The sequence below is a fragment of the Oncorhynchus mykiss genome, chromosome 12, assembly GCF_057628025.1.
Source record: "Oncorhynchus mykiss isolate SJ-2025 chromosome 12, ASM5762802v1, whole genome shotgun sequence".
NCBI classification, from domain to species: domain Eukaryota; kingdom Metazoa; phylum Chordata; class Actinopteri; order Salmoniformes; family Salmonidae; genus Oncorhynchus; species Oncorhynchus mykiss.
The window spans coordinates 77,790,828-77,853,628 of record NC_143033.1 but is presented as its reverse complement, the minus strand read 5'-3'; the positions used below and the strand labels follow the sequence as shown (position 1 = coordinate 77,853,628).

The 62,801-nt window shown below is 43.9% G+C and overlaps 3 protein-coding genes across 5 annotated transcripts in view; 1 reads left to right on the top strand and 2 right to left on the bottom strand.

Moving 5' to 3' along the window:
- Positions 1 to 16,404: 16,404 nt before the first annotated feature.
- LOC149979381 (uncharacterized) lies at positions 16,405 to 19,758 on the bottom strand. Its single transcript, XM_090193453.1, has one exon. The coding sequence runs from the start codon at positions 19,101 to 19,103 to the stop codon at positions 17,460 to 17,462; it is 1,644 nt and encodes a 547-aa protein (XP_090049579.1). The 5' UTR covers positions 19,104 to 19,758; the 3' UTR covers positions 16,405 to 17,459.
- A 2,000-nt stretch (positions 19,759 to 21,758) lies between these two features.
- Positions 21,759 to 31,898, bottom strand: LOC110538414 (retinol dehydrogenase 8). Its single transcript, XM_036938400.2, has 6 exons — positions 31,396 to 31,898; positions 27,589 to 27,750; positions 24,342 to 24,521; positions 24,107 to 24,200; positions 23,737 to 23,920; positions 21,759 to 23,496 (listed from the first exon to the last, which is right to left on the bottom strand). Exons 1-6 carry the CDS (start codon positions 31,499 to 31,501, stop codon positions 23,269 to 23,271), a joined length of 954 nt encoding a protein of 317 aa, XP_036794295.1. The 5' UTR covers positions 31,502 to 31,898; the 3' UTR covers positions 21,759 to 23,268.
- Positions 31,899 to 49,508: 17,610 nt separating this feature from the next.
- The window catches only part of LOC110538970 (collagen, type V, alpha 3a), a 79,811-nt gene continuing 66,518 nt past the window's right edge, over positions 49,509 to 62,801 (top strand). For 2 of the 3 annotated variants that reach the window (XM_036938396.2, XM_036938397.2), the window contains exon 1: positions 49,509 to 49,938. In XM_036938396.2, coding sequence (XP_036794291.2) covers positions 49,854 to 49,938 — 85 coding nt within the window. In that variant the 5' untranslated portion in view covers positions 49,509 to 49,853. The remainder of the gene's footprint in view (positions 49,939 to 62,801) is intronic. The other variant, XM_036938398.2, reaches the window with a different exon arrangement.

Below are 62,801 nucleotides of genomic sequence, written 5' to 3'. Positions count from 1 at the left end.
TGCAGGCAGCCACATGATTCACTGTTCAAATGTAACCTTCCTTGATAGGCTTAAATCAGGTCTGTAGAGCTGATTGCATGACCTATGTCATTGTGTGGGATAATGTCAGGTTCCACCATGCTCAAATGGTGCAAGCATAGTTTCAGGCCCATCCACAATTTACCACCCTGTACTTACCCCCATACTCTCCTTTCCTAAAAACCCGATTGAGGAAGTTTTCTCCACATGGAGGTGGAAGGTACAGTATATGATGGGCGCCCTCACGAACAAGCCGCCCTTCTCCAGGCCATGGTTGACGCATGCAATGACATCACGGCAGATCAGTGTCAGGCCTGGATTCGCCATGCCCGAAGATTCTCCCAAGATGTTTGGCTAACGAAAACATTCATTGCGATGTGGATGAGAACCTATGGCCAAATCCACAAGACAGGGTTGAGGGATATATAGAAGTACAGTAATCAATCCTTTGTTTTGCTTTTTACAGTAAGCCAGGTGAGGAACACTGCAATGATGTTTTACAGTAAGCCAGGTGAGGAACACTGCAATGATGTTTTACAGTAAGCCAGGTGAGGAACACTGCAATGATGTTTTACAGTAAGCCAGGTGAGGAACACTGCAGTGATGTTTTACAGTAAGCCAGGTGAGGAACACTGCAATGATGTTTTACAGTAAGCCAGGTGAGGAACACTGCAGTGATGTTTTACAGTAAGCCAGGTGAGGAACACTGCAGTGATGTTTTACAGTAAGCCAGGTGAGGAACACTGCAGTGATGTTTTACAGTAAGCCAGGTGAGGAACACTGCAGTGATGTTTTACAGTAAGCCAGGTGAGGAACACTGCAGTGATGTTTTACAGTAAGCCAGGTGAGGAACACTGCAGTGATGTTTTACAGTAAGCCAGGTGAGGAACACTGCAGTGATGTTTTACAGTAAGCCAGGTGAGGAACACTGCAGTTGAGGTTGCTGTAGTTTTTTTCTTTTTTTGTAGCTAATTATTTTTGCTTTTGATTCAAAGAAACCTATGAGTGATTTTATTGTATTTCATCAATACATTTCAGATTTTCTTCAATGATTCCACTGTCTGTAGTATTCTCTTTACTAGTCCTTTTACAGTGATGTTGTCACGCCCTGACCTTAGAGAGCTTTTTATGTCTCTATTTTGGTTTGGTCAGGGTGTGATTTGGGTGGGCATTCTATGTTCTTTTTTCTATGTGTTGTATTTCTTTGTTTTGGCCGGGTATGGTTCTCAATCAGGGACAGCTGTCTATCGTTGTCTCTGATTGGGAACCATACTTAGGTAACTTTTTCCCACCGGTGTTTTGTGGGTAGTTGTTTTCTGTTTGGTGTTCTGCACCTGACAGGACTGTTTCGGTTTCATTTCTCACTTTGTTATTTTGTTCTAGTGTTCAGTTTGAAATAAAATCATGAACACTTACCACGCTGCGCTTTGGTCTGATCCTTCATGCAACGATGACCGTTACAGATGTATTTACGTGTAGTACCATAATCAAACATGTATCACATATTCTGTACTACAATATTTAATGATTGTACAAACAACTACACAGTGAAACTATCGCTATCTTGTGTGTGGGTGATCTAAATGAATGTTCCTATGGTATTTCATGATAAATTAGTTATTTGAACCAATGATTCTGCAAGTGCAAGGTTTCTTTAACGATATGAATGCACAATGCAATGTTTTGAACATTGGACAGCTTGTGTTACAAGTGATGACCGTTTTGAGTTTTGTGTCTAGAGTTTTCAAAAATGACCACAAGGTTCTGAAATTAGTGCCAAACGAATTGTAAAAAACTGTACAAATACAAAACAGAAAAACCTTATTTATGTTATCATTCAGGCCCTTTGCTATGAGACTCAAAAATGAGCTCAGGTGTATCCTGTTTCAATTTATCATACTTGAGATGTTTCCACAACTTGATTGGAGTCCATCTGTGGTCAAACTGAGCAATCAGGGGAGAAGGGCCTTAGTCAGGGAGGTAACCAAGAACCCGATGGTCACGCTGATAGAGCTCCAGAGTTCCTCTGAGATGGGAGAACCTTCCAGAAGGACAATCATCTCTGCAGCACTCTACCAATCAGGCTTTTTTGGAGTGGCCAGACAGAAGCCACTCCTCACTAAAAGGCACATGACAGCCCGCTTGGAGTTTGCCAAAAGGCACCTAAAGGACTCAGACCATGAGAAACAAGATTCTCTGGTCTGATAAAACCAAGACTGAACCTTTTGGCCTGAATGTCAAGCATCACGTCTGGAGGAAACCTGGCACCATCTCTGCGGTGTAGCATGGTGGTGCAGCATCATCCTTGAGTGGTCCAGCCAGAGCCTGGATTTGAACCCGATCGAACATCTCTGGAGAGACCTGAAAATAGCTGTGCAGCGACGCTCCCCATCCAACTTGACAGAGCTTGAGAGGATCTGCAGAGAAGAATGGGAGAAACTTCCCAAATACAGGTGTGCCAAGCCTGTAGCGTCATACCCAAGAAGACTCAAGGCTATAATCGCTGCCAATCAACAAAGTACTGAGTAAAGGGTCTGAATACTTATGTAAATGCAATATTTCCGTTTTTTTTTTTTTTACATTTTGCAAAAGGTTATAGCCGGTTTTTGCTTTGTCATTATAGGGTACTGTGTGTAGATTGATGAGATCATTATTTTTTATTTAATACATTTAATTTTTTTTATTTAATTTTTGGAATAAGATTGTAACGTAACAAAATGTGTAAACAGTCAAGGGGTCTGAATACTTTCCGAATGCACGTTTGGATGTGCGCTGTGTGCGTCAGTGTTCGTGCATGTGAATGTGTGTGTGTGTGTGTGTGTGTGTGTGTGTGTGTGTACGTGAGAGAGAGAGCGCATATACACTGAGTATACAAAACATTAAGAACACCTGCTCTTTCTATGGTTTAGACTGACCAGGTGAATCCAGGTGAAAGCTATGATCCCTTATTGATGTCACATATTAAATCCACTCCAATCAGTGTATGTGAAGGGGAGGAGACAGGTGTCACAGATCCCTCTGGAACTTTCCTTGCGCACACCTGGCCCCTATTCCCCCTGATTGTAGTTGTATATATGTGCCCTTTGTTCACCATGGTGCTGTTGATTATTGTGTGCAGATGATTACGGGTCTCGTCCCGTGTGTTAATCATTGAGCGCTAGTGTTATTTATTCGAGGTACTCCTTGCTCTTTTGTTTTGGGTTTCTATCCTGTGTTTTACGTGTTTGTTTGATCTTCATCCCTGTGCCTTTACACTGCACGCTGTAATTTGGGCTTAACTAGGCAAGTCAGTTAAGAACAAATTCTTATTTACAATGGCGGCCTACACCGGCCAAACCCGGATGACGCTGGGCCAATTGTGCGCTGCCCTACGGGACTCCCAATCATGGCCAGTTGTGATACAGCCTGGAATAGAACCAGGATGTCTGTAGTGATGCCTTGAGCACTGAGATGCAGTGCCTTAGACCACTGTGCCACTCAGGAGCCCTAGTAGGTGGTGCCAGGCAAATTCTGGTTTGAGTTTGTCAAGAACTTCAATGCTGCTGGGTTTTTCACGCTTAACAGTTTATTGTGTGTATCAAGAATGGTTCACCACCCAAAGGACATCCAGCCAACTTGACACAACTGTGGGAAGCATTGGCGTCAACATGGGCCAGCATACCTTGTTGACTTTCAACACCTTGTAGAGTCCATGCCCCGACGAATTCAGGCTGTTCTGAGGGAAAATATATATATATTGGGAAGGTGTTCCTAACGTTTGGTATAGAGGGACATTGAACGGGGGATACCTAGTCAGTTGTACAACTGAATGCATTCACCTGAAATGCGTTTTCTGCATTTAGCCCAACCCCTCTGAATCAGAGAGGTGCGGAGGGCTGCCTTACACACATACACTGAGAAGTGGATGTCGATTATGTGTACATGTATGTGGGTGTAAAAGTGTGGTTAATTGTCTGTGTTCACCTACAGATTATTCTGGCCCAGGTCTGAGCCCACAAGCCTGGGAGAATCCAGCACTTTCCAAGTTGGGTAACTGTGCCAGAGTGCATCCAAGCACAAACAGCTATAGTACTGACCCACAAAAGGGCGTGTTGCACAAGAAAACATAGCTACATTACACAAGGCAGCAATACGACTACCTTATTAAAACTGAATGAAAGCTGTGTGTACAAATATATGACCTTATATCTATTTGCATTTACAGCATACTGTAAACTGTACATCATAACGGGACAGCGGAGTATGTGTGGGCTTGTCTTGCGTATAGGGTGTGTGTTTGTATGTGTGCATGAATGACAGGTAACGAACGGTGTGTGCCGGCAGGTTTTTCTGGTTCTGCTGTTGTGGGATTGAATGAGTGTGTGTAGTCAGGCTAGGGCTTGCCCTCTCTCCCTGCTCATCCCGTTCCAGAGAGAGAGCCTGGGAACCGGAACAGGGATGGGTCTTTCTCTCTCTACCTTGCTGCTGCTGCCTGACACTGGGGCTTGGAGCCTTTCCCATACCGTCCAACCTTATCGGTTTATTATTTTCCTGTGTGGGCTTGTGTTGCATGGGGAGAGGGAGGGAGGGGAGTGTGGAGGTCAAGATAGATGGTTTCATAAACAATACCTTGAGAGACTCAAGGTATTGTGGAGGACTGGATTGCTGTACATACAGTGTTTAGTCTTTGATTCCAACAGTCATGCTGTAGGTTCTCATAAAAGGAAAGTACTCTTGTCCATGTTGATTTTGAAATGGAATAAAGGCAAAAATGAGTTGTTTGATCTGCCCTGGCTGGTTCAGTGGGTTTTTGGCTTCATGCGAGGTACAAAACGCTGGACTAACAGATACTAACCTCAGGAAACAAGAGACAGAACTGTAAGACAAAAGAAAAGGACATAAAAGAGAACATACGTAACAGGAGAAGACACATGATAGCTGCTTACATCACATCCTGTGGCCATACATTATCACACTATAGGCAGCGTTGTTTTGTTTACATGTTCCTACAAATAGTTTCAGGTGACAGGAATTTGCCATTAGTCGTCAGGTGTCACACTTCCAGGCAAGATGAATGTAAACATGTCTGAACAATAAAAGTGTGATGACAGATGTCACATGGCCAGATGGACAGACAGAGGCGAGTCCTTGTCACAGCTCAGGATGGAATGCATAGGAACAGTGTTTTGGTGGGGAAGGGGCCGTGAGAGGCTTGTTTAGTAGCAGCCTGCCATGTGTAGCTTCTGTGTCCAGTAGTGGCCTGAGGCCTCTCTTTCTGCTTCCATCAGCTGTGGGTTTTGTTAGACGCGGAGAGAAATAGAGAGTGGGCACTGTTGCAGCTCTGACCCTTGACCTTTGGCAGTCTCAAGAGGAGAGCATTTCTGTTGAGAAAACCGAGGACCCCGTACACCCATCCCTCTCAAAGTCACATTCCGAGGGATGCTTTTCCCACCGTAGCTAAACTCCAAATACAACTCGATCTATTCTCTCCCTGACGGATGTCAAGGGACGTGGGCTGGTCACATGAGTGGTGGGGTCCTGCCCGGTGCTCAGGGCACTGCTGACTGCTGACCTCCCTCTCAGGGCACAGCCCAGTCTTTCTACTGCAGCCCAGGGAACAGACCTGGCACAGGGGGAAAGGTCTAGGCTCTCTCATAATACAGCACACACAGCAACAAGTGACTCTGGCTCGCAGATTCCTCAGCACACATACAGTAGGGCTATTCTCACGGCTATCCAACACAATCTGAGTCTCTTGTACGTTTTTGTCTTTCTCTGCCATCCTCTCTCTCTCTCTCTCTCTCTCTTTCTCTCTCACACACACACTCACTCACCCTGTCCACAACACACACCCTTCCACCAAAGTCCATACATGTTCCCTGGGTATTGTGCATCTGTTGTCAGAAGTGAGGGGATTGATGAGCAGGATGTGAGCACCTCTTATTCAGAGAGAAACTCTGGTCCCACAGGGATTGGCTTTGCTTATTCCCAGCTATAGCTATTCTCTCCAGCAACTGAAATCAGCCTGCTGCCTGCCGGCCCTGTGTGCACTACAGAGAGAGAGAAGCACAGCTAATGTATACCAGCCCTTATGTTGCTGCCCTGGGGAAAGACAGAGGCATTCTAAGACTAGATGAGATAGAGAAGGACAGAGGGAAGAAAAGGAAACAGAAGGAGAAATGTGGAAAAGAGAAGAGGATAGGAAAGATTACCAACCGAATGTTTTGACATAATAGAGATGAATGGAGGACTAGGAATGCTGAGGCCGACAGAGAAGAGAAGAAAGTGATAGAAGAGAGAATAAACGAGAGGAGAGGGGGAAAGGAAAATGTGGTGACGAGAGGAGAGAAAGCTGTTCCCGTTATGTTTCACTGTGTGAGTGTGTGTGTGTGTCAGAGAGGGTGAGGGCTGAGAGCCAGATGACAGAGGCGTGTTTGTGTTCTGATTAGGCTGAGCCAAACGGAGGCGTTTCTCCAATGGAGATAACCAACAAAGACATCTCTCTCTCTCTTCACTGGGGACCAAATCTGCGTGCATCTTTTCATGGTCAATAGACGTAGGCATTCTTTTTGTTTTGTGGAAAATGTCTGGGTGAATACATGAATACTACGTGTTATCTGGGGGTGGAGGGTTGCACGTTGCGATGTATGTGTGTTTGTCTTTGCAAGTGTCTGTGTGCTTCTATTTATGTCAATGTCATGATTATATATTTATGAAATAACACTGTGAATAGTATTCCTCTTCATCCGGACGCCAAAACGTGATTGTGCCCAAGCTGAATAAACAGCTTGAGAGTGGCTCTGAGAGTGGCTCTGCTGGCATCACCCCCACCCCCACCCTCTCCATGGGGATAGGATCAGATGCATTGCAGCACTGAGAGACAGGAAGCCGTGTGTGTGTCCCGTCCAGAGACTTATGGCAGATCCAGTGTATTGGAGGAGCTGGGACATGGCCAGCGTTGCCAGGCAATGACGGAGCTCAATGTTCGTACTGATATACAGACTTAGCCATGAGGTCTCTTTCTCTTACACAAGTCCATTCTCTCTCTTTGTCTCTGTATCTGTCTGTCTATCTTTCTCTTTCCCCCCTCCTTCCCTCTCCACTCCCTCTATCACCTCCCTCACCCCTCCTGCCTCTCCTTCGCTCTCCCTCTCTTCTCCCCCCCCCCCCCTCTCTCCAACATACTTGAGTCATCCTGCCTGTGTCTGTGAGTGATGACATCATTGCGACTGGCTCATGCTGAGGTGGTGGTAAAATCTTCTTTAACGATGGCCTCGGACAGACAACAGACGCACCACACACTGGCAGGGGATTCACAATCTGCTAACTCAATTAAAGACAAACACTGAGTAATCCTGGGAAATTAGCAAAGAGGATAATCATCACTGGGGGGGATCGTTTTGACTAAAATCAAACAAAAAACCAAAGCATCCCATCTAATCTGTATATTAGAAATATAATCTGTAAATTAGAAATATAATCTATAAAATAGAAATATAAACACTTCCTATCTTGGAATTCTAGAAATGTAATTAAAGCATAGACAGAAAAAACTGTATTCAGGACATCCAGGAAGGATGGAGGAAGCCTGTAGATATCATAGATTTTTAGGGCAGCAGGCAGCTTAGTGTTTATAGTGTTGGACTAGTAACTGAAAGGTTGCAAGTTCAAATCCCCCAGTTGACAAGGTAAAAATCTGTGATTCTGCCCCTGAACAAGGCAGTTAACCCACTGTTCCTAGGCTGTCATTGAAAATAAGAATTTGTTCTTATCTGACTTGCCTAGTTAGATAAAGATAAATAAAATAAATCAGTGAAAACCGAGTGAGGAGATGGAGAGTATGATGCTGTGTGGATTACTGTTAGACAGGGATAGGGTGGGTGTTAGGGTTGAATATTTTCAGTTATTTTACAAATGTTCCATCCCGAGAATAAATCACTTTTCTCCCGTGTAACCCGGTATTTCCCGACAAAACCGGAAGTGTAATTCAAAAGCATTATAAAGCATATCAATAGGCCTGTGTCTGGATTTGATTAGAGCTTTGATCGAAAATTCAAGCCTGATGCTACCTGAGCCTGATGAGCCAGACATTAAATACATTTAATGAGCGCTACATGAACAACATTTAATGAGCCCAAGCACCACAAAAAACCAAATGATTGTGTCATTATCCAATAACCTATATGATATAGGCTACTGCACATTACGCACAACAGCAAATAATAAAAGCCCATATGTTCTCTTTGGTAAATACATTAAACTAACTCCAGTAGCTAATCTTTTTAAGTGTGAACTGTATTACGGTATTGTATTATACTGTATTATATGGATTGGAATTGCGCACATCATTCAAACCATGATAAAGCAGGGAGAGAACATGCAATTCTGGTGCAGCACATCTGGCCTACAAAGTTACAAGTATAGGCTAGCAAATTTGAATAGGACTAGAATTTAATTAATCAAATCTATGTTTATTAGTCACATGCTAGACTAACAGCCTAGCTAGACTAACAGTGAAACGTTTACTTACAGGCCCTTCCTGACAATGCAGAGAGAAAAAAAGATAAATAATACAAAAATTATAACATCCATCTGTGAATGTTAACCTGCTGAAAGGTCTTATTCACATCGTCTACGGAGAGCAAGATCACTCAGTCGTCCAGAACAGCAGGTGCTCTCATACATTGTACAGTGTTGCTTGCCTCGAGCATAAAAGGAATTTAGTTCAGAAGGAATTTAGCTCAACTGGTAGGCTCGCGTCACTCGCAGCTCACGGCTGGGAATCCCTTTGTAATCTGTGATAGTTTGCAAATCCTGCCACATCCGACCCACATCAGAGCTGACGTAGTAAGATTCAATCTTAGTCCTGTATTGAAGTTTTGACTGATGGTTAGTTGGAGGTCATAGCAGGATTTCTTATAAGCATCCGGATTAGTGTCCTGCTCCTTGAAAGCGGTAGCTCTAGCCTTTAGCTCAGTGCAGATGTTGCCTGTAATCCCTGGCTTCTGGTTGGGATCTGTACGTACGGTCACTGTGGGGACGACATCGTCTATTCACTTATTAATGAAGCCGATGACTGATGTGGTGTACTCCTCAATGTTTTCGGATGAATGCCGGAGCATATTCCAGTCTGTGCTAGTGAAACAGTCCTGTGTCCTACCATCCGCTTCATCGAACCACTTCCGTATTGAGCTCACTGGTACTTCCTGTTTGAGTTATTGCTTGTAAGCAGGAATCAGGAGGATAGAGTTATGGTCAGATTTGCCAAATGGAGGGAGAGTTTTGAATGCATCTCTGTGTGTGGAGTAAAGGTGGTCTAGACTTTTTTTTGCCTGTAGTTGCACAGGTGAAATGCTGGTAAAATTGAGGTAAGGTGGATTTCAGTTTCCCTGCATTAAAATCACTGGCCACTAGGAGAGACATCTTTGGATGTGCATTTTCTTGTTTGCTTATGGCCCTATACAGCTCGCTGAGTGAGGTAAATAGTATGGTCTGCAGTCTATCATGAAGTATTCTACCTCAGGCGAGCAAAACCTTGAGACTTCCTTAAAATTAAAGATTGCACACCAGCTAACATAGAGACACACACCTTCCCCCTTAACCTTACCCGAAGCTGAAGGGGTGGGAGTTAGGGAGTGGAGAACTTCTAAAGAACTCTAGGAAATGATTAAGGAGAAGGGTGAAACTTGGCAGGTGAAATGGGTGTGTTTTTGGAGAGTAAGGCAGGTAGTATGCGTGTGTGTGTACCTGTTTGATTATCTACACCTGCCTCCGCTTGTTGGCGCTCTGCTTTTCACAGATATCTGAGTTTCGGTGTCTAGCAGCAAAAACCAAAAGCATTGGGGAATGCTTCAGTTCAGGGTAGGGGGAGGATGCAATTTAGCCCCAGTGTGTCCTTAAGAAAAACAAGTGGATCATGTGTTACCAGTAGGGCGGCGCCAACAGGTCGGGTTACCCCCTTCCAGTCTGGTACAATAAGAAATCTGCCTCTATCTCTATGAGCAGAGTGATAATTGTAGAACAGAGACTGGGCCCTCTAATCACAATCACACATTTCACAGTGACTGGTAGTGGACATGGGGTTTTGGAGAAAGGGAAGAAGTGGAAAAGAGCGATATGGTGGTTGGCTCAGTTTGTCCTCCGTCTGGAAATTCCTACTAAATTGTTTATGTTCCTCGTGAGGTTAGAGAGGGGCAGAGCGGACAACAACAACAACCATGTTGTCATAATGACAATACCTTTTCTGTCTCTGTTAAACAACTGTTGTTTGTCGTCACATGTTGAACAGGCTGACCAGAATGAGCCAGAATTCCTTTTGTGTTTCCTGGACCCGAATAATTTGATGATTCTGTCTCTGAACAGACCTCCTGCTCAACGGTTTAGGGAATGAGGGATAACCTATTCGCCATGTCTCATTGAATGGGTGACCCTCAAGAGTTTGTATGAGATTAGAGCACAGTGGAGTGGTATAGATGAACAGAACTGCATGTACGTGCATGTGTGTGTTTGCACATCTTGCATTACTCATCTCATATGTATTATCTCTTATTATCTTCTTCTTCTTCTTATTATTATTATCGCCTTATCTCTGCTCGCTGGTCACAATAGCTGCACCCACCCGTAGCACGCAATCCAGCAGGTATATCTCACTTGTCACCCCCAAAGCCAATTCCTCCTTTGGCCGCCTCTCCTTCCAGTTCTCTGCTGCCAATGACTGGAACGAACTACAAAAATCTCTGAAACTGGAAAAACCTTATCTCCCACATTAGCTTTAAGCACCAGCTGTCAGAGCAGCTCACAGATCACTGCACCTGTACATAGCCCATCTATAAATAGCCCAAACAACTACATCTTCCCCATACTGTATTTATTTATTTTGCTCCTTTGCACGCCAGTATTTCTACTTTGCACACTCGTCTACTGTCAAATCTACCATACCAGTGTTTTAATTGCTATATTGTATCTACAATATAGGCCACCATGGCCTATTTATTGCCTTTACCTCCCTTATCTCACCTTACTTGCTCACATTGTTTATAGACTTATTTTTCTACTGTATTATTGACTGTATGTTTGTTTCACTCCATGTGTGACTCTGTGTTGTTTGTGTCGAACTGCTTTGCTTTATCTTGGCCAGGTCGCGGTTGTAAATGAAAACTTCTCAAAACTTTCTCAACTTGCCTACCTGGTTAAATAATGGTGAAAAAATAAATAAAAAATAAATGTATATACTGTTTTCTATACTATTCTACTGTATCTTAGTCTGTTCCGCTCTGACATCGCTCGTCCATATGTACATAGTCTTAAGTCATTCCTACTTAGATTTGTGTGTAGTGGGTATATGTTGTGTAATTTGTTAGACATTACTGCACTGTCGGAGCTAGAAGCACCCGCAATGACATCTGCTAATCACGTGTATGTGACAAATAACATTGGATTTGATTTGACGTGTGTGTGTGTGTGTGTGTGTGTGTTTGTGTGTGATAGACAATGGACCTCAGAGTGACTCTTTGTGTTTGTCCTCATGGCCCAGTGGCCTCTCCTGCCCTACCATGACCAGAGGCAGCCGGGGAGAACTACAGGCCTCTCCTGCCCTACCATGGCCAGAGGCAGCCGGGGAGAACTACAGGCCTCTCCTGCCCTACCATGGCCAGAGGCAACCAGGGAGAACTACAGGCCTCTCCTGCCCTACCATGGCCAGAGGCAGCCGGGGAGAACTACAGGCCTCTCCTGCCCTACCATGGCCAGAGGCAGCCGGGGAGAACTACAGGCCTCTCCTGCCCTACCATGGCCAGAGGCAGCCGGGGAGAACTACAGGCCTCTCCTGCCCTACCATGGCCAGAGGCAGCCGGGGAGAACTACAGGCCTCTCCTGCCCTACCATGGCCAGAGGCAACCAGGGAGAACTACAGGCCTCTCCTGCCCTACCATGGCCAGAGGCAGCCGGGGAGAACTACAGGCCTCTCCTGCCCTACCATGGCCAGAGGCAGCCGGGGAGAACTACAGGCCTCTCCTGCCCTACCATGGCCAGAGGCAGCCGGGAAGAACTACAGGGCTCTCCTGCCCTACCATGGCCAGAGGCAGCCGGGGAGAACTACAGGCCTCTCCTGCCCTACCATGGCCAGAGGCAGCCGGGGAGAACTACAGGCCTCTCCTGCCCTACCATGGCCAGAGGCAGCCGGGGAGAACTACAGGCCTCTCCTGCCCTACCATGGCCAGAGGCAGCCGGGGAGAACTACAGGCCTCTCCTGCCCTACCATGGCCAGAGGCAGCCGGGAAGAACTACAGGGCTCTCCAGGGCTTTATGTTGACTGTTAGGATTCCTAGTTCCCATCTGTGCCAAGAATGGATTTTTTCCACATGTGTAATATCTTTACTGTTACAATTTTATAACATATCATGCTTGAGCTGAACTTGTGAGATGGTACTTGTGAAGGGAGAAAACTTGATCCCGTATCTATCAACCTGTTTTAATCATGGTAAATCCATGATGTCATAAAGGAGAGGTGATCATAGCATCAGAACTGATTGATTCTAATTCTATGGAATATAACTTGTTTGCAGTCCTCTGTGACTATCATGACAACTTGTGCAAAAAATCTATACAGTTACATATCGGGATATAATATTTTAGCATATACGGTATCGTATCATTTTGAAGTATCGCAATGTTATTTTTGCGCTAGTTGGCTGTACCAGCAACAAAACTCAATTTTTCCTTCATAGGTATTTCTCCATCTTCTTTTCAAATAGGGAGCCACTTTGTTTTCAGCCCTTTTAATTCCATGACTGATCAAAACTTATTTTCTCATGACTCTGGCTGGATGTCCTTTGGGTGGTGGACCATTCTCAATACACACGGGAAACTGTTGAGCATGAAAAACCCAGCAGCGTTGCAGTTCTTGACACAAACCGGTGCCTGGCACCTACTACCATACTCTGTTCAAAGGGACTTAAATCTTTTGTCTTTCCCATTCACCCTCTGAATGGCACACATACACAATCCATGTCTCAATTGTCTCAAGGCTTTAAAATGATTCTTTAACCTGTCTCCTCCCCTTCATCTACACTGATTGAAGTGGATTTAACAAGTGACATCAATAAGGGATCATAGCTTTCTGGTCAGTCTATGTGTTACGCGGAGTGGAACAAGGGAACGCAAGAGCAGACTTAGACGAGGAGAAGTAACCAATAAGTAACCAAGGTATTTATTGAAACACAGGGGGAGATGGAGTGCAGGTCAGGGGAAGCTCGGGTGGGTTTCTGGAAACCAGGTGCCGAGACTGAGGCTGCAGCAAGAGGGGTTGAGACAGGGTAAGCAGGTCTGGAGGGGAATCCAAGGGAGTAGTAGTGTGGGAATCCAGGACAGAGTAGCAGCATGACGAGACGTGGGACTGGAGACAGGGACCATAGTCAGAGCGGGCAGAATGAGCAGAGAATACAATCTGGCAGCGTGGAAGTGGCAGGGCTGAGTATATGTAGAGGTCTTGATTATGGAACAGGTTGCAGCTGGTGGGGATCTGCTCTGACTCCAGCACACCTGTCTCCGCCCACACAATCACACACACACAGAGAGAGAGAGGGAGATGGATAGAGTACTGGGGGATTGGCGGCAGGTCAAGGAAACACAGGATGAGCAGTAGAGGGCGTTGCAGGAGCAGATGTGACACTATGTCATGGTAAGAGTAGCTGTTCATAATGTTTTGTACACTCAGTGTATGGTGAGCAATATGATAGGAATATCGAATCGCAATATATATAGAATCGGCACCTAAGTGTCGTGATAATATCGTATCGTGATAATATCGTGAGGTCCCTGGCAATTCCCAGCTCTAATGACAACCTAATTCCAACAATCACATCAAACATTCTGAACTTAATAACTCATCTTTCTTACTAGAGAGTGGCTGATTTTGACATTTTCTCAGAGTTTACTATGTGTATTTGCGATGGCTTTGAAGTGTAGTACTGCAGGTGATCTTGTCTGAAGGAGGCTGGTTCGATGAGACTGAAGACAAAAAGCTGGAGACAGCAGGTTCTGTGATGTTGGGTCTCTTACAAACATGATAATAATAGGCCTGCATTACGATAGGCAGTTAATTGTTAAATTACACTTACACTCCTTGCATCTTTCTTTTCCCCAATGCAGTTAAGCCAAAACCTTTCCATCCTTAACGCTACCTTGGAAGGTCACTGTCTCTGCGCTGATCGCCTGTGAGTGAGACGACACTAGCTAGCCAATGGGAGCGTAGTAGAACAACCCTCTGAATAATGGAGCGTGGTTTTGGCTTAACTGCGTTGGAAAAAAGAAAGACGCTTCCTTACCACCCAACTAAATTTGTCACTACTGAAAACATGGTGAAAAAGTAGCACTGTTTTAAAATAAACAAAACAAATAATTTGATCAGTATCTTTCAACGTGATAATAGAACAACTCAATATGCTCTATTGAAATAATAGTGTTAAAAAAATTACAAAAATCATCCATTGCCTTATTTTCAAACATGAAGTTTAGGAGTCAGGGTTTGGGACAGCCACCTCACAATAGAAATAGGTGTATAAACAATGACTTTGTACTACACAGAACAAAAATATAAACACAACATGTAAAGTGTTGGTCCCATGTTTCATTAGCTGAAATAAAAGATCGCAGAAATGTTCCATATGCATAAAAATCATATTTCTCTCAAATTTTGTGCACAAATTTGTTTACATCCCTGCTAGTAAGCATTTGCTGGGGACAATAAAAGGCCACTCTAAAATGTTCAGTTTTGTCACACAACACAATGCGACAGATGTCTCAAGTTTTGAGGGAGTGTGAAATTGGCATACTGACTGCAGGAATGTCCATCAGACCTGTTGCCAGAGAATTTACTGTTAATTTCTCTACCATAAGCCGCCTCCAACATAATTTTAGAGAACTTGGCAGTACGTCCAACCAGCCTCACAACAACAGACCACGTGTATGGTGTAGTGTGGGCGAGTGGTTTGCTGATGTCTACGTTGTGAACAGAGTGCCCTTTGGTGGCGGTGGGGTTATGGTATGGGCAGGCATATGGACAATGTACTCAATTACATTTTATCAACGGCAATTTGAACCCACAAAAATACCATGATGAGATCCTGAGGCCCAATGTAAGGCACTTTTTTAAAAGGTATCTGTGACAAACAGATGCATATTGTAAGGGATGTCCTCCTCTTCTTCCAAAGAGGAGAGGCGAGAAGGATCAGAGGACCAATATGCGGCGTGGTAAGTGTCCATGGTTCTTTTAATAAGAAATACTTAACATGAACACAACTGAATACAAAAACAATAAACGTGGAACGAACGAAACCCAAAACAGTACCGTGTGGTGAAAAACACAGACACGGAAACAAACACCCACAAACAAACAGTGAAACCCAGGCTACCTAAGTATGATTCTCAATCAGAGACAACTAATGACACCTGCCTCTGATTGAGAACCATACTAGGCCAAAACATAGAAATCCCCAAATCATAGAAAACCAAACATAGACTGCCCGCCCTGACCATACTAAATAATGACAAAACAAAGGAAATAAAGGTCAGAATGTGACACATATCTGTATTTCCAGTCATGTGAAATCCATAGACCAGGGCCTAATGAATTTATTTAAATTGACTGATTTCCTTATATGAACTGTAACTCAGTGAAATCAATGAAATTGTTGCATGTTGCGTTTAGATTTTTGTTCAGTATATATTAATTTAACAATATGTTTGCTATTGCATTGGATTGAATTAGAACATATCATGATGTCAATGAATGTCCTAAGTTTGGAGACAACTGTTTTTTAAATAGTTTTTTTGGGGGTGGGACAGAATTTACACCACTTCTGTAGAATCACCCAGGTAACAAAAGATCTTTAAACAATTCACAAGTAATAACATATCACAGATGTGTAGTTGAATCAAACATGGAAGTAGAAAGGTTGAAAGGAGTCCTGCATCTCTCTCTTTAGCCAGACAGACTAGTCAATTTTAGTCATGACTTTATCTGTTTTACATTGATGACCTCAACCTCTGTGCCAAAAATAGATATTTTCCACCTTTCTAATATCTTTGTTGTTAAGTTTAAATTATATAAAAATCTTTGCACATCAGTTGGCAGCTAATGGATATGTCCTGTCATGCTTTCAGCTGAACTCACTATATTGATGATACTTGTGTACTGTGAATGGAGAAATTATCCCACATAGACATCTAAACCAATCATCAACTTCACCATATTAGTAGTGATGTCATAAAGGAGGGTTGTATATAATTTAAATAAATTATATTCTATTGATTCTATGGGGCAGAACTTGTTGGCAGTCTTCTGTGACATCATAATCCACTGTATGGCACTACCATGACAACGTAATTCAAATTCTGAACCTCATAACTCATCTTTCCTTCTAGAGAGTGGTTGATTTTTAAATTTTTGCTGAGTTTACTCCTTGCACTTGTGATGGCTTTGAAGTGTAGTACTGTTGTTTTGTTGGTGACTCTTTACATGGTGGCGTTACACGCTGGACTCCCTGACAGACTCCCAGAAGGCGAGGTGCTTCAAGACACCCTGTTACCCCCCATGATCCCTAAGGAGTGGGCCGCCACCCCTCAACTCCAGACCGACACTTACACCATTCTAAATATCCTGTACAAACGACACTTGACAACTGAAGAAAACACGACCACCACCAAGACCGGACAGACCTTGACTCAGACAACCCAAAATGATGCTGTGCCTAGCTTTGAATTCCTGCGGACCTGTGTGGCTGACCTCCAGACTTTGGAGAATGCTGGGGAGTGAGTGAGATTGTATGGAGGAGGCCGGTTCGATTGATTAATGAGACTGAAGACCAACATTTGGAGACAGCAGGTTCTGTGATGTTGGGTCTCTCCTGTGTGTTGGGAGGACTGGGCCTGCTACTGACGATCAGTTTGAAAGTTCTTATACAGGTAAAGTGATGTGAAGGGACACTGGGGCTAGGAGGGGGTCTGAGAAAGGCTTTGGGAAAACACCACAATGTTATACTTGTATTTTACCTGAAATATGATTCTGTTGTCCTACAGAGACTAATGACCTAAACTCATCAAAGGTGAGTGTGCGAGGCGTGTGTGATTTATTTTAGAATGCATTGTTTAGAATTATATTGACCCAACTGAAGCAGGCCGGGTGGGTGGGTTGTCCGCTTTGATGCCTCGCTTAACGAGAACTTGTCTCTATTTTTGTATCGCTGGCGCTGTAGTCACACAAAACCATACTTAAAAAATGTTCAAACTAATTTGAATTGGAAGAGGTAGCTAAGGGTTGAGGCTTTACAATACTAAATTAAACCAATTCATCCATTATCAACAAAGATGATTGGAGATATGGACTATCCTGCTAGCATTCAGTCACTGCTCTGCCTGTCCTTTCCACCTGCCTTGCTCTGCCTGTCCTTTCCACCCGCCTTGCTCTACCTGTCCTTTCCACCCGCCTTGCTCTGCCTGTCCTTTCCACCCGCCTGGCTCTGCCTGTCCTTTCCACCTGCCTTGCTCTGCCTGTCCTTTCCACCTGCCTTGCTCTGCCTGTCCTTTCCACCCGCCTTGCTCTGCCTGTCCTTTCCACCCGCCTTGCTCTGCCTTTCCTTTCCACCCGCCTTGCTCTGCCTGTCCTTTCCACCCGCCTTGCTCTGCCTGTCCTTTCCACCCGCCTTGCTCTGCCTGTCCTTTCCACCCGCCTTGCTCTGCCTGTCCTTTCCACCCGCCTTGCTCTGCCTTTCCTTTCCACCCGCCTTGCTCTGCCTGTCCTTTCCACCCGCCTTGCTCTGCTTGTCCTTTCCACCCGCCTTGCTCTGCCTGTCCTTTCCACCAGCCTTGCTCTGCCTGTCCTTTCCACCCGCCTTGCTCTGCCTTTCCTTTCCACCCGCCTTGCTCTGCTTGTCCTTTCCACCCGCCTTGCTCTGCCTGTCCTTTCCACCCGCCTTGCTCTGCCTGTCCTTTCCACCCGCCTTGCTCTGCCTTTCCTTTCCACCCGCCTTGCTCTGCTTGTCCTTTCCACCCGCCTTGCTCTGCTTGTCCTTTCCACCCGCCTTGCTCTGCCTTTCCTTTCCACCCGCCTTGCTCTGCCTGTCCTTTCCACCCGCCTTGCTCTGCCTGTCCTTTCCACCCGCCTTGCTCTGCCTGTCCTTTCCACCCGCCTTGCTCTGCCTGTCCTTTCCACCCGCCTTGCTCTGCCTGTCCTTTCCACCCGCCATGCTCTGCCTGTCCTTTCCACCCGCCTTGCTCTGCCTGTCCTTTCCACCCGCCTTGCTCTGCTTGTCCTTTCCACCCGCCTTGCTCTGCTTGTCCTTTCCACCCGCCTTGCTCTGCTTGTCCTTTCCACCCGCCTTGCTCTGCTTGTCCTTTCCACCCGCCTTGCTCTGCTTGTCCTTTCCACCCGCCTTGCTCTGCCTGTCCTTCCCACCCGCCTTGCTCTGCCTGTCCTTTCCACCCGCCTTGCTCTGCCTGTCCTTTCCACCCGCCTTGCTCTGCCTGTCCTTTCCACCCGCCTTGCTCTGCCTGTCCTTTCCACCCGCCTTGCTCTGCCTTTCCTTTCCACCCGCCTTGCTCTGCTTGTCCTTTCCACCCGCCTTGCTCTGCTTGTCCTTTCCACCCGCCTTGCTCTGCTTGTCCTTTCCACCCGCCTTGCTCTGCCTGTCCTTTCCACCCGCCTTGCTCTGCCTTTCCTTTCCACCCGCCTTGCTCTGCCTGTCCTTTCCACCCGCCTTGCTCTGCCTTTCCTTTCCACCCGCCATGCTCTGCCTGTCCTTTCCACCCGCCTTGCTCTGCTTGTCCTTTCCACCCGCCTTGCTCTGCTTGTCCTTTCCACCCGCCTTGCTCTGCTTGTCCTTTCCACCTGCCTTGCTCTGCTTGTCCTTTCCACCCGCCTTGCTCTGCTTGTCCTTTCCACCCGCCTTGCTCTGCCTTTCCTTTCCACCCGCCTTGCTCTGCCTGTCCTTTCCACCCGCCTTGCTCTGCCTGTCCTTTCCACCCGCCTTGCTCTGCCTGTCCTTTCCACCCGCCTTGCTCTGCCTGTCCTTTCCACCCGCCTTGCTCTGCCTGTCCTTTCCACCCGCCATGCTCTGCCTGTCCTTTCCACCCGCCTTGCTCTGCCTGTCCTTTCCACCCGCCTTGCTCTGCTTGTCCTTTCCACCCGCCTTGCTCTGCTTGTCCTTTCCACCCGCCTTGCTCTGCTTGTCCTTTCCACCCGCCTTGCTCTGCTTGTCCTTTCCACCCGCCTTGCTCTGCTTGTCCTTTCCACCCGCCTTGCTCTGCCTTTCCTTTCCACCCGCCTTGCTCTGCCTGTCCTTCCCACCCGCCTTGCTCTGCCTGTCCTTTCCACCCGCCTTGCTCTGCCTGTCCTTTCCACCCGCCTTGCTCTGCCTGTCCTTTCCACCCGCCTTGCTCTGCCTGTCCTTTCCACCCGCCTTGCTCTGCTTGCTCCGCCGCCTGCTTCTGGTGAGTTTTTCACTTAAGAGCCATGTTTCTTTTTTTCCCTCAGGCCATGGTTGCTTTGGAGCTTGATGTTGACCAGGACAAGATGAAGGGAGCTGGTCAGACAGACTCCTGTATTGATGCTGCAACTATTCCAGTGTTGACCTCCAAGAATAGTGGCTCTAACAAGAAGAGAGGCCGACTCTCCAAGAGGGGACACCACTGAACACCCTGCTGCAAACATGGGCCATTATTTTTTTGGCACTTGAAAGATTTTGATAAAGATTTTGCTTATTACTATACTTACTGTTTCCGTTTCATAATTTTGCTCAATTTATATTTTTTGTAGAAGTTTCAATAGTTTTCAAAATTATCTCATTCAGCTGGGCACAAAAACTAGACAAGAGGTTGCTTTACAGTGGAGCATTAAGGAGAGTGGACCCACATATTAAAGACAGTTGGTAGGCAACAAAAACTGACACTGTGTATCTGCCCAAAAGGACATTTACTTTTATAGTGCACATTTTCAAACACATAGACCTTGGTCAGGCATCATCTAAGTGATATTGAGAATGAGGATGCAGAGGAGGTAGCCAACACAGCAGCCTGGCTTTGTGGTTATCTGTCATCATGCCCTGAGTTCATAGTGAAGCACTCGACTAGACCTCAACTCCACTCACCCTCTCTCTCCCTCTTCCTTTTGTCTCGCTCACCTCTTTCTCGTCTCCTTCTCTTTCGCTCCTTCTCTCTGAGGACATAGGGACGAGCATGACGTATTGGTCCTGATGGAACAGAGAAGGGGCCTGAACTGAACCAGAATTGACCTGGCGACAACCAAGACTAAACACTTCAGGAATGTGTCTGACGATGAGAATGCCAAAGAAAATGTTTTAGCTACTCCCTGTGTGTGTGTGTTTTTGTATGCGTGTGTGCATGTGTGTGCGTGTGCATGCGGGCTTGAGTGTTCTTTCATAAGTGAAGGTCATATAAGTCTACATATTTGGAGTGTGCATGTGGAGGCTGTGTGTTTGTGCATCAGTGTGAGTTGTGTGTATTTAGTGGCTTAGTAATTGCGACAGGGTCAAGACCAAGCCACATCAAGTTGCCCCTGACTATATCACAATTATGTTCTTGATTCTGAAACAAAAGTGCCCAACAATGGTTTGATAAGAATAATACCTTTTGTTTAATGAGACTTGCTGTAACTCCTGTGTTCATTCAATTAGTAAACAGGTCTTCTATTCAGCCTGGGGCACCCCATCCCTAATTTTCCTAAATCAGACACACCCCCGCCCCTCACTGCCCCCACCCCTACCCTTCAGCGTCCCACATCGGGGCCTCGGCAACATTCAGAACACAGGCTCCACCCCCCTCCCCCCCCGGACTGACCCCCCACCCATTTGATTGTGATTGACAGAGTCTTTGTTCCATTGTGCGTAGCTGTCGCCTCTGATGAAGACACACACACACACACACACACACACACACACACATACACACAAACCTATGTAGCTCCCCTCACTGCACAGTGCACAGAAAGACCTGGCTGCTACCTCTGTTGCAATACGTAGCTCTACACAGCCAGGATCCTCTGGGTACCAGCTCTACAGAGAGGGACTCTACAGACAGGGACTCTACAGACAGACCTGGGCTCCCTCTCTGTAGGTTTCTCTGTCTCTCTCTCTTTCCCTTTCTCTCACTCTTTCTCCCTCTCTTGGTTTCTGTGTGTGTCTCTCTCTCTCTCTCTCTCTCTCTCTCTCTCTCTCTCAGTGGACTGGGGGTCCAGGGCTGAGGGTCCGAGGCTGAGGGTGTGAGGGAGGCAGCTGGTGAGGGAGGCTCTGGCGTGCAGTGGGGCCGTTTCTGAGGAGGAGGCCGTCATTAACAGGGATGGGAACCAGGTCATATTCTCTCACATGGCACAAAGCAGGGTGTGTGTGCGAGGGGGGGGGGGGGGGGGTGAGAGGGCTGGATGGGGAGCAGGCCATGACCTCTTTATATCCATCAATAGATCACCGGCTTGGTCCACACACACACTGCACACAAGCAGATGCAAAAGAACGCAGGCGCACACACACACACACGGATACTTAACAGCAGGACTAGACCTATTGGCTATGAGTGTAAGGAGACAGATCTCAGATTAGTTTACATTTCCATGGTCATTTGCAAACCAACTTTCTCTCACACACTATCATTCACTGGTTCTCCAGCTGAACCACACACAGAACAACTTTCAACACCAGTGGTTGGAAACAACCACTCAGACCCTAGAAAAACATTATCCAGTCCCGACCCACAGAGACAGTAACTTCAAAAACTTTAATCAAGACTTACAACCCCCCCCCCCCCCCCCCCGAAAACAAACCAATATCATATGGCTACAATGATCTCCATCCCTAGACAACAGTACAATACTCTCAACAGGTCTCCTGCTCATTTAGCTGTGTGTGCTGTCGCGTCTGCAGTGGAATCTCACCCAAGCTGATGGTACAGCTAGAGAGAACACACAGTGATCTAGTGCCCCCAACTGGTTCACATAGAGTCCTGCAGGCACAATGGAAACCAGGCTCTCTGGAAACACCACCAAAGACATTGAGCTAAATGCCTCATCATTACAGCGTCATTAAGAAAAAGGCTGTCTCTTTCAGAGTAAACCAAGAAGTCTATTTCTAAATCAATTAATTACTTTCAAAAATAAGATATTAACAATCTATCAATTCATACACTTTTAAAAACCACACATTCAGCTTATAAAAATATGCAGAAATAATATGATTAAACAGCTAAACAACAATACTACTATAAAGACATACATCAAATCAAATGTACAATGAAGGAATCTAGTAGATTCTTCGTAACTCAGAGCTAAACACTGCATTGTACTAAGAGTTTAGCAAGGCCTGAGTCTTAAGTTCATTGGGTGCTACGTTACGCTTTCACTGTGATTGCAATGCTGTTGTTCTTTTGTTATTCTTTGTAACTGGTTATGTGTGCTTTGTTTTTCAGTCCACAGACAGACAGAGACGGACGGACGGACAGACAGACATACAGACGGACGGACGGACAGAGACAGAGACGGACAGACGGACGGACAGACAGAGACGGACAGACAGAGACGGACGGACAGACAGACATACAGACGGACGGACGGACAGACAGAGACGAACAGACGGACGGACAGACAGAGACGGACAGACGGACGGACAGACAGACGGACGGACAGACATACAGACGGACGGACAGACAGACGGGCAGGCAGAATGACGGACAGACGGACGGACGGACAGACATACAGACGGACGGACAGACAGACGGACGGACAGACGGACAGACAGACGGGCAGATGGACAGACAGATGGACAGATGGACAGACAGTGTCATTGCCCCAACAGTACCTCAAAAGACCAGGACGGAGGAGATGCCTGGCTGTGTTTGTGGGTAAGTTGTTTGTGTGTAATCATGTGTATGTATGAGGAGGGCCAGGAGTTTTTCCCGATCACATGATCTGACCAGAAAAAACTTCTAGCCCCATGCATGAGGTCACACTGTACTGTCTGTGTTTGTGCAATTGTGCGTGTTGCCTGGCCAAAGCTTTTCCTGGTTCTCTCACGGCCTCTCTCGCCGAGAACTACGTGCCCCCTCCTTCCCCCAGGTGGTCCAGGTTTGGGTGTCAATGAGCTACACCACTGTATATTTCTCACAGGGTATGTCCAAAATGGCACCCTATCCCTATATAATGCACTACTTTTCACCCTGGTAATGCATAATATAGGGAATAGGGTTACATTTCATACCAATTCCCGGTCTCTCTCAGTTCGGTGAAATGGTGCGTCGGCGCAGGCAGCTGCAGGTCAGGCACTTAAGGATGCTCATGGTGATGTGCATGAGGGGGCCGAAGTTGAACAGCAGGTTGTAGAAGGTGTTGACCGACAGGCCGCCTGTCTCGTCGGCATACTTCATGGCCACGATGGGAGTGTACAGGCTGTTAGTCAGGTTCCTGAAGCGAGGGTTCCTTGACTCGATCACCTTCTTAGTACACTACATGGGAGAGAGAGAGAGAGAGAGAGAGAGAGAGAGAGAGAGAGAGAGAGAGAGAGAACATCTGAGTGTTTATAGCACACCTGAGTTTCTTTCAAATACTTTGTGTTTGTTGGTCTGGAGTCCCAGATTGGATTGGATTTGTACTTTTGGGACTATTCCATTGGTTCCATTACACTAGGCAAACTCAAAATCCCATGAACCAAGGGGTGACACAGGGAGCGGAGCGTGTTCACTAACCTTGGCGATGTCCTCTGGGGTCTGGCCCATGGCCTCAAAGATATCCTTGGAGGAGGGCAGGTAAACATCTTTAAAGTAGCGCACTGTGTCTGCATCAGCTCCTGGGTACTCCATCTTGGCCACGTCCTCCATCATCTTCGTCTCAAACTCAGTGTGCACCGGCCCTGGCTCAATCATAGACAAACTGAACGGAGAGAACAGAATAGATCTTTATTCATCTATTACACAGTAACGGCAATTCTTTATTTTTGCTGACACAGTAACCAGGTATTGAGTCACTGGCTGTAACTGAATGCCCACTGGGAAAGATACCAAGAGATGTAATGACAGAAACCCAATAGGAGTACAAGACCGACTGAGAGGAACTCACTGGACGTTAAACTTGAGCAGTTGGACAGCCATACTCTCACAGAAGCCCTCCATGGCGAACTTGGAGGCAGTGTAGACATCGTTGAACACTACACCTACAGGCAGAGCAGACTCAGGGTCAGGAGGAATGGTAGTCAGAGAGGAGGACCGGAATCTACAGCTTTTACAGTTAGCCTGCTAGTCCAGATCTGTAAGTGCGCTAGACAACCCCTCAATCATTGTCATGCCAGTCTTACCCTGTAGACCCATAACACTGCTCATGACCACGATGTGTCCCGCCCGCCTCTTCTTCATGTCAGGCATGACCTCTTTAATCATCCTCACCACGCCAAAGAAGTTGGTCTCAAACACCCTCTTCATGTCCTCGATACTGATGCTTTCCACGGGTCCCAACAAGCCCACACCTGCATTGTTGACTGAGGGGAGACTCAGAGATAGAGACAAGGGTTACAGACCTGTAGTTTCACTACCGATGCTATACAGATACTACACTGTAGCCTTCTGTACAGACAACTATCTTTAAGGTTTAGAGCTGAGGCTCTAAAGCTTTAGTCACAACTGATGTTTTGTAGGCCGTCATTGTTTTATTTAACCGTTATTTAACTAGGCAAGTCAGTTAAGAACAAATTCTTATTTACAATGACGGCCAACCAGAAGGCTAAAAGCCTCCTGCGGGGACGGGGGCTGGGATTAAAAATACAAAATAAATTAAATACAAATATAGGACAAAACACACATCACGACAAGAGAGAAAACACAACACTACGTAAAGAGAGACCTAAGACAACAACATAGCAAGGCAGCAACATATGACAACACAGCATGGTACGAACACAACATGACAACAACATGGTAGCAACACATCATGGCAGCAGCACAACATGGTAGCAGGACAAAACAGGGTACAAACATCGGGCACAGAAAACAGCACAAAGGGCAAGAGACAACAATACATAATTGAAAGCAGCCACAACTGTCAGTAAGAGTGTCCATGATTGAGTCTTTGAATGAAGAGATTGAGATAAAAATGTCCAGTTTGAGTGTTTGTTGCAGCTCGTTCCAGTCGCTAGCTGCAGCGAACTGAAAAGACGAGCCAGGGATGTGTGTGCTTTGGGGACCTTTAACAGAATGTGACTGGCAGAACGGGTGTTGTATGTGGAGGATGAGGGCTGCAGTAGATATCTCAGATAGGGGGAGTGTGGCTTAAGAGGGTTTTTATAAATAAGCATCAACCAGTGGGTCTTGCGACGGGTATACAGAGATGACCAGTTTACAGGGGAGTATAGAGTGCAGTGATGTGTCCTATAAGGAGCATTGGTGGCAAATCTGATGGCCGAATGGTAAAGGACTTCTAGCCGCTCGAGAGCGCCCTTACCTGCTGATCTATAAATTATGTCTCCGCTCTGAATCAGGGTTGGTTTGGCAGCTGGGCTGAAGGAGATTACGATAGAGGAAACCAAGTCTAGATTTAACTTTAGCCTGCAGCTTTTTAATTAAAAAAAAAAAAAAAAAAAGTTGAATTTTACCCCCTTTTTTCTCTCCAATTTCGTGGTTTTTGTAGCTACTATCTTGTCTCATCGCTACAACTCCCGTACGGGCTCGGGAGAGACAAAGGTTGAAAGTCATGCGTCCTCCGATACACAACCCAACCATTCTTAACACAGCGCGCATCCAACCCGGAAGCCAGCCGCACCAATGTGTCGGAGGAAACACAGTGCACCTGGCAACCTTGGTTAGCGTGCACTGCGCCCGGCCCGCCACAGGAGTCGCTGGTGCGCGATGAGACAAGGACATCCCTACCGGCCAACCCCTCCCTAACCCGGACGACGTAGCCTGCAGCTTTGATATGTGCTGAGAGAAGGACAGTGTATCGTCTAGCCGTACTCCCAAGTACTTGTATGAGGTGACAACCTCAAGCTCTAAACCCTCAGAGGTAGTAATCACACCTGTGGGGAGAGGGGCATTCTTCTTATCAAACCACATGACCTTTGTTTTGGAGGTGTTCAGAACAAGGTTAAGGGTAGAGAAAGCTTGTTGGACACTAAGAAAGCTTTGTTGTAGAGCATTTAACACAAAATCAGGTGAGGGGCCAGCTTAGTATGAGACTGTATCATCTGCATATAAATGAATGAGAGAGCTTCCTACTGCCTGAGCTATGTTGTTGATGTAAATTGAGAAGAGCGTGGGGCCTAGGATTGAGCCTTAGAGTACTCCCTTGGTGACAGGCAGTGGCTGAGAGAGCAGATGTTCTGACTTTATACACTGCACTCTTTGTGAGAGGTAGTTAGAAAACCAGGCCAAAGACCCCTCAGAGACACCAATACTCCTGAGCCGGCCCACAAGAATGGAATGGTCTACCTTATCAAAATTAAATAAATAAAGGTTACATTTTAAAATTTAAAAAAAGCTTTGGCCAAGTCAATAAAAATAGCAGCACAGCATTGCTTAGAATCAAGGGCAATGGTGACATCATTGAGGACCTTTAAGGTTGCAGTGACACATCCATAACCTGAGTGGAAACCAGATTTCATACCAGAGAGAATACTATAGACATCAAGAAAGCCCGAATTTGTTCTTAATTGACTTGCCTAGTTATATAAAGGTTTGAATTGTATGAACACCAGTTTTGTGTCTTGAAATACTTTTGGGAAGAATGTATGATTTTTTTCTCTGTGGGCTCCCGAGTGGCACAGCGGTCTAAGGCACTGCATCTCAGTGCAAGAGGTGTCACTATAGTCCCTGATTTGAATCCATGCTGTATCCCATCCGGCTGTGATTAGAGGTCCCATAGGGCGGTGCACAATTGGCCCAGCATCGTCCGGGTTTGGCCGGGGTAGGCCGTCATTGTAAATAAGAATTTGTTCTTAACTGACTTGCCTAGTTAAATTAAAAAACTAAAAAACATGAACTCCATTGATCAGACAGTTGCACCATTCACTGTCACCACTAGGTGTCAGCACATGAATGAAATAAATAGAGAGGTGTGATGTAACAGTCTGCTGGGCTGTTTTTGTTGTATTAAGGGTAGAGGGGGTAGTGTCAGGGAGTGGAGGGTCAGGAGTGAACCTATGAATAGAAACAGTTTTCCTGGAAAATCAGAGTCCACCAGTTGAAACAGAGGTTAGAGTTTTAAGGCGTACATATACACATAGGCCTAGACCCTTCAAATTGAACTCTGGACCTCGAAGCCAATTCCACTGCATTTTTTCATTGTTCCTCCAGGGACTGATTTAGACCTGGGACACCAATTATTAAACAAGTAGAAAATAAAACCAACAGGCTTTGAACCTCGTAGGGTAAGAGTTGAATACCCCTGGCCTAGACGAATGCAGGATGAACGCATGCCCTGGAACACACACATTCACAAACACACACACACGAAAAAGGCGAGGCTATTTGTCCCAGGGCTAGAGATCAGGTCATTGCCACACAAAAGGCCAGGGCAGGAGGTTTAGCTCGTTAGTTCCAGCCCTGTTAACTCACTGAGGATATCAATATGGCGGTCCTTGACACTGTTGATGCACTGCTTGACTGACTCATCACTGCACACGTCCAGAGGCAGCAGCATGAGGGTCTTCCCATACGCATCACCTGCTGTCTCCACCAGCTTATCCTTCTTCTTCAGGTCACGCATGGTGGCAATGACTGGGAGAGAGAGAGAGAGAGAGAGAGAGAGAGAGAGAGAGAGAGAGAGAGAGAGAGAGAGAGAGAGAGAGAGAGAGAGAGAGAGAGAGGGGACGGAGAGAGAGAGAGGCAGAGAGAGAGGGGGGTGAGAGAGAGGCAGAGAGAGAGAGACACTGTTGATGCACTGCTTGACTGACTCATCGCTGCACACATCCAGAGGAAGCAGCATGAGGGTCATTCCCATACGTGTGACCTGTTGCCACAAGAAAAGGGCAACCACTGAAGAACAAACACCATTGTAAATAAAACCCATATTACTTTAACTATTTGTACATCCTTACAACACTGTACATAGCCATAGTCTCTAATGCTTTAAAACTTGTGATTGTAATGTTTACTGTTAATTTTTGATAGTTTATTTCACTTTTGTTTATTGTCTATTTCACTTGCTTTGGCAATGTAAACATACACTACATGGCCAAAAGTGTGTGGATTCGGCTATTTCAGCCACACCCGTTGATGACAGGTGTTTAAAATCAAGCACGCCGCCATGCAATCTCCATAGACAAACATTGGCAGCAGAATGGCCTTACTGAAGAGCTCAGTGAATTTCAAAGTGATACCGTCATAGGATGCCACCTTTCCAACAAATCAGTTCGTCAAATTTCTGCCATGCTAGAGCTGCCCCAGTCAACTGTAAGAGCTGTTATTGTGAAGTGGAAACGTCTAGGAGCAAAAAAGTCTCAGCCACAAAATAATAGACCAAACAAGCTTGCAGAACAGGACAGACGAGTGCTGAAGCGCATAGCGAGTAAAAATTGACTGTCCTCAGTTGCAACACTCACTGCCGAGTTCCAAACTGACTCCGGAAGCAATGTCAGCACAATAATTGTTCATGGGGAGCTTCATGAAATGGGTTTCCATGACCAAGCAGCCGCAGACAAGCCTAAGGTCACCATGTACAATGCCAAGCGTCAGCTGGAGAGGTGTAAAGCTCGCCGCCATTCGACTCTGGAAATGCGTTCTCTGGAGTGATGAATGACTCTGCACCATCTGGCAGTCCAACGGACGAATCTGGGTTTGGCAAATGCTAAAAGAACGCTCCCTGCCCGAATGCATAGTGCCAACTGGAAAGTTTGGTGGAGGAGGAATAATGGTCTGGGCTGTTTTCCACGGTTCAGGCCCCTTAGTTCCAGTGAAGGGAAATCTTAACGCTACACCATACAATGATATTCTAGATGATTCTGTGCTTCCAACTTTGTGGCAACAGTTTGGAGAAGGCCCTTTCCTGCACAAAGCACAAAGCGAGGACCATACAGACTGTGAGCCAGGCCTAATCACCCAACATCAGTGCCCGACCTCACTAATGCTCTTGTGGCTGAATGGAAGCAAGTCCCCGCAGCAATGTTCCAACATCTAGTGGAAAACCTTCCCAGAAGAGCGGAGGATGTTATAGCAGGGACCAACTCCATATTAATGCCCATGATGTTGGAATGAGATGTTTAACGAGCAGGTGTCCACATACTTTTAGCCATGCAGTGTATGTTTCCCATGCCAATAAAGCCCTTTGAATTTAATTGAATTGATAGAGGCAGAGAGAGAGAGAGAGACAGAGAGACAAGAGAGCGAGAGGCAGGAAAAAGAGAGGCAGAGAGTGAGGCAGAGAGAGGTTCAGAGAGAGAGAGACATTTAGAGAGACAGAGAGAGAGAGAGAGAGAGAGAGAGAGAGTAATATATCTGAGATATATGAGACTACATGGAACAGACTGATGACTGACCCACTGACACATAGATAAGCATATATAGTAGACTTGCACACAGGTTTATATGTAGACAGACAGACAGACAGACAGACAGACAGACAGACAGACAGACAGACAGACAGACAGACAGACAGACAGACAGACAGACAGACAGACAGACAGACAGACAGACAGACAGACAGACAGACAGACAGACAGACAGACAGACAGACGACAGCCATGCAGGTCAGTGGGTCTATTCCACGTCCATCCGCTTATGTAACACACTATTGATTCCCTTTGAACTCTGGACCTGGGAGACATGAACCTACATAGAGTAGCAAACAGTATCTACCATCTACAGTATGTACAGAAAGGTTTTCCACATGTTTGCATCTTGCGACTTGACATTGTCCATTCCAAGTTTACAGTGAGGTCAACCACGTCTGTGTTTATTGATGAGCTCTAACACGGAAATAGAGAGACAACAGTATTACACAATAGAGATCAATGGTGGAAATCAACAGCTCGAATCAGGCACTGATCTGAAGACCTGCTGTCCTTGACGAATGAAGTCATCCTCTTATCTCATCTGGTTCTGTAACCTCTGACCCAAAACCCCCAATGACAATCCAGTATCTATGGAGTGAGTGGAAGAGCATGGGATAATGGTGTGTGACTAGAATAAGCACTGCTCATATCTGCTTTACTAGTGAGGGTGTGGAAGTGCTAGTGGAGAACTATGACAGACAGTGCCAGCTTCGACTGTATACCTATGAGTAAGATCTTCATGATGAGAGAGTTGGGTGTCTGTCAAGCAACAGAGAGATGTATGAGTTTCAACAGAACAACAGTTGCATTGTTCTTTCAGTTGTTGTTGGAATTATTCTTGGGCAACAGCTTAGTAAACATTCTTGAATGGAACCACACTGCCCTGAACTGGGATTGTTGAGGTTTCTCTGTAGTTGGCAAATGTCACTGCTACCAATTAATACTCAGAATAACAGCGCAATATTTAATCTGGATTTTCATGATCCTTCAGAGAGAACAGATCATGTTATTTTCTGCAATGTGGTCTCTCTCTTTCTTGGAAGCAGGTCACAGTTCAACGAGAATGATTCGACCCTGAGTACTGTTGAGGGAGCAGTTAATCGCTTCTGTTGCGCTCCTCTATTTCACGGCAATAAATCCCAAGACCCCACTACCCTCAAAGAAAGAACAATTCTACGTAACCCTAGACTGACATTAATGATGGGATGTCTGTAGCTGGAAAGTGGATGACAAACGTACAAGGTCCGCGACCTTCCCCGAGCTCCGCTGAGCCCCGATGAAGACTTCAAACAAGCCTTGCTAGTGAACCTTCGCTTGTACAGGTCTCAAACTTTGTCCCTCTTTCAACACTCGCTCCAGAGAGGGGACTATAGGCGCATTAGACACGGCACTAAACCGGGGCAGCGGTCTACAATTCAGTGCGATAAAGGGGGCTTTGTACGAGAGAAGTCACTTGAAAGAGAACTGGCAGTCTCTTTTATGATCCCCGCCTAGCAAGCGGCATCCTCGCGGAGCCGTACCCCGGAAACTTAGCTTTCAGATGATAATAGCTGAATCAAGGGGGATAGAGAACCAGAGGGCTCACGATAGGAAATATATATATATTTTTACACTAGCAATAGGAGATTACACTAGCAACACTAGCAATAGGAGATTTAGTCTAAAAGTAAAACACGTAGGCTACAATTTATGGGCGCAAAGGTCAAACCTGCGCGTAAAAGTTGTTTTGGATAGATAGACTAATGATGACCCTATTTGTATACAGAACATATTCCACAAGGGTTCAAACAAAGATCAGAAGGATTTTAGCAGCATGTCGGATCAAGCTTCTGAAGTTAAAGGCAGATAAACAATGTAAAGAAAGCGCATTTACCATGGTAACGCTTCTTTTCATCTTTGGCCAGCAGGACGGCGATTCGTAACCCGATGCCGGAGGAGCAACCGGTGATCAGAACTACTTTTTGTCCACTGCTCGCCATGGCTTGTCCGGTTAGGTCGTGCGTTTTAGTGGTCTTCGGCTCCGGATGGTTGTTGCAGAGCGAGCTCGAGCACTGGACTTTAAAAAGTAAAGCGGATCATGCAAACACAGCGGCCATGTGAGCGGATAATTTAGTCACATGTCCTATAAAATCGTTTACTAAAAAAGACGAGGCACCTCGCAAACTCGACTGCCAGCAGAATTTTTAATCTGATAAATGCTGCTTGACCTGAATTGATAAAAAAAAGAACCTAAATGAATCCCTGTTTTACTGTGTGGGGCAGCCTAACATATGGGTAGGGGTTACATTGATTTCATGCAATTTTGAACAACAGCCTCAATAAATATTTATTTCCCAGTAGGGCCTATGTTTAATATTGCTGTGTTTGTATGCATTCACATCTGTCAGACATAGGCCTACCTATTGCTGCAACCTGGTCTCAGAGCATTTCGTATTATTCTGTAGGCTACATAAATCTGAGTTACTTCATTTAGTACATACTATGTTTTGTATGGTATTAATTTGTGGATGTCTATCATCCATTTCGTATGATAGGCTATGTTACGAATTACAATTCATATTATATGTTACAAATTTAATTCATACAATATGTTAGGAATTAGAATAATGTACACTATTCTACGGATTTTCTAAATGTATGATATGTAACAAATTCCAATTTGTTGTGGCTAACGTTAGCTAGGTGTCAAGGTGGCTAAAGCTAACGTTATGTAACCATACCAAATTTAACACATCATACTAATTTGACCACCCGGATTGACATTTATGTTATGTCTAGTCTATGAGACTTGGCTGATTTATGCCTAGTCATAAAAACCCGAAATGTAAGCCTACTTTTGGTTTATGTAAACAAATATTTTATAGAGTATTATTCTTACTAAAATAAATAAATCTTAATGAACAAACGTCTAAGATTGTAGAAACCTATATCAGAATTGTGTGCTGCTATTAGACCATTCAATTTAAATTTGACCACACAATGTTAAAATAATGAGAACCCTATAGATTAAAGTGTGAAAACAATTGAAGGTCAAGCGCAAAGTTCAATATTGTGGCGTTTAGTCCTACGTCACGTCACTATATTCAAATTTCACACTGGCGTGGTTTCAGCTCTCCTTCAGTAACGTTGTGTAATCTAGATGCGCTAGCTACAGCGCTAGAGCTCTCCTGCCATCTCCTGGCAGAATGAACAATTACACGAATACATAATGAATGGGTTTGGAACAGACAAGGCTTCTCCCATGTAGTCCCAAATGCAGTTATTATTCCTATTCCTGTGTCGCATCCAATGCTGAAGAAAAGTAATTGATGGTAATTCTGTCATGCTGTTTTAAGGGCAGTATTTTAAGTCTATATAGGTAGAAGAAGCAGAATGTGTTTGTAGTCAGTGCAATAGTGGTCTGTCAGTTTGGAGTTATGGTTATGTGTTGCTTTGGCTTGGAGACAGAGAGACATTGCCTTGTTTGAACATGGGAATTCTGCTCAAGGTGGGCGTAGCAAAGTGTAAAGGTGCATATGATAAGATTGTAAAACCAGGCTGGTTTCTGTAGCGATGGTGATTGGGTCAGAGTACAAAGGTCACACCCATGTTAGGGCTTGTTGGACACTCAATATCTCAATATGTTATTGCCACAGCTGCATGGCCAGAGAGGTGAGCAGAAACCATCTCTCTTCCTGTCTCTTCCTGTCTCTCTCTCAGCATATCCATCCGTCTCCTGTGCTTTGCATTTAACCTCAAACAAACCTGTGATGTACGGTATTCATGAATCCCCCTCCATCTTTACAGTCCACACAACGTAAGATAGGCTACAGAGATCACTATTCTTACCGCAGGATAGGTATAGAGGACACACACACACACACAAACACACGCACAACAAGCCTTGTTGTGAAAAATGTGACCGCAAGCACATGACATATAAGACATGGGAGAAAATAGACATCAGTAAAGCAGTGCAGAGAAACAGAATGAAAAAAACGTTGGTTGGGAAGAATTTTTCTACTGCCGTCGACACAGAGCATTACGTAATGTAATCCCTACCCCCTAAAAAGCCAATGCCCCAACTTTTAGTCTCTGAAAAATCAGGGGGGTGGGGGGGAAACCAGAGAACAACTTTTATTAGATGTTGACTGATAATTGTTAAGGTAAAAATTGTTTTAAAGGGTTTATATGATAATAATGAACCGTTTACAAACTATCGATACACTCTTTATAATATCCACATGGTGCTCCCCATCTTCACAATGGATCAAAGAACACACATTTCTAAGAATTGTACCGGTACTGTAGATCTACTTTTCAGACTCGAGATGAGAAAACACAAACTGTCCATGAGACTTTACAGCCATCCTGTAACATTTGGGTGTGTGAATGTTTGATTTGTGTTTGTGTTGCTCCAGAGACTCTGTCCATGGTGGTGGGCTGAGGCTGGGGAGCCAGTTGAGGTGAGAAGGGAAGGGACTCAGGAGCAGGCGGGAGTTCTTGACATGCCTTTCCCTCTGCCTGGGGAGACTGTGGACAGGTGTGTGTGGAGGTAGACACATTAGAAGAGCTGAAGGGTAGGGAATGTTGTCAGCAGCCTTCTAGCTATCACTCTGGTATTTGAAGACATAGAGAGAGAGACAAAGTGAGAAAGACAGAGAGAGAGACAGAGAGAAGGAGGGAGGGAGGTAGAAAAGGACAGAGAGAGAGGAGGAGAGGGAATGGTGCAGGCTCGTACACGTTGTTTTCCCCTGCCACGCGTACTCCTCCCTCAGAACCATATACAAATTCTCCTCTTTTATGGCTGTCCACTTTCTCCAACTACACCTCGTTCATCCTCCAAGTTGCCTCCATCTTTCAGTCCTCCTTTACCTTCCTACCACTTCTCCCCTGTAACTTTCTTCTCTTCCGATGCAGACAGCTGAGATAAAGCACCATAAGGAAACGTGTTGCCAAAAGATCGCTCCCCAAACGTCTCTCTGACCTCTGACCTTTTCTCTCTGACATCTCATTGTACCCCAGGTGGGCCCTGCGCCACATAAGACCCTCATCCTCTTCATGGGAGTTCAGTCACAGTTCTGACAGGAGACTAGAGAGAGGCAACACATGTTCTCTCTTTTCCATTAGAGGCTAATAGTCCATTTCCTGTTTGCTGAGTTGAAGGATACTTGAACGTATGCCTTTTGGATGGAACCATCAGTTCTATTCATCCCTCAGTTCAGATTTATCTCTGATTCACTGTCAATGCTGTTTCTACTCATTTCACTGACAATGAGAGATGATTTGGTCTTTGAAGTGGAATCAATATGTGATTGAGTTACTTTTAGTATTTCTTGGTTATAATGATTTAGTTTAGGGAATAAATCCAAACATCAACTTTCAATGTTTGACTGAATACTCACACTATTTTAGTGCACAAATTGTGATAATGCACGTGAGAAAAATACTTCTCTGTGTAACCTTAACTTTGCAATGAAACATAGCATTGCTTGTCCATGTCTAAATGTGTTAGTCCAGCCTGCTCTATCCCCCTTGCCTGTAACAGTGGCCTGGCCACCAGACTGGCTGAGCTGAATGAATTTGGAGGGGACAAATGGGACTGGCTCTGAAAGCACAAACAGTGGCTGTGTGAAAGAGCCCAGTGGACTGGAATGTTTGCTACAGGTCAGGAGTGGTGCTTTCTGCTCTTTTGTGTGCAGTCTGCTGAGGAGGTGTGGAATGCAAACTTCCCAGAGGAGAACAGAGGAGGGGGAAAAGTAAATGAAAGGAAAAAAGGGAAAGAGAGTGGTAGGGGGATTGGGAGAGAGAACAAAAGCTTTAAGTAACAGAGTGGACCCAGAGAGTGAGAAGGGAGAGAGAGACAGGGATGAGACATTTGAGAGGGTTCTGAGGCTGACAGAACCAAAGAGAAGGAGAGAGAGAAGGGACAGAGAGAGGAGGAGGAACAGAGAGAAAGATAGAGAGTAGGGACAGAGAGTGAGAGTGGTGGCGATTGTTTGAGCAGATTATTAATGAGACTTAATCCTTAATGTTAATTAGCTGAATCATCCCCATCAGTAATTATTTTCATTAACACCCCCTACAAACCCCAATCTGACCTGGTGTTTTATATGAGCTATCAGAATGGGTTTAATAGTCCAGTAACTCTTCTCTTTCTCTCATTTCTCTCCTGCTCATGTGCACTGTGTCATTTCCTGTTGAACTAAGAAAAACAAACTAATTCTTAGTTACAATGACAGCCTAAGAACAGTGGGTTAACTGCCTTGTTCAGAGGCAGAACAACAGATTTTTACCTTGTCAGCTCAGGGATTCAATCTAGCAACCTTTCGGTTACAGGCCCAACGCTCTAACCACTAGGCTACCTGCCGCTGTTTACCTTGGTTTCACAGTGACTTTATGCAGTTACTGCTAACATGACCCCCATTTTATCCAAAACACAATACAATAGAGGCAGGATAATTGTCCACACGATTAAGCATATATTTAATGTAGCAAAAATTACATTAACTCATTTTCGACCTAATGGGCAGTTACTGTCTTTTTGCTTGGTAGGGCAGCCTAGCTCTATTACAATGGACCTAAAGTGAACTAGGAAAAAGTCACAATTAGTCACTCCCCTGTTGAGACAGTATATGAGTCACTTCCTGACCTGATCTCAATTAGGGAGGCACAGAAGTCTTGTGTTTTTTCCCATGATATAAATACAGTATCCAGTCACTGGTCCCACCAACCCCTGTACACATTTAGTCCTTAGTAACACAGACCTCCATCCTCCACAGTGTGGTTTACGCAGTCATGAGTTCACTAGGCGGGGACTTTCTAATGACATGTATGGATGTAGATGGATGTGAACAGGATGGATGCAAAGGCAAAAACTGCCAACAGATCCGATCTATAGTCTCAGATGACAAGGGTTTTATAGAGGATTCTTGTTGGTAGGGAATTGGTCAGTGAAATATCCCCATTGACCACATGACCAAGAGTACACACTTTGACCAACTTTGAACATGACAGAACCACCCAGATGTGTGTAGTTGCCTAAGATGGAACGAGGCAATAATATATTATGATATAAGTGGTGGAAAGTGATGAGTTCATTCACTGTGCCCCCGGCCAGCTACTTTAGATACGAGGTGTTTTGATTTATTTCAGCCGGTGTGGGGTGAAGATTGTGTAGCACTGTGATCATATATAAACAGCTTCCCACTGTGACATATGGAACTAAATGTAGAAGTATACCTACTTAATCTGGTCTGTATATCCAACAGTCAGAGAGCTCTGTACCAAGATGGAGACATACAGTGCCTTCAGAAAGTATTTCAGACCTCTTGACTTTTTCCACATTTTGTTACGTTACAGCCTTATTCTAATCTACACACAATTCCCCACAATGACAAAGCAAAAACAGGTTTTTAGACATGTTTGCAAATGTATGAACATGTAAAACTGAAATATTACATTGAAATAAGTATTCAGACACTTTACTCAGTACTTTGTTGATTCACCTTTAGCAGAGTTTACAGCGTGAATTCTTCTTGGGCATGACACTGCAAACTTGGCAGAGTTTCTCCCATTCTTCTCTGCAGATCCTCTCAAGCTCTGTCAGATTGGATGGGGAGTGTTGCTGCACAGCAACAGTTGAAGTCGGAAGTTTACATACACTTTAGCCAAATACATTTAAACTCAGTTTTTCACAATTCCTGACATTTAATCCTAGTTAAAATTCCCTGTTATAGGTCAGTTAGGATCACCACTTACTGTATGTAGGACGGTATATGTGTATGGGCAGTTACCTTCATACATCCATCAGGCCAAGGGTACCAGAGTCTGACAGATGAACCTACATTTTCTCTCCAGAGCCAAACAATCTGATCTCACTCCGAACCTTTCTTTGTTTTTTCAAATACCTTACCAGAGTCTGACAGATGAACCTACATTTTCTCTCCAGAGCCAAACAATCTGATCTCACTCCGAACCTTTCTTTGTTTTTTCAAATACCTTTCGCTCAGTTAGTTATGAACGTCAGTTTTCTCTCTGTTCTGTACTGACTAAAGGCATTTTTAGAACTGTACGTTTTGGGGAATTTGATATTTGAGGTTGGACCACATATTAGCTTTGGTCTCATCCGTCTCATGTATTGTCTACAGATGTTAGTAATGCTCTCCTCATGGGGGGAAGGTTCTCTTAGCTGTTCCTGACATCTCCATGTATAACCCACTTTAAATGGACCATCATATAGCAACCAATTTTCAAATATCAACCAATCTGTCACACTTTCAACATTTTTCAAATATACAATAATAACCATCATCATGAACCACATAATCTTTGTCATCATCATTACTACACATCTTCCACATTACTGTACCTCTCAATGGGCCTTCAGTGTAAGCAGATGATAACAGGGTCTGGATCCCTTAGCTTTAGTGTATCATACTGTCGAAGTATCTAATGATGAAATGCAAACCGATGACATCATAGGTGTATCACTGGTGAGATAATATAAGTGTTATATAAGAAGACAAAATGTCAAATAAATCATTCAAAATGCATATTCCCTTTCAAATGTCAATAAATCAAGAGTCTGGCAAGCAGAGACTCAGTTGCATCCTAACTCTGAGATTTCACATGCATAATTCCTTCAACCGGATGGCTGTCCTGTCCTGGCATGCTCTGCTACTGAATGGAGAGAAAGGAAATGGAGGCAGTCAGTTTAAAAGCCCTTTCTAGGGTTTATACAGATGTGGGATCTTAATTTGATCTGGTTTGCTACAGCAGGGAAATAATCCTGCAGCAATAGGAAATGTGAATTATTATGTAGATTATAATTAATGGACATTTCTGTAGGGTTTGATACATTTTTCATTAGGGCAAATCAAGTCTGAAATTTCAAAGGGGAAAATAATAACTTTTGAATACTTTTTAACTCAATTACACAACACGTTTGCATTTCCTCCTCTGCTGGAAAATTCTCAGCAACAAAAGAGTGATCAAATTAAGATCCTACATCTGTAGTTCCAAACTCTCAAAAAAACTCTGACTTTACGATGAATGTAAAAGTAAACTGTCACCACGTTGCTGTTATCTCTGCTATGGGATGATGACAGAATAAAGCTCTTCTCACATTCTCCTCTTACACCTTCCACCGCCTCAGTGATTAAATGACAAGATACCTCCATCATCACTGACTTACAGGAGTGAGAGGGAGGGAGCAAGAGAGATGATTCATACCAATTAGCTTATATACCACTTAAGTACCGCTTTCATATTGTATTAACGAAAAACTTCCAAATGATATGAGTTACAGCAACAACAAAAAAATCACAAAGTACAGTATATAGCTCCTGTTAGATTTATGATAGAGAAAAAGGCCAGGTAGATCCATTACCCATCTCTCTGTACGTGGGACAGATATTTTGTTTCCTTTAATATTCAGTATAGATATTATGGGATAGATTCATCCCATGCCAGGCTTGATCTCTGGTGGTTCTTTTCTCTCCTCGCCAAACAATAAATACTGTGTCAAAACACACATATATATAGAGAGTATATATATAGGCTTTAATGTAGTGTCTTGGTGCTCCACTTGTTTAGTAAAGGCTGCCAGAGTGTTGAGAACAGAAAGGTTATGCTGTCACATTCTGGTGATTTGCTAACAGTTCAACCAGAAAAATGTATATCTGCAATAATTAAGGTTTGTTGTTGAACAATGTTCTTACGCCAGAGTTTGTGTTCTCTTTACAACAATTAAAAAGGAAAATGAGAATTTTCATTATTAAATCATGATCCGCCTATTTTTGTAGCAGTATTGAATGAATGAATGACTGTTGTCACACCACTGGCCTACGGTAACAGGGTAGACACTCCTCTTAATACATTTTCCCACCATATACAGTATACAGCATGTGGCATGAACTATAACTTTAAGTATGTGTTATAGTCCCTTTGAGAGTTGGTATGTAGAAGTGTATTCCTACTGGGCACAAACTGGTTGAATCAACTTTGTTGACGTGAAATGTATGTGGAGAATACATTGGATTTGAAAGAAATCAAAAGTAATCTGTTGTTTTGAGGCTGAAATCTCAACCACGGGATTATTTCATCATGTTTAACAGATTGCAATACAGACCAACCTTGTAAGAAACATGTTGAATTTGTACCTTTATCTTCAATGTTATATCCACAATAAATAAATACATTGGCCTACTGGAGAACTGGGTTTTAACCAAGGTTTTGACCCAATCCCAGTTTAGCTACGACATTTGTCACTGACTATTACTAATGTGCTATCATGAGATCTCCACTTAATAACTAAATAGATGAACTGCTGCTATCAAAGTCATTAACAAAATGGTAGTTTAACAGAGCAAATTAATGCAACAATACTTTATCTCTCATATCATCAAGGATGCTATTTAGGCTTATGTATCATCTGCAAAGTCATCAACTCCTATCGTTTCAATTTAACTCAGAATTCAACTAATATAGACAATATATTTGGGTTTCAAGCTCTGGTTGATTTAAAATGTGAGTATATTTAGTGATATTGAATTGTGGTTGGTTGTCAACACAACCAAATATCAACATTTGAAGGAGATGTATCTTCAGCTTGGATAGTTCCATCTGTGCCACTGACTTAGTCTGGCTTTAATTCCAGTTTGTCTACAAATAATTATTTATATGTTGGATTCCCGTCTCCATCTCAACCAAAAATCTAGGTTATAGAATAGGACTAAGTCAAATCAAACTTTATTTAAATTGCATTTAAAATGTGATTTGATTTAGTCCTATTATTTTACTTAGATTTTTTGGTTGAGATGGAGATGTGGAAAAAATGGGATTAAGCCAGTGGCTCTGATCAATCAAATTTCAATCAAAATTATTTATGAAGCCCTTCTTACATCAGCTGAAGTCACAAAGTGCTGTACAGAAAACCAGCCTAAAACCCCAAACAGCAAGCAATGTAGGTGTAGAAGCACAGTGGCTAGGAAAAACTCCCTAGAAAGGCCAGAAACTAGGAAGAAACCTAGAGAGGAACCAGGGTATAAGGGGTGGCCAGTCCTCTTCTGGCTGTGCCGGGTGGAGATTATAACAGAACATGGCCAAGATGTTCAAATGTTCATAGATGACCAGCAGGGTCAAATAATAATAATCACAGTGGTTGTAGAGGGTGCAACAGGTCAGCACCTCAGGAGTAAATGTCTGTTGGCTTTTCATAGCCAATCATTCAGAGTATCTCTACCGCTCCTGCTGTCTCTAGAGAGTTGAACACAGCAGGTCTGGGACAGGTAGCATGTCCGGTGAACAGGTCAGGGTTCCATAGCCGCAGGCAGAACAGTTGAAACTGGAGCAGCAGCTCGACCAGGTGGACTGGGGACAGCAAGGAGTCATCAGGCCAGGTGGTTGCATTGTCAACTCATCACAATTCAATATTACTTTTTTAATACAGTAAGTTCAGCCTGTCTTACAAACTAATGTAACATTCAACCTTAAAATGAGTAACACATACAGTGCCTTGCGAAAGTATTCGGCCCCCTTGAACTTTGCGACCTTTTGCCACATTTCAGGCTTCAAACATAAAGATATAAAACTGTATTTTTTTGTGAAGAATCAAAAACAAGTGGGACACAATCATGAAGTGGAACGACATTTATTGGATATTTCAAACTTTTTTAACAAATCAAAAACTGAAAAATTGGGCGTGCAAAATTATTCAGCCCCCTTAAGTTAATACTTTGTAGCGCCACCTTTTGCTGCGATTACAGCTGTAAGTCGCTTGGGGTATGTCTCTATCAGTTTTGCACATCGAGAGACTGACATTTTTTCCCATTCCTCCTTGCAAAACAGCTCGAGCTCAGTGAGGTTGGATGGAGAGCATTTGTGAACAGCAGTTTTCAGTTCTTTCCACAGATTCTCGATTGGATTCAGGTCTGGACTTTGACTTGGCCATTCTAACACCTGGATATGTTTATTTTTGAACCATTCCCTTGTAGATTTTGCTTTATGTTTTGGATCATTGTCTTGTTGGAAGACAAATCTCCGTCCCAGTCTCAGGTCTTTTGCAGACTCCATCAGGTTTTCTTCCAGAATGGTCCTGTATTTGGCTCCATCCATCTTCCCATCAATTTTAACAATCTTCCATGTCCCTGCTGAAGAAAAGCAGGCCCAAACCATGATGCTGCCACCACCATGTTTGACAGTGGGGATGGTGTGTTCAGCTGTGTTGCTTTTACGCCAAACATAACGTTTTGCATTGTTGCCAAAAAGTTCAATTTTGGTTTCATCTGACCAGAGCACCTTCTTCCACATGTTTGGTGTGTCTCCCAGGTGGCTTGTGGCAAACTTTAAACAACACTTTTTATGGATATCTTTTAGAAATGGCTTTCTTCTTGCCACTCTTCCATAAAGGCCAGATTTGTGCAATATACGACTGATTGTTGTCCTATGGACAGAGTCTCCCACCTCAGCTGTAGATCTCTGCAGTTCATCCAGAGTGATCATGGGCCTCTTGGCTGCATCTCTGATCAGTCTTCTCCTTGTATGAGCTGAAAGTTTAGAGGGACGGCCAGGTCTTGGTAGATTTGCAGTGGTCTGATACTCCTTCCATTTCAATATTATTGCTTGCACAGTGCTCCTTGGGATGTTTAAAGCTTGAGAAATATTTTTGTATCCAAATCCGGCTTTAAACTTCTTCACAACAGTATCTCGGACCTGCCTGGTGTGTTCCTTGTTCTTCATGATGCTCTCTGCGCTTTTAACGGACCTCTGAGACTATCACAGTGCAGGTGCATTTATACGGAGACTTGATTACACACAGGTGGATTGTATTTATCATCATTAGTCATTTAGGTCAACATTGGATCGTTCAGAGATCCTCACTGAACTTCTGGAGAGAGTTTGCTGCACTGAAAGTAAAGGGGCTGTATAATTTTGCACGCCCAATTTTTCAGTTTTTGATTTGTTAAAAAAGTTTGAAATATCCAATAAATGTCGTTCCACTTCATGATTGTGTCCCACTTGTTGTTGATTCTTCACAAAAAAATACAGTTTTATATCTTTATGTTTGAAGCCTGAAATGTGGCAAAAGGTTGCAAAGTTCAAGGGGGCCAAATACTTTCGCAAGGCACTGTACTTGGCCACACTTTGAGGTTTCTGTAACTATACATTTCTTCTGATGTAATCATGTAAATGTTCAATATAGCATGCATAGGTCTTTGGAGATCTTCACAATTTCTGCACAGAATACTGAATGGTTTTGATCACTTGCACCATATACTTTTACTGTAATCTCAACTGTCATCCGGGTCATTTGGTTTTGCTATTAGATGCTATTGGATGAATATGTGAAACACATGAATCTGTTGTATGTCAACTGTGCTCCCTCTCCGGCCTCTAGGTCACCAGACTGCTCGTTAGGGCGCACAGCTGACACTGACCTGAACTCCATCACCTCCTTGATTAAATCGGGTACCAAGAGCGAGCCTTAGTTAGGACTCTGGGTAGAGTCAGCCTTAGCACATCACAGAGAAGTGAGCTGTAATGTACAGTAGACAGAAGGTCAAAGAAACGCTTATCCCTAAGTATCCATTTCCTGTCATCCATGCTATTTTGGTGTTCAGAAATATAACTAGGCTGTTCAAGAGTTCAAGAGGGGTTCAAGGGATTTGAAGAAAAGTCTTCTTCAATTGGACCTTATTCTTGCAAATACAATAAATAAAACCCATGTAATCTGTACATTTTTGGTCTTTTTTGGGTTTTACCCCAGTGCTTTGAGGAATCACCAGTACTCTGAATCACTAGTCATTCGTGAAGCTTTTCTCCCGCAGACTCCCGTAACAGAGATTTCCTTTCTAGATTCATATTGATTTCCCCATGAATGAGGTTATATAGGAAGTATTTGATAGAAGTGTGGTCACAGTAAATCACACTGGGGGAACGAAGCCAGCTGTGTGTTGATTCCTTCCTCTTCATGGTCAATACCACAGTGGGCTGAGAAAGAAGGAGAGAAAAACAAAGAGAGGAACCATTCAACTACTTGGTGTTTATTGATGTGTGGTGTTGGACTTTAGAAAGGGACTGAGCTAGTCTGGACTCTAGTGGACTGTGGAGAGGTCAGGACTTGGTCTGATCTGTTTTGGTCTCTAGCAGTGCAGAGTTCAGTACAGTCCTAGGAGGACTGTTGGTACACAGCACATGGCTCTGGAAGTATTTCTCACAGTGCTCAGACTAACCACTGCACTCTTAGTAACTATCTGCTAAAACCTGCCAGGAATGTGGTTCTGACTCAGGGGAGCTAAGCCTTGTGCTAGGGCATGGTGTGCAGGAGTTATCTGCATGTTTCTGGGCCTTGTTATTCCACCCTTCACTACCAGGCCCCGTTCTGTAGTACATCTAGATATCACTCTCCCTCATGTGTTTTTGCCATTCTTCATGGCTTCACAATATATTATCACTGAAATGCACTGTCATGCCCTCATTGACTGGATACCCAATTTTGTATCCTTTTATAGGCAAGTCAGTTAAGAACAAATTCTTATTTACAATGACAGCCGCTGAACAGTGGGTTAACTGCCTTGTTCAGGGTCAGAACAACAGGCAGTTTGGGGATTCAATCTAGCAACCTTTCGGTTACTGGCCCAACGCTCTAACCACTAGGCTACCTGCCTATTGCCTGGCATGCATACCTTATGGAGTGTTAACACATTTTGCTAAAAGTTTACTTGTGTTTTATAAATGGAACAACAAGGATGCAACAGGTTGCTTGTTTTCACCAAGCTATTTCCTCTAAAGCGAGGCTGTAGCATTTGAAACAGTTTCATATTTAGCTAGGGTCCTAAATGAAAAGCAGCATTACTGAATAAAAAGGGGGATTGTGAAATTGGATGGGATATACCCCCTTTCACTCTCATTGTGGTTAGAGACTTGTCTTCTCTCGGCTCCCCTTGAGAGGTGGCTTTGAAGGGAAGCAGGGTTGTGCTCGGCTCATCCACATTCTCTCTGGTTTTAAATATGAAGAGCTGGAACTGTTTTCTTTACTCCTGGCCCCCATACAGAGGGCCTGTTGTGGCCTGGGCCTATGGTGCTGTCAATTCTGTTCATTCTCCAATTAGACAAGCTCTTCATAAGGCTTATTCTGAAGAGCAGCATGTCTAAGCCGAACCCTCCAGACATGGGTTTCTGGGCATTTGGCATGACGCTTCGCACTGTATAAATGCTCACAACAGGGTCCCCATTGTTAGCTTACCACGGTCTGTGAGGACAAAGCACATAGGGATATCCCTGTAAAAACATGTTCCTTTGAAAATGGTGGCAACATAAAAATAAGTATCTTCAATATTCCACGAAGAGTTGACAAGTCGTATATAAGACTGCTTTTTTCCTGCTTTGTGGAATCTGAATCTTTTCACAAATAGGGATACCTTCTCTTTCAAGGTGACGAGACCAACATGATCAAACACATGGAGACCACAATTAGAGGACCACGCCATGATCAATCGTCAGACCTTAAATTGGGGTTGAGGAGTCGGCAGGGTATCTGAGTATGAACAAGTAGCACTGGGCCCAGACATTTCTGACAAGTCAGCCTCCATGGCCTCTCACCTCCTAGAGCTGGAGCATATAGGTGAGATGGCCCCCATGGCCCCCAGACGTAGCACAGTCAGGCTGCTGCTTGAAGGAGCGTTGGAGAGATTGCAACAATGCGGGAATGAGATTGCTGATGGGAGAGATGACCTCCCCTGTTCTAGAGTCTACCTGGGATCGTACTCCTTCAACTGGCCAGGGGTGTCGAGCTGTGACTCACTCCCGTTCTTTGATTTATTTCTGTGAAGTTCAAAGCTTGGACAGATGCGTCCTCTGGCTGTGTTGTGTGAGCCAAGGCTCTAACCTGCTTACAGAAACACTTTCTGGTGTATGAGGACGTTTATGCTATACAGTGCCTTCGGAAAGTATTCAGACCCCTTGACTTTTTCCACATTTCGTTACGTTATAGCCTTATTCTAAAATGTATTAAATAAATCAGCAATCTACAAACAATACCCCATAATGACAAACCCGAAAACAGGTTTTTACACATTTTTGTGTAATGTGTTAAAAATAAAAAACAGAAATACTTTACTTACATAGGTATTGAGACCCTTTGATATGAGGCTCGAAATTGATCTCAGGTGCATCCTGTTTCCATTAAGCATCACTGAGATGTTTCTACAACTTGATTGGAATTCACCTGTGGTAAATTCAATTGATTGGACATGATTGGGAAAGGCACACACCTGTTTATATAGGGTCCCACAGTTGACAGTGAATGTCAGAGCAAAAACCAAGCCATGAGGTCGAAGGAATTGTCCGTAGAGCTCCGAGACAGGGTTGTACCGAGGCACAGATCTGGGGAAGAGTATCAAAACATTTCTGCAGCATTGTAGGTCCCCAAGAACAAAGTGGCCTCCATCATTCTTAAATGGAAGAGGTTTGAACCACCAAGACTCTTCCTAGAGCTGGCCGCCTAGCCAAACTGTGGGAGAAGCAATTGTGGGAGAAGGGCCTTGGTCAGGGAAGTGACCAATAACCCTATGGTCACTCTGACAGAGCTCTAGAGTTCCTCTGTGGAGATGGAAGAACCTTCCAGAAGGACAACCATCTCATGAGAATCATGAGAAACAAGATTCTCTGGTTTGATGAAACCAAGATTGAGCTATTTGGCCTGAATGCCAAGCATCACGTCTGGAGGAAACCTGACACCATCCCTACGGTGAAGCATGGTGGTGGCAGAATCATGCTGTGGGGATGTTTTTCAGCGGCAAGGACTTGGAGACTAGTCAGGATCGAGGGAAAGATGAACGGAGCAAAGTACAGAGAGATCCTTGATGAAAACCTATTCCAGAGCGCTCAGGACCTCAGACTGGGGCGAAGGTTCACCTTCCAATAGGATAACGACCCTAAGCACACAGCCAAGACAACACAAGAGTGGCTTCGGGACAAGTCTCTGAATGTACTTGAGTGGCCCAGCCAGAGCCCAGACGTGAATCCAATTGAACATCTCTGAAGAGATAGCTGTTCAGCGATGCTCCCCATTCAACTTGACAGAGCTTGAGTAGATCTGCAGAGAAGAATGGGAGAAACTCCCCAAATACAGGTGAGCCAAGCTTGCAGCGTCATACCCAAGAAGACTCGAGGCTGTAATCGCTGCCAAAGGTGCTTCAACAAAGTACTAAGTAAAGGGTCGGAAAACTTATGTAAATGTGTGTCATGGTCGTCGTATAGAGGAGACCAAGTCACAGCGTGATATGAATACATTCCTCTTTTAATAAAGAAAGAACACTAAACAAACATGAAGCTATATAGAACTAGTGCTGACATGCAACTACACATAGACAATAACCCACAAAACCAAAATGGAAAATGGCAACCTAAATAGGATCCCCAATCAGAGACAACGATAAACAGCTGCCTCTGATTGGGAACCAATGCAGGCCACCATAGACCTATATTACCTAGACATTAAAAAAAAACGATAGATATACAAAAACCCTAGAAAGGACAAAAACACACATACCCACCCTCGTCACACCCTGACCTGACCAAAATAATACATAAAACATAGATCACAAATATCAGGGCGTGACAATGTGATATTTCTGATGTTTTTTATATTTTTATAAATTTGCTAACATTTGGGGTATTGTGTGTAGATTGATGAGGAAAAAAACAATTTAATCAATTTTAGAATATGGCTGTGACTTAAATAACAAAATGTGGAAAAAGTCAAGGAGTCTGAATACTTTCCGAATGCACTGTACATTGTGTAGAGTGTACAATTGTACACATTTAGAAAGTTCATTTCAACATCATAATCAAAGTGGATTTGTCTCTTTTTCTGACGAACATCAAAATGAATCACAATCATCATCAAATTACAACAGTTTTGTTATAGGCCTACACTAAAACCTGGCTTCTGCCTGCTCAAAGATCCACAGGTTTGACAATGCAAATCGATACTCAGTAACACAGGGATCTTCAAACTTTTCTTGCCCAGGGACTGCCGCCCTGGTTGGGGTCATTAAAACTCGTTTTTCTACCACTCAACAACTTTCTTGTTAACAAACTATAGTTTTGGCAAGTTGGTTAGGACATCTACTTTGTGCATGACTCAAGTAATTTTTCAAACAAATGTTTACAGACAGATTATTTCACTTATAATTCACTGTATCACAATCCCAGTTGGTCAGAAGTTTACATACACTAAGTTGACTGTGCCTTTAAACAGCTTGGAAAGTTCCAGAAAATTATGTCAAAATTAGGCAAATTGACATAATTTGAGTCAATTGATGGTGTACCTGTAAATGTATTTCAAGGCCTACCTTCAAACTCAGTGCCTCTTTGCTTGACATCATGGTAAAATCAAAAGAAATCAGCCAAGACCTCAGAAAACAATTGTAGACCTCCTCAAGTCTGGTTCATTTTTGGGGGAAATTTCAAAATGCCTGAAGGTACCATGTTCATCTGTACAAACAATAGTTTGCAAGTATAAACACCACGCAGCCATCATACCACTCAGGAAGGAGATACCTTCTGTCTCCTAGAGATGAACGTACTTTGGTGCGAAAATTGCAAATCAATCCCAGAACAACAGCAAAGGACCTTGTGAAGATGCTGGAGGAAACAGGTACAAAAGTATCTATATCCACTGTAAAACAAGTTCTATTTCGACATAACCTGAAAGGCCACTCAGCAAGGAAGAAGCAACTGCTCCAAAACTGCCATAAAAAAGCCAGACTACATTTTGCAACTGCACATGGGAACAAAGATCGTACTTTTTGGAGAAATGTCCTCTGGTCTGATGAATTGAAAATAGAACTGTTTGGCCATAATGACCATTGTTATGTTTGGAGGAAAAAGGGAAGCCTTGCAAGCCGAAGAACACCATCCCAACCGTGAAGCACGGGGGTGACAGCATCATGTTGTGGGGGTGCTTTCTGCAGGAGGGAGTGGTGCACTTCACAAAATAGATGGCATCATGAGGGAGGACAATTAGGTGGATATATTGAAGCAACATCTCAAAACATCAGTTAAAGCTTGGTCACAAATGGGTCTTCCAAATGGACAATGACCCCAAGCATACTTCCAAAGTTGTGGCGAAATGGCTTAAGGACAACAAAGTCAAGGTATTGGAGTGACCATCACAAAGCCCTGACCTCAAGCCCATATAAAATTTGTGGGCAGAACTGAAAAAGCGTGTGCGAGCAAGGAGGCCTACAAACCTGACTCAGTTATACCAGTTCTGTCAGGAGGAATGGGACAAAATTCACTTATTGCGGGAAGCTTGGGGAAGGCTACCCGAAACGTTTGACGCAAGTAAAACAATTTAAGGGCAATGCTACCAAATAGTAATTGAGTGTATATAAACTTCTGACCCACTGGGAATGTGATGAAAGAAATAAAAGCTTAAATAAATCATTCTCTCTGCTATTATTCTGACATTTCACATTCTTAAAATAATGTAACTGACCTAAAATAGGGAATTTTTGCTAGGATTAAATGTCAGGAATTGTGAAAAACTGAGTTTAAAATTATTTGGCTAAGGTGTATGTAAACGTCCCGACTTCAACTGTAGATAGCAGCTGTTTAGCTGGTTAAACAAAGGTTAGCTATGTTTTGGCAAAAATGAATGACCAAGTCAAGAAAGTTTATCAGCAGCCAGTGGTACTTGCCGCAACTGGTACTTGCGGGTGGTTTATAAAAAATAAAAAAAATGTTTATTTTACCACTTTTAGAAAACATATCTACTGTATATTACCGCGGACACCCTGCAGTAACTCTGCGGACCCTTTGAATACCCTGCAGTAACAGACCGAAAGTTTTTAACATCTTGCAGCATGACAAGTAACACAGAGCAGTAGTGGTGAAAGGAAGTGCTGAGTCTGACTGGATCACTGATCATCAGTAATACAGGCGCGACATAGCAAATTACCAGCAGTAGCCTCATAAACGTGCGTCCGCCAGACCTTTGAAAGCATAATTTTTCATCCTTTCCCGTTAGAGTCGCGAGACACCGTCCTATGTGGGGAAAGGAGGAGAGAGGGGGGGGGGGGGGGGGGGGGGCAGGAGAAGGGAGGGGAGGGGAGCGAGAAAGAGGGAGGATGAGAGGGAGAAATTGAATGAGGGACAGAGAGTGAAGAGAGGAGAGGATCCTCCAAAAAAACTAAGCAAGCGAAACTGCAGAGCGAATGTGCACTGTTCTAGCGCCGCACTGGTTTCTTTCCATTCACTACGCATGGCTGCGTAGCTCCTTTCTCATCAAGTTTTGTGTCATAAAGTTCTGTGGCGGAGGCAAGGGGGTCTCTGCTGTGAAAGATGGACCATTTAAAGAGGACGGCGGCGTGCAGGAGAATACAGCTATTTCTTATAATAATGTTCCACGCAACTACGGCACAAGCTGGTAAAGTATATGTTGGAATGCACCTGCTAATAAACAAAGTGATCGTTTCATTGTATGGATTGACATGGGAGGTGGACCCTTTTATTCATTTTCTTTGTTGATAATAGGCTACAAAATGTCATGTTCGGTTAACTTGCTACCCCATGTCTTTATAGAATGTTCTGGACACTTCAACAGAAACCAAACAAAAGTATATACGGTGTGAATTCGGTCGCAACTTCGCACTCGTTAATATTTTGTTAGCCGCATAATAATGTAATTGTAAAAGGCTCCGTCTGATCTCATTGGATATTTGACGATTCTGGATTGAATTTGTCCACTGAGTTGCTCCGGCTCGGGATTAATTTCGAAAGCAGTATTTAATGATTTGTTAAACCCCTTAAAATAATACAAATGGTAACTCTTCTCCTCGCTGTAATTTTGGCATTTTAAAGTAAAAAAAAAAAAAGTAAAGCAAAAAATGTATAAATCAAGAAGTCTAAGTTTTATAAATCAAGCATTATTCATAATGTATAGCCTATTCTGTGCGTCACTGCGCATTGGCGGTGTGTGATGGATGGTTACCTCAGTTTGTCAAATTCCTCTCATTACAAGTTAATCATAATAATTTAGCATCGTTTTGTTTTTGCATATTAATGTGTCCTCTAACCCATGTCCATTCTTGTATGCTTCATCCATTTGGATGTTGGGCTCAGTTTTCTCTGTGAGTGAGGAGGGAAGCGATTACCCCTGGAACACTGTTATGTTTGCGTTTGCTCGTGACCGGCGTCGGTTTACTGTGAAACGGTTTAATGTTGGTTTTAGAAGGAGGTGAATGACAGAACACTGACCGACCTGAGTAGATTAAAATTCTTGTCATGGAGCTGTTTTAAAAGGTGCTCACATAGGCTTCACGAAAAGGAGCTTGGTGTGACTATTCATCATAAAAAAAAAACTGTCTTCGAGCCATTTGCTAAACATGTATTAATTCATAACACATTTTGTTGTTTGTCACAGTGTTGTTCTTGTGTAATTGGTATGGTATGATGGAGATGGAGCATTTCAGTTTCCTTATTAACCTTTATGCCTAACTTTATTCCTTTGATATTCTAGATCCAGCTCATTAATATAACATATTTTAATAGGATTAGATACTATGGAGGAAATAAGGTATTATCGAGAATTTGGGTTTTGGGTTTAGACCAGCTGCAAAATTAGTGTATGCACACCCTGATTGGAAGGAGCTGATTTCTGTTGCTTTTAGTTCTGGAGCCATGACAACATGCCTCCATGTTCTACCTACATAACAAAGATATGGTGAGGCCTGTCTATGTTTGTGGCCTGATTACAGGCTTATGGGCATGCTCAGCTGCCACTGCAGGTATGAAGCCATTATACATTGCCTTCGGAAAGTATTCAGACCCCTAGACTTTTTCCATATTTTATTAAGTTACAGCCTTATTCTAATATTGGAAGAAAGAAAAAAATCCACAACAATCTACACACGATACCCCATAATGACAAACCCGAAAACAGGTTTTTAGAAATGTTTGCTAATTTATAAAAAATAAAAAACAGAAATACCTTATTTAAATAAGTATTCAGACCCTTTGCTATAAGACTCGAAATTGAGCTCAGGTGCATCCTGTTTCCATTGATCATCCTTGAGATGTTTCTACAACTTGATTGGAGTCCACCTGAGGTAAATTCAATTGTTTAGAAATGATTTGAAAAGGCACACACTTGTGTATACAAGGTCCCACAGTTGACAGTGCATGTCAGAGTAAAAACCAAGCCATGAAGTTGAAGGAATTGTCCGTAGAGCTCAACAGGGTTGTGTACAGATCTGGGGAAGGGTACCAAAACATTTCTGCAGCATTGAAGGTCCCCAAGAACACAGTGGCCTTCATCATTCTTAAATGCAAGAAGTTTGGAACCACCAAGACTCTTCCTAGAGCTGGCCGCCCAGCCAAACTGAGCAATCGGGGGAGAAGGGCCTTGGTCAGAGAGGTAACCAAGAACCCGATGGTCACTCTAACAGAGCTCCAGAGTTCCTCTGTGGAGATGGGAGAACCTTCCAGAAGGACAATCATCTCTGCAGCACTCCGCCAATCAGGGCTTTAAGGTAGAGTGGCCAGACGGAAGCCACTCCTCAGTAAAAGGCACATGACAGCCCACTTGGAGTTTGCCAAAAGTTACCGAAAGACTCTCAGACCATGAGAAACAAGATTCTCTGGTCTGATGAAACCAAGATTGAAATCTTTGGCCTAAATGCCAAGCATTACATCTGGAGGAAATATGCTGGTGGCAGAATCATGCTGTGGGTATGTTTTTCAGCAGCTGGGACTGGGAGACTAGTCAGGATCGAGGGAAAGATGAACGAAGCAAAGTACAGAGAGATCCTTAATGAAAACCTGCTCCAGAGCGCTCAGCACCTCAGAATGGGGAGAAGGTTCAGCTTCCAACATGACAACGACCCTAAGCACACAGCCAAGACAACACAGGAGTGGCTTCGGGACAAGTGTCTGAATGTCCTTGAGTGGCCCAGCCAGAAACTGGATTTAAACCCGATTGAACATCTCTGAAGAGACCTGAAAATAGCTGTGAAGCAACTCTCCCCGTCCAACCTTACAGAGCTTGAGAGGATCTGCAGAGGAGAATGGGAGAAACTCCCCAAATACAGGTGTGCCAAGCTTGTAGCGTCATACCCAAGAAGACCCGAGACTGTAATCACTGCCAAAGGTGCTTCAACAAAGTACTGAGTAAAGGTTCTGAATACTTATGTACATTTAATATTTCAGTTTTTTTTATTTAAAAAATTTGCCAAAATTTCTAAAAACCTGTTTTTGCTTTGTCATTAAGAGGTATTGTGTGTAGATTGATGAGGGAAAAAAACAATTTAATAAATTTTAGAATATGGCTGTAACGTAACAAAATGTGGAAAAAGTCAAGGGATCTGAATACTTTCTGAAGGCACTGTATAATACTACCAATAAAAACTTCAGATGACAGTTTGAACTGAGAGTCTGGACTCAACTAGACGTCTGCCACACTTGGGCTATTAGGCCTGCCATGAGCAGCAATAAAGCTACGCCCTCTGGTAGTGTTTTTTTCAGTGTCTTAGACCTGCAACATTTGACTGTTTCCTTGCAGGTGCTCCATTATAGAGGCTAGACTTTACCGCCAAATGCTTACTTATTTGAGACCCTGTTGTTTGTTGGTGTGGTTGGGTTGTCTGTAATGAGGGGTGATATTGTGAGTCAGAGAATAGTATGATGGCTTGAACGTGTTGGAGCTGTGGGGAATTGTATGGTCTTGCTCTACTGTGCTGATATGACAGTACAGGATAAGTGATGGTGTTTGATAATGTGTGGACTGGGCCAGTGTGAGTGGGAGAATGTTTTCACATGTGCCTGGGAGAGCATCAAGACTGTGCTTTGTAGTCATGTTTGACGACAGGAAGAGAGACATTCTTGCACACGTCCACAGTTTGTGACTCCTCTGTTCCTCGGCCCCTTCACATTTTTTCAATCTCTCCTTTCTTTTCTCTTCTTTTTCTTTGGCTGTTAAAAGACACAGGAAAGAGGGGGTTTGTTTAGATTTCATATGCTGCATCTCCTCCTCATCTACATTCTCCTCCCTCCCTGTGTCCCCCCCTGCCTCCCCCCACCTTCCCCATCCTGGCAGTATGACAGAGGGGAATTCACGCGTGCAGTCCCCTCTCTGAATCCCATTTGATCCTGCCGCCTTGCTGTTCCTGCACCAGACTCCCAGAGGAGAGGACAAGTCATGTTCCTCTTTGATCACGCTACAAATGAGCCTGGGAAATAGAAACCAATGAAAAAAGAGGACCATTTTAGAAAGGAACTAAAAAGAGGAGAGGAAAGTTTGATGCCTGTTAGTGCTATCAGCATCCGCTGTCACAGGAATCGTGTTCCTAATGGAAAGATTTGAAACATGAAAAGATGCTGACGTGCTTGTTAATATCTCCACCTGAAACAAAGACATGTGTCCCCTGTTCTGTTGGTGTGGATCTTGGCAGGCATTTTGCCTTTTTTCTGCAAAACTGTTAGAAATAGGAATCCCCTGACATCCAATATGTGTAAATAATATCAAACATCTCTGTCAAAAATCTATGCTAAGCAATAAACATCTGGCTTCCAGAAACAGAACAAGAAGAAGCACTCCTCCCCCAGCCCAGCTACGGGTCTCTATGTTTCAGAGCTGTAGACGGCTCATTCCTCTCTCAGAAGAATGGGGATTGAGGCCCTTTCTGCACAAAGAGACCCATACGGAACAGTCCCCTCTGTCTGTGGTGTCCTCCAGCCTGTCATACAGGCCTTTATTCCAGGTCAAGCCTTATCAGAGCCATACATCATATCTTAACCTCCTAGGGAATCTTGACAGTTAGTTAGCTATCTGACCAGAACCATCTGCAGTCTTATCTTAACAATATACAAGTCAAATTATACAGATGGCCTGGCTGTTTTAAATGGGATACAACATCCTCTTCATACGGCCCAGTCAGTGTCCATTACTGTAAGCACTGACACCAGGTAGTAAACTTTAACAGGGTATAGTGCAACGTGAACCACAGTAAATCAGCTTTACAATAGCAAGAAATGCATCAAGTTATCGTCAACAACTGAGTGGAGTGAACAAAGAGAAACTGCCTGTACAACAGTGGAGGCTGCTGATTGGAGGACGGCTCAGAATAAAGGTTGGAACAGAGTGAAAGGAATGGTATCAAACACATGGAAACCATGCATTTGATGTATTTGATACTTTCCACCTACTCCCCTGCTGCCATTACCACGAGCCCATCCTCCCCAATTAAGTTGCCACCAACCTCCTGTGCTGTACAAGTACACATGTGCAATGCATGTAGCATGTTTGTGAAGGGTGGGAGTGGCATGTTTTGGTTGCGGGAGCTCTGGTATTGCACACCATGCTAACTCAATGTTAAGATGTTTGAGAGAGTGATTGATTGTAAGAATTGACTGGAATTTGTTGTATTTGTGTGTGTGTGTGTGGTGTGTGTGTGCGTGCAAGTGTCTCTCTCTCTGTGTGTGTGCGTGCGTGCAAGTGTCTCTGTGTGTGTGTCCGTGCGTGCGTGCGTGCGTGCAAGTGTCTCTCTCTCTCTGTGTGTGTGTGTGTGTGTACGTGTGTCCGTGTGTGTGTGTGTGTGTGTGTGTGTGTGTCCGTGTGTGTGTGTGTATGTATGTCCGTGTGTGTGTGCTGTGAGTGTATAGTGGACAGAGAGCCCCGGGGCAGGTGTTTCCTCTATGGGGCCAGCAGCAGTAGGCCAGCCTGGCCCTCATCTCATGCAGTGAGTAAACATCAGCAGAACAAACTGTGGAGCTAGAAGAATGTCAGGGTGACGTGCGAGGAAGGGAGATGTGGAACCAAACTCAAATCTGTCCAGACAACACACACTCTCCACTCACACACTCCTCCACGCACATACTGACCCTTAGCCTTGCCACTGAGATTAGCTTCTGACCCACATTCACAACTCACAGAGTAATCACTGTTACAAATATGCAAAGAGGTGGCAATGTAGAGACAACCGACCTGAATGAGACTGTTATTATGAGTGAGCTTGTACTCTACAGAACAGAATGGACTGATAGCACATCAGTGAAAGAACCCACATGCTCAGATCCGTCAGGCTCACACATGTTCTGTCCGTGTTCCTGAGCTGTTGGAGCGTGGAGGAGTGTGTGTGTGTATTGTGTGTGTGTGTTGGAGCATGTAGGAGAGAGGAGAGCTAGGATTCAGCAGCATAGCAGCAGGCGGAGGATTCCACGTCGGTCTCCCACACAACCAACGGTTTGAATGGCTCCCAAGCTCCCCAGTGATAACTCAAAGCAGACCCAATGCTAGCCCCTGTCCCACATTTGTGTTGGAAGAATTCTTCGAACACAACACATTCCTCTGTCTCTCCATGTAAACCTTTTAACAAACCCCGTTCACTTGATAGTGGACATATCGTATTCTCCGTTCCTCCGTTCCTCTAGCCTATCTCTCCTTCTCTGTTTGAAAGTGAGTGAAGAGTGGGTTTCCCAGACAGGCCGATGATAGACAGACAAATGGACAGACAAGGACGGAGCAGCAGATTGAGTAGTCGACACAGACTGAGAGGCACAAAACAAACCACAATGTTTATTGACCTGATTTTATAGCGTGGGTTGTTTGCTATTATGTTTTTGTATGTGAGTAGAACTACAGTATGTGTGTGAGTATGACTATTTGTGTGAGTAGGACTATGTGTGTGAGTAGGCCTATGTGTGTGAGTAGGTCTATGTGTGTGAGTAGGCCTATGTGTGTGAGTAGGACTATGTGTGTGAGTAGGACTATGTGTGTGAGTAGGCCTATGTGTGTGAGTAGGACTATGTGTGTGAGTAGGACTATGTGTGTGAATAGGACTATGTGTGTGAGTAGGACTATGTGTGTGAGTAGTACTATGTGTGTGAGTAGGACTATGTGTGTGAGAAGGACTATGTGTGTGAGAAGGACTATGTGTGTGAGAAGGACTATGTGTGTGAGTAGGACTATGTGTGTGAGTAGGACTATGTGTGTGAGTAGGACTATGTGTGTGAGAAGGACGATGTGTGTGAGAAGGACGATGTGTGTGAGTAGGACGATGTGTGTGAGAAGGACTATTATGTGTGTGAGTAGGACTATGAGTGTGAGAAGGACTATGTGTGTGAGAAAGACTATGTGTGTGAGAAGGACTATGTGTGTGAGTAGGACTATGAGTGTGAGTAGGACTATGTGTGTGAGAAGGACTATGTGTGTGAGTAGGACTATGAGTGTGAGTAGGACTATGTGTGTGAGAAGGACTATGTGTGTGAGAAGGACTATGTGTGTGAGTAGGACTATGAGTGTGAGTAGGCCTATGAGTGTGAGTAGGACTATGAGTGCTTATTCAAACTATATTTAGAATGTGGTTTAAAGTTGATGGATGTGGACATGAGTGTGTGTGGTGGTGTGGGAGCATGTTTCTGGCGTGCCCCTGCTCTTTTGTTCCCCCTCCCCTCGCCTCAGCACCTTTGCTGTCCACACCACAGTGACCCATGACCTATAGAGGTCAGAGGTTAGTCTTAGGGTCATTTGATTTTTAATTCTAGCCCCTCTTGGAGGTTCTGAGCGATGCTGTCTGTGCTGTTCTAGACATTTTCTCCTGACCCTCGTTTCCTCACTTTTACTGCCCATTAATCTGTTCTCACTTATTACCAATCACCAACTGTTATGCAGAAACATCACTGAGGACTTTTAATGCAACATGGCATGCTAAAAGGATGAAGCAAAGGATTATGTAGGATTATGAAGGCCTGTGTCCATATACAAAGGCTTGACTTCCATATTTAAACATCTGGTAACATCTGCGTAATATGCAGATAAAGGCAGAGCGATCTGCATATCTCAAAACATCACACAGAACACCAAATCATATCTGGATTCAAATTTGTTTTCTGTCAAATAGTTGGTGCAATTGAATCAGTTGGATAGACCCTGGCCCCTCTGTCTGGCTCTTCAGGCAGGCACAATGAAACTCTCAAAGTAGTTGAAACAAACAAAAACTCTAATGCATATCCCAAACGATCCCACATTACACCCAGTGCAACTGGAACGGTTTCCTCAGCGCAGGGTGTGATGCTCTGGGAAATATCCTCAGCCAAGTTTGTTACTGCACCGTGAAAAAAAAAAAAATCACCTTTATTTAACCTGGTAGGCCAGTTGAGAACAAGTTCTCATTTACAACTGCGACCGGGCCAAGATTAAGCAAAGCAGTGCGACACAAACAACAACACAGAGTTACACATGGAGTAAACAAACGTACAGTCAATAACACAATAGAAAGAAAAAAAAAACACCCAGGGGTGAAAGTAAGTTGGTACGGTCCGGAACAGCGTCCCGGATAAATAAATATTGGGGGTACGCCGTACTGGTAGAACGTGAACCTACACAATAATTATCACAAAATGCCAAGAAAATATTGACCATTACACCCTTATTTAACATTACCAAATGTCAGCCACATGAAAAATGAGAGAGTTGACTTGAAACCCGGGGGTATAAGCTCCAAATTGGGTTGTGGAGGAGATGGGTGACCTATACCGCGATGCGCGTGGACAGCAGTGGACCCAATTCAGGCTACAAGTTCAGGCATAATGACAATCTCAGTCATCTCAGATGCAATAAATCCAACTACTAACAGATTAGATTTGTTTAGAAAAATATGTATGTTATTTATGTTTGTGTAGCATAATATTAATCAACAAATCAATGTACATGCAAAAACAAGTATTGAAACAAATAATTCTGAAAATCAACCAACAAATATGATAATAATAGTTAGTAATAATAGTCATTTTACTCAACAAGCTTGTTTAAGTTCAGCTCACTTCGAGCAGAACTTGTTGAGTAGACAAACTTTGACACATGAGCTCAAATCCTTGGCCTTTTGAAGTCCCCTCAACTCACAGAATAACGCTGATAACACAATTGGTTAAATGGGCTTTTAAACAGTACGGCCCTGATGCTCAGATGGAGAAATCCCCCGTTCATAGGCGTGATTGTGTTTGAACAATGTTAGAATTGTTGCCTTTTTTTTTTCCAGGAGTGGAAGTGGTGTGTGACTCATATCAGAGGGAAAGAAATGTCTTCAGAGAAGAGGTTGAATAGAGACCACTCTGATTACATGTATGTTCATGCATGATGCATGGTAGAGGTTGTGGTGCTCAGTTGTATGCAGAGAAAGAGAGAGAGGTTTAGTAGCACACTATGAAGCTGCTGAGAGTGTCTTCAGAAGAGCCGTCGAGGACTGAGAACAAATGATGCCAATGTGTGATAGATATGTGGAGATAGTGGCCAATCTTCCTGCCTGCAGGACGTATGTGAAGGGTGTTCAGTACATGTAGCATCGCGCTATCACACTATTGTTGTGTAACATTAGCAGTGGACAGAGGGAGCTCTGTGAGCGAGGCTGTGTTAAGTGAGGCCTACCGAGGCCTGTTCTGTCTGTCAGCCAGGGCCGAGGAGAGGAGGACTAGAGAGGACAGTACTAACTGCCGTAGGGGAGACATGTTGTTCTCAGACACACACTGGCTGAGTGATTCATGGTCTTTGAGAGGAGGGGAACAGCAGGGAGGACCAGAAGAGGAGACACACAGACGGGAGGAAGAAGACCCAAATGTCACACGTGGGATGTGTGCTGTACACTCAGTGCCATGCTCGCTAGATGAGTGCTGGAATTTGGTGAGTGTGGAAAATATGTACAGTATGGCTGAACTCTGACCTTATGCGGCACTGGAAAGCATATTGTTCTAACAAAGCACTCCTTTATCTCTATTTCTGCATGGCCACAACCACACATACAGTAGAATTCACATCACTCCAGTGTAATGTAGGTAGATGTGGTATATATATCACTGACTCAGTCCAAGCTAGGGAGATCAAACACACTCTACACGTAATGACTCCAACAGGTAAAGTGAGGTAAGGATTATTAGGAGGTCTAATGAGATTCAGACAGGTGATGCTGGTGAAGGAAGCATCGCTGCAGGACAGACAGGTAGATGACAGACAGCACCAGTCCTGAGGAGTCAATCACTGTTGATGTTGGGGCGGCTCCAGACCTCACATGGCCTCCTGCCAACAGCTCTGCTCGCCCAGGGATGCTTTACGACACCAGGCCAGGGGAAAGGAGAGGAGGAGAAGGAACATTCCCCAGGCCTGTGTAAATTCCCCCATGGAGCAACTGTAGCTGCTGTACTGTGTGAACAATGGTGGCTCTGGGACAGTAGGGTAGGAGGTAGGGAGGGGTAGGGTGGTGGGGGTGAGAGGTTAGCACTCAGCCGTCCATCTGTGTCACTGCTGTGTTTGATTAGCCTCTGTCTGTTTGTGGTCGTTGGGATGTTATATCCCTTTTATCCCCTCACTGGTGAATTCCTTCCTTCTTGTTCCCAGAATGATAGATATTATCTGGTCTCTGTCAGATATCGGATTCCATCTCTTGCATTTGTATTGATTGCCGTCCAAAATAGTTGGATGTTTCATATTCATTTGAATATTTCTGAGTCTTTGGCTATAGTTTGTCCTGTGTAGGCTGTCATTGTAAATAATAATTTGTTATTAACTGACTTGCCTAGTTAAGGTTCAATTTAAAAAAAATATATATATATCACACGTGGGATGTGTGCTGTACACTCAGTGCCATGCTCGCTAGATGAGTGCTGGAATTTGGTGAGAGTGGAAAATATGTACAGTATGGCTGAACTCTGACCTTATGTGTAACAAAGTTCTGTGGAGTATCTTTGTGTGTGTGTGTGTGTGTGTGTGTGTCTGGCACCTCATTGTGAAGATTGTTTCTTTCAGAAGAGGAATTTCTCCTGCTCTTCTCATTGTTTTCCCACATGGCATTGCACATTTAGACTCCTGTCTGAGGTCAAAGGTCAGATAGAAGGCTCTCTGTACATTAGTCATGTGGATGTTATGTTTGGTTATGTATGCTGTGTTGTGTTATACATTAGTTATACTTTACATAATATTTTTATGCCAAACAACTCTATGCACAAGGACTGCATTTAACAATTTCCAGCGACCACGTTTTAATGCGACCACGTTTTCCAAAAATGTCTGCTCCAAATGAAGATTCAAAGATGTTTGCAGAAAGAATGGGATGTCAACTATGACATGGCACCTTGAGTTTGAAAACATATATTTTGGTTATTGAACTACAGTTTGTGAAGTGGATTTAAATACGGTAACATCATGGGTCCCTGATCTATACTACTCAGAAATGGAGAATTACGAATATGAATGTCATTCTCCTTACATTCTCCTGGACATCACAGCGCAGCACAGCACAGCACAGTAGAGTAGAGTTCAGTACAGTGCAGTAGAGTAGAGTACAGTGGAGTATAGTTCAGTACAGTAGCATACAGTACAATATACTGTACTCTACTGTACTATAATTCTACTTTTCTTTACTGTACTGTATTGTACTATACTACTGGATTGTATTGTAGTGTACTCTACTGTGCTCTACTCACTGTACTGTAATGTACTGTACTGTGCTATCTTAAAGATATGTGGGTTCTTGGTAATGGAATTACAAGACAAAATATTGATATTAGTTGGAAGTGGTCTTTACGTCAACTTTATTGCATTTTAATGTATTTCTAATACATTTTAAGACTTTTTTGCTAGATGTTTCCAAAGAAACATCTTTGACAAGAAATCAAAGTCTTTACTTTTGCCTAATTTTTAGGATAAAAACGATTGAAAAATGTATCTATGCCTCATTTCCCCAAAATATAGACTCTTAGCTTTCATTTGACACCCAAAGTGATATGCTCCTATGAACTTCATGTTGATGCTCATGGGTCCTTTACATGGAAATGCTCCGTTTGGACAAGAGCCTTGAGGATTGGATAGTTTGGACAAGAGCCTTGAGGATTGGATAGTTTGGACAAGAGCCTTGAGGATTGGATAGTTTGGACAACAGAGACCATGTGATTGAAGAATTTGAACTAGAGAACCTTTGGGATTGGATAGTTTGGACAAGAGAGCCCAGGGGATTGAAGAATTTGGACTAGAGAGCCTTTGGGATTGGATAGTTTGGACAAGACAGCCTATAGGATTGAAGAATTTGGACTAAAGAGCCTTTGGGATTGGATAGTTTAGACAAGACTGAGTAATTGAGTTATTGTTGTTTTGAGTCTGTCTGTAACACAGCACTCCAAAGGCCTGTCGTAATTAGACCCATGCTGCTGCAGATTAAAATGCTGTTTTGGCTGTTCAAAACATCATTGCCTTATGACCTGTGTGTGTGTGTGTGTGTGTGTGTGTGTGTGACCAGCTTGACCTGATAAATTATTCACTGGTATTTACTTCTTGATTCACGGCAGGGCAATTAGGCTGGATTTGAAAAGACATCATAAATGTCTATGTGTGGGCGAGGGCAGGCGAGGACTGTGGGAATGAGCATCAGCATGAGTAAGGCTGTAAGGCTGTCACTGTGTGCGTACGCTCAGACAGTTGTGTTTGTTAGGAGCAAGCAGCAACTCCTGTAATTAAATCATTTATAGGGATTGTTTATGACTCCCATATCAAAGTAGAATTTAAGCTGCTTTGTCTTACGGACCTTTAAATCAGTACCTGATGTTTTCCATTGTGTTTCAGACTCAGTCTGGATTTAATTCACAGCTTAACCTATTTACAGTGCAGCCTGTTACCATTCTATGGGTGCTCTGTGGGTGAGATCTGAGCTGCTGTGAATAAAAGGTCTCTGCTATGCAAATAAATAATGCCATAAAAGCTAACAGGGTGTTTTTCTGCAAGCAGCGAGTGGGCACTGGTTAATTCTCACCACATGTTTAATTAACAGAGAGAAGAAAAGTAGAAAGTGTAGCATGGGGAGAGGAGGGGAGAGAAAGAGCTACAGGGGGCAACTTCAATTTAGGATCCTCTTTTTAAATGGCTGGAATGCTCAATTCTGCGTTGCCAGCGTTGCCAGTCTCCCCATAAGCTGTGTGTGTGTGTCTGTGTTAGGGCTGGAAATGGCCAGGGACCTCACAAGACGATATTATCACAATACTTAGGTATCGATACAATGATTTGCGATTTTCACAACTCTATATGTATTGCGATTCGATACTGCGATTTTATTGCGATTCGATGTTCCAACATATTGCTTTTCATCTGTCTGCTGCAGAGGAACGAGAGAGAGCATGAGAAAATGAGTTTTGATCAGTTAGGGAAGTAAAGTATTGAAAACATGTTGGCTCACTGTTTAAAAAGAACAAGCTGTAGGAAGAAAAATACTTTTGGCACAGGTACAGCCAGCTGACAAGAGCTGGCTAAGGCTACCTAGC

What these genes read in the sequence shown, in the direction of transcription:
- LOC110538414 (XM_036938400.2), bottom strand. Translation starts at nt 31,501, where the DNA reads ATGGCGAGCAGTGGACAAAAAGTAGTTCTGATCACCGGTTGCTCCTCC. An exon ending in CTGCTCAAGTTTAACGTCCA is followed by an intron (nt 23,921 to 24,106) that starts GTGAGTTCCTCT and finishes CTCTCCGTTCAG; the next exon opens with TTTGTCTATGATTGAGCCAG. An exon ending in CCCCAGAGGACATCGCCAAG is followed by an intron (nt 23,497 to 23,736) that starts GTTAGTGAACAC and finishes TCTCCCATGTAG; the next exon opens with TGTACTAAGAAGGTGATCGA.
- LOC149979381 (XM_090193453.1), bottom strand. Translation starts at nt 19,103, where the DNA reads ATGGCGGGTGGAAAGGACAGGCAGAGCAAGGCGGGTGGAAAGGACAGG.